The 72,089-nt window shown below is 34.7% G+C and overlaps 1 protein-coding gene across 8 annotated transcripts; it reads right to left on the reverse strand.

The window, feature by feature from the left end:
- Window positions 1-7,338: 7,338 nt before the first annotated feature.
- LOC140666374 (zwei Ig domain protein zig-8-like) lies at window positions 7,339-59,117 on the reverse strand. 8 transcript variants are annotated; one of them, XM_072893547.1, is made up of 7 exons: window positions 58,597-59,117; window positions 56,717-56,896; window positions 33,427-33,593; window positions 30,092-30,305; window positions 12,814-12,941; window positions 10,787-10,955; window positions 7,339-10,197 (listed from the first exon to the last, which is right to left on the reverse strand). In XM_072893547.1, exons 2-7 carry the CDS (start codon window positions 56,838-56,840, stop codon window positions 10,106-10,108), a joined length of 894 nt encoding a protein of 297 aa, XP_072749648.1. In that variant the 5' UTR covers window positions 56,841-56,896; window positions 58,597-59,117; the 3' UTR covers window positions 7,339-10,105. The 8 variants fall into 8 exon arrangements, with proteins under 8 accessions (XP_072749648.1, XP_072749640.1, XP_072749621.1 ...); XM_072893539.1 differs by having other exon boundaries at window positions 58,294-59,117; XM_072893520.1 differs by having other exon boundaries at window positions 58,206-59,117.
- Between the last annotated feature and the right edge of the window lie 12,972 nt (window positions 59,118-72,089).

The raw sequence follows: 72,089 nt of genomic DNA on the forward strand, positions 1-72,089 counted from the left end.
GCAGCAAATAATTCACAGGACGCTTGAAAAAGTTCCTCAATACTCGAAAAGGGAAAGTCGAAATGGCTCCGAGAAATAAAATCCGGCTCGAGAGTAAAGCGGATACATGTTCAGAATGAATGGACGCGTAAGGGTGAGCTACATGGCTGGAATGAAGATAAGTCGGATATACGCTGTACTTTCGAAGGATCGATATCATGTGTATAGCGTAACTCTACAGATTTTTGCCTTAACGGGGCGTCTTTCAATTTTTCCTTATATAGAAAGACATTCGTGATTTTTTTTTGAAACTAAGTAAATCCCTAAAAAAAATATTTGTTTCTGACGAAAAAAGAAGATACTTATTAAGGAAAAAGATAGCCAGATATAGATACACGAAAATGACAAATATATTATTTTTGTTTACTTATTTTCAATTTTATCATACATTTTCCAAGAAAATTAGATTTAAATAAAACAGAAATATAAAAAAAAATATTAGAATAATGCGTATAGATCATAATTGGGATACGATCAACGATAAGATAAAAGGTCGTGCACTTAACCAGTCTGCAAAAGATATTACATATGTAAAGTAAGTATGAATGTATAAAATCATCATGTTTGTAATAGACATTACATCTGCAAGACATCACACCTCGCGACTAGTTTTCGTGTAGGCGTTTTGTAGTGGTTGTTAAGGCTACAAATAATATAAATCGTATTTGTAATCACGCGTATTATTATATATTATATAATATAAATTATATTAAGGAAATGTATAATATTTAATATTATAATATTATTTAATAAATATTATTTAATAAATGAAATATAAAAATGTAATTAATAAATATAATGCTTGTAGTAATTATTAAAGGAGAATATATTTATAAAAGCACAATTATGAAGATTTATATGTGTAAACGAGACAGATATGTGTAGTAAAAATTACGATTTATTCTTATTCACGTATAAAATGTATGTTGTAATAAGTTGTTGCATTTTAATAACTTTGTTATGCGTGGGCGTTTGATAATTTATTCGAAAGGATGTTAAAAATGAATACGCATGTTGATATTTGAATATTTGAATTTAATTTTTCTTTTTTTAATTCGCTCGTAGTAAAACCACCCACGTCAAATTGAGAGAATTTTATTGTTAATCGGTGTTTGCATAATGTGGAATTTAATTCTATACACTATCAAACTACTTTCTCTCTCTCTCTTTCTCTCTTTCTCTATCTCTATTTCTCTGATGCATTTTTAATAAAATTAAATTTTGCTTTATTTATTCACAACCGAGTTGGTGTTTACATAACATTAAATTATACGCGTACATGCATCATAAATATTTCTTATTCTGTACATTACATTTATTGTAAAGAGTAAAAATTGTATAACATAAAGAATAAGTTGTGCAGTGGATCTAATACCGCAGTAGGTATCCATCAACAGATAGCAAAACAGGTAGATCGTGACTACTGGAAAGAAAGACTAACTTGGGAAGAAAGAAGAACCGTGATGTATCATCGTTCTTACGAAACGATGACTGAAATATAACGATTCAGAGCAAAATGGATTAACAAAAACGTCAGATAATTTTTGCACAAGATTTTAAAAATAAATCTTCTTAGCTAAATAATGATCGAAACGAATAAATGTAGCACGATAAAATAAATATGTTACACGCTAGCGATAATGTTTAGTTTTCTTTAATCTTCTTGGACGGAGATCAGTCTTCCTTTTACTTTGTTCTCTTCCATTGATGATAGTATCTGTAAGAAAAAAAAACGTTTCTCGTTGTTATACTGCCGTGCGAACGCGTAATAACGCTTTAGGAAGGCAACGGAAAGTCTTTCCCTCGAGGATCATCCAACGAGCAGATCCGCAGATTTATCCCGCTGTTTTAGATAGTACCGTTTGCTTCTTCTCTCCGATGGAATTGCCGATTAGTGCAATCCTTTCTCCCTGATACTCGCTGACGACGCAGTAATTAAACCTCGCTCAGATTATAGCGACGTCGCCGAGGGTTCGGTGCCAAGATACCGGTTAATGTACAGCTTGTAATGGATATTTAATGTATTCTCTTGAGGTCATAGCTAGTGTAAGCGACTTCTGCTGTGGCTGTTAATATTAATTAATTCAACCTTCGATAGGTTGTGCCAGAAATTTGTTTTCAATGACAATTTATTCAATAATTGTCTTAATATTACATAATTTTATATTATTACATTATATAATACATTTTGCAGTAATGTCACAATTACGCAAAATGCTTACTGCAGTCTGCAATTTGCGGAATTATATTCTAATAAAAATATGCACTATTTAAATTCTGATATATATGTGTAAAAATTGTATTTTTCATATAATGATCTTTTTACCTAATTGTAATTATGTAAAAGGCGATATATATATATATATATTGTCGATTTAAAGTTTAAACTACATAAAAGAAAGAACTATTTAATTCTTTTATCTACTAGTACTTTTGACACGCTCCAACGAGACTTAAATACTAAAGTAGGAAAAGAGAAAAATAAGAGAAAGAGTGATTCCGAGAATTTCGAAAACTGTTCCGTAATTAAACATTAATCGGAGCTTGTTCGAGAGCGTGTTTGAACCTTTACACGCTTGATCGCCGCAACAGAGTGTGTCTCATGAGAAAATAAATAATGTAGAGAGAGCCACACAGAGTGGCTCCTCGCAAGAGCCATATAAAATTAAACATTTTAACGAACGGCTGCGCAATTTCCTCTTTCTTCTTTCTCTTTCGCTCTCTTGTTTCTCGGCAGTATATTTTCACTTGGAATCTTACGAGGCTCGTGATAAATGCGAATCGTAAAATGGCAAGAACAGATCTGGAGACGTAATTAAGAAACGAGGAACAGTTTCGGCGTAAGAAGAGCACGGCATAGCACATAAATCTGCTTTTCAAATTAAATTCAGCTTTACAAATCCGTCGTGTCCGATGGTAAAAGTTATTCCATGAAAGGGCGAACGTAAGATAAGCTCTTTCTCTATGCTAATCGTACTTGAGGCAGTTTTTCGTGTCATCGGTAAGAGTACGAAATATGTAATTTCACTCGGGATTATCATAATTTATCTCGCATAAATCCATATTATTTGATTTAACTTTGACACACATTGTCGATATCTTAGAAATATATAAAGCAAAATTTACAATTTACAACATGGAAAATAAAGGTTATATATCTCGTGAAAATTATCGTATATATTTCACATACGCGCAAAGGTAAATATACTCCGATATTATTGTCATCTCAAAGTTTTACTCTACGCTTTCCCCTATGGTCATTAAATCCACGTTCTGAGCGACTCTAATGTTTCATCAACCTTGATTAGATTGTCTGAGTATGGTGTCAAAGAGCCATATCTAGTTTTGACAAACTGCCACACGCGAGTGCTTTTCGTCCGAAAAGTAATTCAACCACGGTACCTAATTTCGCAGTTAAATGAAATTTTGCCCGAGTGCTTTGTCTATGGAGCTTGTAGCGAGATGAAGTACTGCGATCTACAATCTACACTGGCGAATGAGGAAGATTGTTAATACTGATTTCAATGTTTAGCATATACCCTAGCGAAAGCGTCATACTTGTTGGTCATATGGTTCGCTGATAATTGCTAAAAGCACTAATTTCATTGGTCCAGAGTGACTTCATCGTGGAACATACATTGAACCAAGTGATAAAAAGCGGATATTGAATTACTTAATATATAAGTACTTACCAAAGTCTGTCTTCACTGATCGGCAATCCAATTTGATGTCATATTTAAATCAGATAATTAAACATATTTGCACGTTCGGGCATACACGATCTCGCAAGTTTATTAGATTGATACAAAGATATCATAATTTTATTTTTTGTTACATTGATCAATAATTTTATCAAAATAAGATAAATATTATTAACAATAAGTAAATTTCACACATTTTACTCGCAAGCATTTTCTCTGTGTTAATTAATTTTTGTCAGCAATTAGATTTTAATAAAATGTGAAATCTCGTGAAATATAAAAGGATATAGCGGAATAATAATAAGTATGATAAAATTGCCTCCGAAGACAATCTAACGTAGTGACTGAGAGTAATTATATCAGTAATTATAATAGTAAATGCGTTGCAAGTAAATGTAACCTTTCAGCTTCCGAGATCTCCTCGTTAAGGTGTTATGGAGATAAATTTGGAAAACTAAAATATTTTATATTATGGTCGGTTTCAGATAAATGAATGAAAAAAAATATGCATATATACAAAGAAGAATATCGAAGGAATATTTTTTATATATTTTTTTCAAATGTTTAGTATGCTAATACATACAAAAAATAAAGATTTTTTAAAGCCTGTCACTCTCTCGAAAGGTTTATTTTACAAAAATCTTTAAAAAATTTTTATTTTTATATGCATTAGCATATTATATAAACATATAAACAATATATTAATATTCTTTTGATGTTCTCCTTTATGTATTTTTTTCATTTAATTATCTATTTGTGAGATATAAAATATTTTAGTTTTTTAAACTCTAATAGAGAGATTTCGGAAACTAAAGCGTTGCATAAGCAAATGTCGCATTTACTCATTTTAAGTTATTCTTAGATAGCCACTTCGTTAGATTATCTTCGGGGACAATTTTACTATACTTATTCCGTTATACCGTTTTGTATTCTCTTTTTAGTTTTCAAACTTAAAATTTTATAATAAGTATTTCTAAAGAATATGTTTTTACACTTGCAATTAATATGAAAAGAAGATCACGTTTCTTGTACAGTTTAATGCAATGTTGATGTATCCATCACATACATACATTTATAAGTATGATATATACTTTTCTGTACACAATAGTCGGGCTGAAATTTGAATATGCAAGACATCGAAGTCAGGTCGTTAATTGTTTTTGTCAAGCTTGTCTTGCGCATTATTTACACTTACATGGATTTCGTTTCAGCCTCAGTTTTCGTAACCCGGATTAAGCGCCGTTGTTAACTCTGAAACAAACATTTGCTTATCGTTATCCGCGGATGAGTTTCTCGAAATAACACGGAACAACCATTGAGAGACCTCCGAAATGCTGTGCCACCAAAAGCTGTTACGCACAGAATTCGATGTTGAGTAAACGGGGTCGCAAGTTATCTGCCGCTTTAGATATTAATTGGGGCGGTACAATTTCAATAGCTCTCTTCATATCTCGATTGATGCATTATAGTCTGTTCATTCATACGGATACTTATGACAATACGCGATGTATATGATTACTTCTAACAATACCAACTAACACACATACGCAGCTATTGACTCTACCAACGTGGGTTACGCATACAGGTATAGAATATTTCGACGTACTTGCGGGCTTCTGGTCGATGTGATTGACCTATTGTCTTAACCAAGAACTAACTGATGAAATTACCGCACTATTTGTGCGAGAATCTGTGCTACAATTATATATATTCTGTTAATGACACCACTAATTCTAGTAGCTCATTAAACTCTAGAGTAAAAAATCGCAACCGACTCATAATAGTAAAAAAGGTAAATGCCAATAATTACTGAATGGGTTAATTTTTAACAATATGATTTCAATTTATGCATTAGCTTTTTATTACTCCTTTGCCAATACTTTTTTATAAAAAAATCTATATAAAAGTGACAGATTTTGCTTCGCAAACAATAAGTTATGCCTGTTTGTTTATGTAAGTTTGTTGATTGACATGGCATTCATCGATTTTATATTCAATTTAGGTTTAGTCAACTAAACCATTAATTCCGTTGCATTCTTATTTTTGCTGAAATTTAGTTATTTAAAAAAAGATGTACATCGCATTTCAGAAATAAAACATAAAAGAAAGCATTATATTTAGCACTCATAAAATAGAATATATGATCGCATGTTACGTCATAGTCCATCGATTTTCCAATTGGATGCCTTGTTGATGGATCTACTATACTAATGCATTACTACCAGTAGCATCGCGATATGACGCACGCTGAAACTGTCATTAAATTTATTAATTCACATATAATGAACTACCCCGTATATAATGCCCAACCAGCGTTTAATAATTACATTTGCGATGAAAATTATTACCTGTCAACGGAAAGTTTCCTCCTAGCTCCGCTTTATACGAAGATAATAATTATGGAAATAATTATGCAGAACTGAACTTTACATATTGATCGAATATATATAAATATATATATATATATATATATACTATACCTTATATATAAATATCTATAAAAATATTAGAAAAGTGTTTAAAGTTTAAAAATACTTACGCTTTTACTGGGCTTGATCTCTCGGCACACATGTTATAGAAATTATGTGAATTATTTTCTCCACCCGAGAAAAAAGTGATTTATGTGATTACACATATATTATCAGATATAATTAAATACAAACTCTGACCAATATAATTTGTCCATATACGTATAATTAAATTTGAAATTTGACGCAATCTGATCATATATAATAATATCCGAAGTTTCGCGTGACATAATCTTTATATAATTATATTCGACTAGATCTGTTTTCATATGATCAAAAATCAACTATGATTATATAAAAATATGATCATATAAGATCATATTGTGCCAAATTTTGGATATTATCACATATGATCATATAAAATTACATATGTTATCGAATTATTTTATATAATATTATAATATCAAATATAATATTATTATTATTATACATATATGTTATGTAAATATATATATTTTAAATATAATTAATCGCGATATCACAGAAAAAAGCAAATAAACTTTATTTTCGATATTAAAATTTTATATTGATCTTATGTAAATTTTATGTAAGAGTAAAATTTTTTGCTTATCTTTGATTTCATTGTAGTTCTACCGCTCCTTACTTATAAACATACAGTATTATTAAAGTACTAAATGATGAAAAGCCCTGTACCATGCACTTCCAATTTTGCGGACACAAACGTACGGTACAAACTCTTTGGAGTTGAAAAGCAAAAGGGATGTTGCGGTACAAGTTACGGTCGCGGCAAGTGAAATTTAACGAACAGAGTGACCTGCTCATGTTACAAAGCAGCGAAAAGGAAGGCGTGAAAGAATTTTCGCGCCATAAAAGGAGGTAATTAGCATCTGTTGAGTCAAGTATTAATTAAAATTGCTTCTTTAAAACGCAAAGTCAGCGATAATCAAGAGCAAAGAAAAGCGCGGTTAACGAGTAGAATAAGGTAACATGAAAAAATCTGCAATTACAAAACAATGCGATATAAAAATTTACTTAATCAAATACTTACCTATATATGTAACAGTTAATATGTATGGGTTTTAAATTCATGTTTATTTTGTACTTTAGAGTTAATTTTTCTTATTCTTTTATTAAATGCGTGCAAATCAAAATTTCCGACACTGTCCGTTAAGTTGGCGGAAATGTACAGGTTTATAAAAAAGATTTCGATCGAGAAAGACATCAAGTAACACTTAATCTACGCTTTATCTCCTTATCTATTTAGGCGCGTACATATCGGCATCTATAAAAAACATATACACATTGTACGTGAGATCTTTGAAATACAACAAATTTCGGCGTCATTATAAGTTAGATAGAAAGACTGGCACCGAAATATTCTTATGACATTACATTTCTAACTCAGTATATATAGGACCGTCCGTTACGTGTATACGTCGGCGTCAATTGCTAACGCGAATTATTCGCGATTGGACCAATGTGCTCCGATTACATGGTCCCATTGACAGACAAAAAATCTGATCTTGGATCGCTAATAGCGACAAGGATCGAATAGAGACATCAAAGCTGTTTCAGCGTTCTCACGAGTGGTCCTGAAGAAGCGAGGTACATTTTTAACGTAATAATACTGCCAAACTCACGCGAAGACGCAATCCTCTTTACGGGCGGAAAGAGAAACATTCTTGAGATCGTCTCGGCGCATCGTGTTCGGCTCTCTGAGAATTAATGCACTTTCAAACAATATGTTTTTACCAATAATCGTAACAAGGATAAAATCTGTCTCGAAGTCGAACTATTACATAAGTTCGGCCTATAAACCTTTCTTCTTCTTACAGATAAGTTGTGTCGCCGCAAATCCGGAAAAACCTGTTAGATTTATGTATCTGGATGAAAAACCTGCATCTCTTTCCGCGTCAATCCTTACTTCCGAACTGGCAGGAGTTTTATCGTTTGATGTGAACATACAAGACGCAAACGTAGCGTCTATTTGTCATGTAAGTATACATATTAAATTGTTTTTTTTTTTATTAATTATATACTGAGGTTTGTTTTTTTCTGGCTTCTGAAGTAACACTTTAATACAGTACAATTTTTATGTTGTAACATTTAGAACCATAAAGTATTATATTTGTTGTAAAATTTTGAATAATATTTGAAGAATTTTAACAATCAAATTAAGTTAGAGAGAGAAAGAGAGAGAGAGAGAGAGAGAGAGAGAGAGAGAGAGAGAGAGAGAGAGAGCTTGTTAAAGGAAATCGAAACAAATAAAAGCAGTAATTTAATAAATCCGCGCATATCCACGTAAGTGATGGTGAGTATACATATACCATCTTTTAATTTCGTTTTTCTTCGTTAAAACAACGCGCGTTTTTATTCTTGTTACTCTTTTCATATCTTATTATATATTTAAAATTTTAAAACACCATCATAACTCAATATTGCAGCTTTTTTAAATGTGTATGTATTTATAATTAATAAAATTCTACTTGCATAAAATGCATTGCATGCCTCCAGCTCGTCTCATGCGCGACAATCAATAATCCGATAACAAGATTACGTCGGGATATATACCCGAGACTAGTCGCAGCCGAGACATTGTTGACAGTTGCACCGAGTGGAGCGAACGCTCAGTCTACCAGAGTGCATTCAATAATTGAATAACTGCAATAACGGAAACGCGGCGTTCGTGTTCAAGGATGTTAAGTGGAAATAGTAGACGCGATGATAAATTTTATTATAAATGAAATACCCCCGACATATTGCGTTCGACAATGCGTGTGTTTCTTTCATTAAATAAATTTATCGCGTATTATCACGCAATTTTGCGTGATGTTGCATTCATCTAACTGTTCCGAATCGTTTTCATTTTCCAGTTGTCGAAGTTAATAGAAGAACATTGCGCGCAAAGAGGTTTTCTTTAATGATTTTACTTCATATTGGAAAATATCGTGTTCAAGTCGAATTTTGTTCGTATTAGTGCAATTTTCTCATTGCTGTTTCCTATCCTAGCAAGTATCGTTTCAGGAATGTGTTTGTTAGATCGTTTTTAGGTCAAGCGTTATATTAGTACGATTATTCTCCACCTTTGCGAAAATGTTCCTTCCTCGCGGACGATTTTTATTTTAAAAATTGCGGAAAGATTCCAAACAATGGAAGCGGACTTGCGACTCGTCGCTGGACCAGAAAAAGACTTCGTACTTGTTTTCTTAGCGAGGCAAGATTCTAGACATTGTTCTTTTTCGCAAAATGACAACGGCCTTGAAAGTACGGCGAGAGTTCCATTTTCGACAAACCGACTGATCTTGTTAAGAAATATTGCGGAGCAACTTTTGCCTGTTGATTACGAGATAGAAAAATCAGTGAATAAATGATTATAAAATTTCGTTGGGTAATTCAACTTCTGTGCTAATTGAAAATATTATTTTTAATTTTATTTGTATCTTAATCTTCTAGGTATTGAGCTAGATATTTTTGCCCCCATTTTTTTAAAAATATAATTATATCATTTTATATACGATCATATAGAACGAAATATATAGCGATTATAATCGCATCAATCTATCATTTATTGATATATTCATATCCTAATATTCGTTTCAATTTGTGTCTTCCAGGCGACGACATGACAATTGAATTTTCTGTAATGTGGTTGCGTTTTATTGTTAGTCAACCTGATGCTCTAACGATGTAATGGGAGAGACGTTGCGACGCGAACCATAGGTGAGATTCGCAAGGCGAATGTGTCGAATGCGCGTCGCAGCGAGCTGAATTCCCGTAGACAAAACCGCGAAACAGAACCTCCGCCCGCTAGTTTCGTAGGAGTTAGATGACCGCGCTTAAGTTCGTGCGCATTCAACCCGGAGTGCATAGCGTCGGCTAGAATATCATCCAAAGAAGTAGGACGACCGGAAGCAACGTCGCGGCCATTCTGTCGCCGCTGCCATGATGCATCGCCGCTGGGTGTTCTTCTGAAACAAACGCCACGTTATAATGCCATTTCGCTCGAGCGCCTCTTAGCAGGTGGTATTTAAAATGACGTTTCTCTCTATAGGATTGAGATCGAGGCTCTCTTTAGACGAAGCTATCGTTCTATTCGATTACAAACTAAGTATTTTTTCATGAGTCACCTTTGCTTTTGTCCTGAAAGAACAACTTATTACGTGTCTGAATGATCTAGAGACTAGAGTACTTTTCTAATAAAATTATTTGATAGTGTATTTTTTAAATATCTATTAATCATTATCTGTCAAGCATGACAATTAAAAAAAAATGATTTTTGAAACATGACATGCTGGATTATAAATATTATTTTCGTTATAAATTTCATTTTATTTTTGTTTCAACAATTTTTTCTAAATTATCTTGCAATGGGAAGATACAAGTCATCATAATTTATTGTTAAATTTTCGAACGTGCTGTCTACTTATTTAACATTACGATATTTTAGTGAGTTTCCTTCAATTTTTTGAAGAACATCTTATTCGAGAAAGAGTTTAAAAGCGTTTGGATGTTTGCACGTAGTTCATGTTCTAAACGAAATTGACATTTTTCCGTTACCATTGACTATGTGGACTTGTACGCTCTTAGGATGAGTGTTATTGGGCGAGCACGTGTAAAGGCCAGAGTCTCTCTCGATCGCCTTCTGAATGAGTAAACGGCTCGAAGTCACGGGTCCCTTTTCCGTTACCAGGCTGATGCCACCCCTCGGTGAGTCAAAGTTAATCGCCTGCGAAAGAAGGAGTATAAAAAGCACATCGGGTTACTTGCTTCTGACGTGACCAGCTGTGGATAGGGCCACTCTGTGGGAAAAGCTGAAGAAGGAACGTGGTAGCTGCAGAGATAGAAATCCTTTTTCCTAGGACTTTTTCTAAATACAAGAATATTCTTATTTTATGTGATTTTTCTCCTTCAATATAAAATATGTAGTTGTATCACATAATTATAATTATAAAAATACCGGGAACATTTAAGGTATGACAGTATGCTCGATGTTTAACTTGGATATTTGCAATAATTCAAACAAGAGAATGTTTCACATATTAATTATATATTAAAAAGATATTTAGACTTTAACATGATTAAGAATTCTCTTTGAAAATTATGAATTATTGTTGTTTTCTACATTCTTTGTAAAATACAATATAAAATGCATCATTGTAAAAGTTTTATTTCTAAATACGTCTAATCGTATAACAGAAAATATTTAGTGAATAAAACAATTAATAATTAATGAGAACCAAATTTTACAAACTACGCATATATGTACAACCGTTTTATAGACTTTCAAACAAAATTTATTACGTCGCTAATTATTAATTAATGTTATTAAATATTCATTAATATTTAAATATAGCACACAATCCCGATTATATGTATAAATTAAAGATATGCGTACATATATATATATATATATATATATAAATTTAAAATATGCATGGATAAAAAGATATTGATGATGATTTTAGTTAATCACACTATCACAAAATATTTCGAAGTAAAATTATGTATCTGGATTAAAATTAAAATTGAAATTAATAATATCTAAAGCTACGAGAACTCGAATAAAAAGCATTAATGTAAATAAATGAGAAATTTTATTAAATTTCAATTAATGCTAAAATGATGTCACGACTTTTATCGCAATTTCTTTTTCTCTATATAATTCGTCATCTATCGTTGAAGATGATTGCCGTGAACAATGTAAGTACGAATAATTAGTCGACTCAGAAGTTAATTACTTGCTCGTGAAAGAAGACAGACAAGAGTCGTGTCTCGTCTGTCCCTGACGTGACTAGATGGAATTCAAGACACTTTGCGGGAAGAGGCAAAAGTGGAGCGACTGTAGGTGTCTTTCTTAAGTGGCAGAAAGCATTTCGAGACAAGTTTTCCGAAAATACAACTTAAAGTGACGTTTCGGTTATTCCGGTTATATGCGCGTTCACAGAAATAAATGTGAAGACTTTTAAACTAAAATGTATAAAACTAACGTAACATCGCGAAATATTTGCCTGCTTCACATACGCGATTTAAAATATACACGTCCCGAGGAACTTTTGCGTTGCTCTTAAATAAATGATTTGTCTTGTTGAAAGAGAAACCTTGTTATTCAATGGAAACACTTGTATATTACTGTAGACGAAAATAGTTATTTCATTTCACAAATAAAACAAATAATAAACAAATTTTTTAATTGCGTGACTTCTTGCTTAAACAGAAATACATCTATCACCTTGTCAAAATACAAGAAAAAGCAAGCCGTTGTCGTCGTCTTCCATAAATATCGTACGTTTGAAAAAAACTAAAGCGTGCTACCAGCACGCTATAATCGATATACACGTCAAGCCGACGGAAACGCCAGACTTTCTTTTTTAATGACCGTGAGAAACATGAAAAATGTTTTTGTTTGTGTTGATGTCAGCGGCCTGTTCACCAACTAACATCGGTTATAAAATTCTGATGGATTTCAGTTGAAATCAGTTCGCGTCTCTCATGACGCGAATTTCAAATTTGATGGCAACGTGACAGGTGACTTTCAGCAAGTGACAAGAGCTTCACTCGCAGGTCACAGGTCAAGGTCCGCTTACCTGATGGTTGTGACTCCAAATTATTGTCGATGGCGGTTCAGGCGCGTATCTCACGTAGCATGTTAAGTTTATCGTACTGTCCTTGTTGATGTACAGATCTGGACCGCCGGCTATTTCCGTCACAGGTTCTGCAATAAAGCAGGATATTGCATGTACAATATTTTTTAATTTTTCCTAAAGAGTTTCTTATTTCAAAATGTTTTTATTGTTTTATTTATCTTGCAAACATTCATTGATTTTACTGCAAACAGGAATACTCATGGTGGAGATTTACTAATATTTCCTTTTGAAACACACTTCTATAACAAAAATCAACAACTGGATATAATTTTTATTGTTGTTACGAGATTGTGTTTCTTTTATTATACTCGTATTCTTCGTTCCGTATTTTTTCGAACGATCATCTGAAGAAGAGCAAAAAATTGTCGAAATAAAATGCAATAACCGTGCAAAAGAGCGGTTGTCTGACATTATATTCACATTATTTTGCAGAAAACAGGTTCCACTGTAGGAAGTACCGAATGGAATCAATTCCGGATGACTGGGAATTTCTATTCGAGAAATTCTTTTTATATGCGCTCGAGAAGAAATCATTGAACCACAAGATGTACGGATTCTTTTCAAATGTCCCATTCTCGAATCGGTTAGAACTACGCGGTAAATATCGATATCTCCTGCACCTGTCGCCGTCGCGGTCGCGGTCGTATTTCGAGGCGTTAAGAGCCCGCTTAATTTCCGCGGAAGTAATACCGCGCGGTACGGCGTGTCTGGAATTTTTGTCCCCTCGTTCCGTAAGAATCAACGAGCAAGAAACGTAGCGTCGATGTGTCTCTTCCTTATCCCCTATCTTCCTTCCCGCGCCCCGCCATTAAATCTTGTTGCTGGAAATACTATCCCGGCGAATCTCCGCGTCCGCGGTATACAGGATCGTTAGAGTCTGTCGGCCGAGATTCTCCAAGTTTCTCGGATTCCCATTGGTGGATCTCAATTATCTGACAAACCAGTTTCGAGACTTCCTCTGCCGTTTGCTGACCGACTTGCGAGCAAACGGTCTGCGGCGGCACAAGATCTTCATTTCCTCCCCGGGAATACCAAAACGAACGCGAGTATCGTCGGCGATAGCTTATTACTGTTTCATAAACCAGTTCCTTTTGTTTCTCGCATTTGTTCTCACACAACCACGACTATTTAACTTCTTGATAGAGATATAAGTGAATTAAGTGGTTGCGTCCAAGAAATTCCGAGTGTTTCTCATCGTATGATTATCGTGGCGGGTTGTTTCGTGTAATAACATTTTGCAGCACGTGTATCGTTCGAAGGTTTACCGCGTTAAACATAGTTTGCAAGTTTACGATACAGGCCGTTAAATGAAATCACTTGTACGACACCTATTTCGGAATCTTACGCGTTTGCCTCAAGCTGCTTCCTCCGTTTCCTTGAGTTTTGTCGAAAATCTTGATCTTTTTTTCTTTAAGCATTAGAGCAAGCGATATCGTACATATTTTCCCAAGATAAATCCTTTTAGATGCCAGTTTCTCTTTTCGATATAAGATCGCTCTTTGCATTTTTTAGCTTTGCAAGTTTACCAATGACGATTTCAGAACGTAATTTTCTTTTCAGTATATTGCCCGTACAGACTTTAGTAGAGTATAGTCGCCACTTGACAAAGTTGCGGAGACTACGAATTCTCCTTAGTTTCGTCGTCTGGCAGTCAGAGAGAAAGAGAGAGAGAGAGTCAGAAAGAGAGAAAGATGGTACGAACATCGTTAAGATACGACGTTAACGAGAATACGAGGAGTTCGTCGTTAGCTTAGAGAGGACGTTTTTGCGACGCTAACGCTAACATTGTTACGCTAAAATGGAGATCCTACAATGTTCTGGAATTCTCGTTCGCGCGCTGCTCGAGTACAGGACAGTCGCAGTCGCGTATATTTATCAGTAGACATTGCTTGCTCTGATCGGAGAAAATCGTTTTATTTCCTTTCCAGAGATACGTTCTTGGACGATTGAGCGAATGTTTCTTGTAAGCATTCCTTAAAGAAAGATGCGGGACATAGTTCGGTTTACGACTTGCAGATATCTGGAGAATTCAATGACTCTTCACAAATGGTAGTGCCTATTAAGAGAAATTAACAGTTATTCTAAAAGTTCACATAGTTCAATTTAACTGATGAAATTGCCAAAAATTCAATCGTGAATTTTTATTTTTTAATTATTATCGAAATATTTGTGACAAAAAAGAAAGAGTAAGTTATCACTAGTGTTCGTTTCGTTATCAGTTTTCGAAACACCTGATCACAGATAATTAAAATATAAATGTAGTTGTATTTGCAACTTTTTTTTTTAACAAATTTCTTAATTTTATAAAATTGAATGTTTTCAGAGTTGTATAGAGAATCTGAAAAAAACAAATTCTTTTTTAAAGCAATCAGTGTAAATTTGATAATCACATTACAACTTATTCATCGTATAATAATCGTTTTGTATACCACATTTTCAACATAGTTATAAATGACATTTTTTTAAGTTTGTTTTTCTTCATATATTCATTTTTCTAACCAGAAAAACAATCCAAGCATACGATCAAACATCGCGCCAGTTTATCGGCACGAATATATTCAGAGCGTTATGCATAAGAAATATATTATATTCGACGTCAAGAACACTCGTAAGTTTAAGATTGTTCAAGGATTCTCGGCATCTTTTTGCTTTGCTCACGAATATGTACGAGCTATGCTGGCGGAATATTCCGAAATTTTGGAAGAAGGTAAATCGAATCGGTTGGCTCATCTTTAACCGAGTCATCGATCCATCTTTGACCGATTACTGCGTTGCTTTACCTTTGAATGGAAGGTAGAGATAAATCGAAGGTAACCAGCGTACGCTGACCGCAACTTCGTCCGCAATTGAATCACCACTCCGCCGTGTTGCCCGCAAAAAATCTAACAAGATAAAAGAGATAATAAACGCTCCCTCTGCGAAATACGTTGAGATAAGGACGAGAGTTTCTCGTCCCAAAAGAAAGTTGCGGGTCATCTGATAATACTATCGCTCCTGTATTGTGACCAAATGGCTTGTTTTACATTGAATAAAAAAAAGGGGTCTCTCGATTCGGAGATCAACATATGATACGCATCTTTTAATGATATATAATATATTTAATTCTATAATTTATTTTTTAATTATTTAAGCATATTATTATCGTTGTTGTGTTGTTTTATATAAATCACAAGTATTATTTCATCGACTATGCAGTCCACTATAATCCTTATTTATTTTTTTATTTTTTTTCAATACTTTTCGACATAAATCACAAATAATCGATAAGTTACATTGGCAGTGAGGCAATTGCATTTCAGGACGCAGTCGAGGATCATTTTTCGTATTATCACTCGAGACCGATATCCATACGTTTGTAATGATCAAGGACATTAATCTGACGGACATACGCAGCTGACGGTATACCAAGGGATAAGTTAGCGGCGGGACAAGTCCGGTACGAGTGTGTGTTGTAACCACTGAATGTATATTACTGCCGGCGGCATGAAGGGAGAAGGGAAGAGAAAGCAGCAAAGGGAGAGAGAAGGAGAGTGAGAGAAACAAAGAGAGAGAGGAAACTGAACAATCGCAGCAGTAACACACGAACTATGGACCTATATGTTACGCTATGTACCTATATATACGCCGTATCGTGAGGAACGAGAGTCGCCGTTGAACTCGCTTGTCTGTCCCTTCGTGTCCGACATTCCTACGCCGATAATGATCTTTCATTCGCGCCATTGCCGATAGAAATTGATTGCGCTCGAATGCAGCGATCAATGGCAGCCGCGTGGACACCGACCAGTGTGTCCGGAATGTCATATGTTCAGGTATACAGTGTACGTATGCACGACACGCGTGCATATCCGACGTCATGTCGTACTGATTGCGCATCACTCGCCAGTATGTCACCGACGGAGCGTTGCGTGCGATTGCGTCCGATAGACGCGTCATTTACGGAAGGATAAAATGACGATAAGGGAATATATATCGTGGTCCGAATGCGGTGAAGTAAATAATTGTTCAAGAGATTACGCTACAGTTGTCCAAGTTCTGTTGCATTTCCCCTTGTACTTGTAACATTATCTTTATATCATAATACTAACCGATACTTTTGCAATCGACATCTCTCTTTATAGATAAATTAGCCTCATCAATCTCCATTAAACTAGTTAGTTAAGTTAAGCTTAATAGAGATACTAAAAAGATACCATCAAGTTTAATATAGATGAATTACTATTATATTCCAAACACGTAGATATATATTTTATGGATTAATGTTTTATCGACCATGAGATAGCTCGACACTTCCGTCTTAGTAGCCATTGGATAACGCGATCAGAATGCGTTTTCGAACATGAACCCAGGATTCTCACCTGCATTACGATACTCCCCGTAGCAAGCGCCACGCTTATAAAGGAACTACCGCTCAACTACCGAACAAGAGCCATTTACACAAAAGGCGATGGTAATGGCGAGATTCTTAACTAGAATAGCTGCTTCAAGTTTCGGCCCTCGGGAGAAAAGCTGCTGGAGTATCTATACCCTAATAATGCGTTGTTATACTGGCACTTACTTAAGCGCACTTGCGATCATTAGAAATTCTAATTACTTTCATAGCTGCCAATTCGACTCGGGAACGGTCGTGTTATCTCGCGGCGAGAATAGAACAATTCTAGCAGATAGTTGTGTCCTTGGGAAAAGAAGTGCATCTGAGAATTAAAAGTCTCTCGTAACTGATTTTACATTTAGTATGAATAACTTTATTTATATTCTTTAAAGCTTTATTTTTTTTTTCTCTAAACGAATACGCACTTTAATTTTTTTTTATACATGTATTCACAAATTCCATTGTGATTTTCCATTAAAATACAAATATACATATCTTGTTAAATATAAAGACAATGTTTGATTTATGATACGTTTTATGTATTTATATCTATGTAGGTACAATTCAATTTTACAGAATAAAATTTTTATCAGATATATTTGATCAGATATATTTTTATCGATTGGAGAGACATGCAGCTTCAAGAATCACATTGTACGCTCATGCGGTATTGCGTCCATAAATGCTTTTTACAGACGTCTTTATCGGCAATTTACTCGAGCAAAACCAAACGAGCAATGGAACTGATCGGACGATACGTTTCGCGGTACACATCGAACCCCCTCGACCGCGAAAACAATCCCAATGGGAACGTTCGATAAAAGCTCGCGGTTATTTTGAAACCGCGATCAGCTAACAAACCCGGGAAGCGTTATACCCCACTGTGACGACGGACGTACCGGTTTTATCGTCCGCGATAATCCCGCAGAATAGCGTTTTCCAGACCGGGAGCAGACCCCCGGCAATCCGCGCGCGGCTTACAATGGTGTCCGGCACGGCCGGCCAAGCATTACTTTCCTCAAATTCTCAATATGACATCCTTTATTTCAGCTAAACCGACCGGAAGGAGCTTGGCCACCGGCCAGAATCGGAAATCATTCGGCGCGATATTGAGCTAACGAAACTTTATTCTAGCCGTATGGCACCTCCGCTCGACCGTTAATCCTGCTCTATTTTCTAGGAAACGTCTATCCGCCATCGCGCCGCTACAAATGTACAGACGACGATGAGAGGATTATCAAAACCGGATTAAGCAATGCTTCCCTAGGAATTGCCTCATCGTTATATGCGCATAAGGCGCGATCATTGAACGTTATGGTTTGTCGGCAGCGATAACCGAATTTATTTTATCGATTCTCAATTCAAGCTACAATTAGAAAGAAAATATTTAATTATTAGATAATTGAATAATTTTTTTAACTTTGATTATATAATATTGTAAAAAATATTTAAATTCATTATCGCTTACAGTACAAAAGTTATATTAATTAGTTTTACTATAGTTTATAATGTATTTACGATATATCTCTTTACAATCAATATTATAATTATTTATATAATTCGACTTATTTTGGTATCAATTGAAGGTTAAATCACTAATTTAATATTTTTATGTCTCTATGTAATATATTTATATTTATAAATATTAAAATACAATATAAAAATATTAGTAATAAATTAAAGTATAAAATAAATACTTGAAAGAGCGTATATTTAATTGTATTATAAACGCAAGTATGTATATTACAATACCAGCTATATTGTAATTAAGAAGAAACTAGACGGATTAACGATGTCTTAATAACGTTAATTATACATTTCGAGATTCATGAATTTAACATTGCGCAAAGCACTTTTTAACCTTTCTTAAATAAAAAATTAATAATTAATTTGTAAGTCAAAATAAAGATTTGCCTTACTAGAAACAAAATTTTTATTTTCATTTCTAACAGTATAGTCACTATAAAATTTTCATGATATATGTCATTATGAAAAAGTAAGTTGAATATAAAATGATATTTACAATTATGAGATAAAATTATATTCTACAGAACAAATCTTTCACTCACAAATTAATGGTTTATTTTATATTTTAAAAGGCTAAAAATGCTTTGTGCGCAATGTCAAATTCATGAACCTCAAAATATATTAGATTTATTGATTTTTATGTAGCTGATGAGATCCGTCTCGTTCCTTCTTAATATGTAAAGATATTAAACTGCTAATTTAATTTAAATTATTCTAATTAGGTAATATAAAAATGTCATTTGATTTATGAAAATTGTATGCAAACGATATTAATAGTAACTGTAATATTTTTTTCATACAAATATTGTAAATATATATATATATATATATATATATATATATATATAATACGCATACGCACACGCACACGTTAACTTGCACGCACGCACGCACGCACGCATACATATAATAGAGCTTATATTATAATGTATATATGTATACTTGTATACTGTAACAATAATATTAATGTTTATGCATATTTACTGTTTATATAAATAATGATATTTATGGATATTTAGTTACTGTTTATAAATAATGAAGATTGAAAACAAAATATGTATTTGTATATGTATACATATATCGCATATTTCTAATATATTTAAAAAAAACTAATATATTTAAAAAAAAGTTTCAATAATTATTAATCGTATCTATTTTATAACGCGCCAGTTTATTCTACTTTTTCTTAAACTTTTGTCCATTCATATTTAACGATGACTTAAGTTTAGATGTTAGTCTATTTGAGAAAAAAATGGTATGAGATTAATCTCTAAATATTTCATCGCGTAATGAAATAATGTTCATATAAATTGTTTCGAATCATCGTATATAAATATTAAAATATCTAATCTTTTAAGAAATAGAAATATAATAATTCTTAATAAATTTCAATAAATGTGTTGCAATGAGAAACTCGAGTCGTCACATATAGCGAGCACTCCATGTCGTCGTATTATTTATCTTTCAAAACATGATCGCCAAGTATCAAAAGAAAACGTAATTATTCCCTACAAACAATTTTAGTTATTTTCAGTTCGCGTGATTACTTATTATCTCTCGGTATTAACGATTCGCAAGCGTATGAAAGCAACAGCTATTTAATCAAACAGATATGTCGCGTGACTTATTCATTTGAAGTAGAAATCGAAGCGATAAGGAAATGAGAATTTTATTTTATTTTATCATAATATTTACGAGCAGCAATTATTTCTTTAAAGATGCATGTGACTGTGAATATGTAATATTTCATTGCGTTTTTTCTCACCGATATGTAATTTATCATTATCTTTTGCAGATTAAAAGAACGATATAATAGACAAATCGCGCCGCATTGTGTAATTCTAGTAACAGAAAATATTGATCTATAAAGCGTGGAATAATTTCTTTTTAATTTCTTTAGAGGAATGAAAAAGATAACGATATCAGAGCGTGAAAATACATATCATTGCCTGTGTAAGGATCTCATGTTTCCTTTAGCGTGATAAAAGTGTCATCGGTATTATTGCAGCACACACCACTGCCAAATAGTTTTCCTGCCGTGATATATTCCTATCCTCGGGATATTCGAAATAGTTTAACGCTGTTATTACGCGGGGATGAATTTTCCTCCGCATGGAGGTGCGATTTACGGCTTATGGATTCAAGCGCCTATTTTATCATAATATAACGGTTTCTGAGAAATTGGTATTGGCAAATGTATCATTGTTTAATGCAGATTAATGTAACGAGTTTATTTGACAAATTTTGATATAAAAAATTAAGGAATTTTCAGATTTTATTTTTAATAATCACATTTTAACACTTGGGAAACTTTCGTTTTTGTTTATCACTATATTACGTTTATCACGTATTCTGACTATATTTTATAGATATATTCCAAGTTTAAATCTATCTTTAGTATTTTTAAAACTGTACATTCTTTGACCTAACAATGGCCTGACAAATACCGAGGAATTACCGAAGACTGAATTAAACATTCTAAAAATTGAACCGCTATTATACCACTTTAATGGTAACAGATATTCTCGATTCCTCTCGTCGTATAACCTTTTATCGTTATGACTTTCCTGGAGAGTTAGAAATATGGAATTTCACATTTCGTAAAAATTTCGAACAAAAATATGAAATCCATTTGGTGATGATGCAATTTTTGAACGAGTAATAGTTTATACTTCATGTAATATTACCGAGTCTATAATTCATAAAAGCCCTGCTGCATGAACTGACAAGTTATTTTCGTATCTGGAGTTTCAGGAATGAATTGTACTTTTTCGTAAACGTATCGATCATTTGTATCTATCGTTTTATATGATAGATAGTGATCCATTTTAATGTGAATTCACGTCTGTTTTCCCCGCAAAATTCTTGCCATATTTATGCCTGAATGCACGAAGAAATGGCGAAAACACGATTATGCAATGCTTCCTGAAAATTTCTCTCTTTCTTTCTATCTCTTCACATATACATACACAACGCGAGCGTGCATATATGCAGATGTTTTCTCTAACTAGAGAACTTAGAATATCTATGTTTCTTTTAATGATATAAGAAAAAGTAAAAGACAAAAATTGTTTAATTCAAAAGGACTAATATTTTGACAAGCAAAATTTTTTTTAATGTTACTTTTTACGAGATTTTAAGGTCATCGACATTGTTTTAAATGAGATAGTATATTTTTATTAATGCAGCTTGCATTATGTATTATAAAAAAAAAACAAATTCAATCACATAATTAATCTTCAAAATATTGAATTACAAAAATTACGTTTAGGAAAAAAACAACTGTAATAAAATTTATTGTATGTTCAGTACAAAGATGCATTTTTTAAAAAAAGTGCATTTTTAGCTTTTTTTAAAGATACATCTAGGTTTTCCTTTTGTAAAGTCCATTCGTTTGTCTATTCTCAAATTAAGACTAATTGTAAGATCTTGATGGAAGATGTTTTTCTACGTACAACTGTGTCGCGAATGTTTGCAAACATACTTTTAAAAAAATATTCTATTGTATGTACATATATTGAAATTATCGAGTTAAATTGATCATATAATAGTAATGTATCATATAATAATTCTGTCATGCTTTGTAAGTATCACAATAACTTACAAACTAGCTAATAATTGAAGTCTAGCCTTCTAACGAAAACAAAATCCAAATTAATGAAATTAACTCGAGGAAAGGAGAAAAACAAGTTGGACTATGATTCTATTGCGTAACGGTAAGAAAAAGTTTGAATATATTATAATAAGGATTGTCAATAGTATAGGAACAAATTGATTGCTCTTGGGGCGAGAAATTACCAGCTACAGTCGACGGAATCGCTAACAGTCAACTTTTAATTAGTTTCAAACTTACGAACCAGAAAAAAAAGCGATATTCGATAGGTCGACGGATGCCGATAGGCAAGCAATTAAATCACAGTTGATTCTTCCCTGGTTCGCGCTCGCCCTTATTTCGCAATCACACACATCACCCTGTTGTCGATACAACCTGGCGAAAACGAGATGTGTATCGCGCTACGGGCGATTTATTAGTAATATGCAACACGAAACCGTCACAACAACGAATTAACGAGGCGCTGTTGAAAATGCGAAACCTTTAATTTCAATGACTATAAGCTGACTGGACTCCCGACAAGCTCGTGCAGAGCGGCCTGTAATTACAAAGTACAGGCCGCTCTGCCGAGCGGATCATCATGATAACAATACTTGGGTCTCGGCTCTTACTAGCATGGCATTGTAATTACGACCCGTTGCTTAAGTGCACCGTGCTATTTTTGCGCGCGAACGAAATAGTGTCCGACATTGTGTTCGATGTGTGCATGATACAATATGGCGATTTTCATAACAATTTCTTTAATCCCCCCGTGAAACTACCGGTGAATATTTCATAATGTTACGCATAGAACAAGACATGTATTTTTCATCGCGCATTAATTATCGCTTAAATATGCATTAACGCGACAAGTTACCGCTCATTCGAAATTCTAACTAAAACAAATTAAATATTTATAAAAAATATTTATTGACGTTTATCACGACTTAACGCATATTTAATCGATAATAAAGTGAAACTACGATATTTTGCATCATAATATCCTTTTCTATAATATACATATCTATCGCTCATTCTATCGCAAAGCTCGCAGCCTGTCTGGCAACCTGTCAAGGCCCTTATTAATATTTATGAGAAAGTATCGCGACATTTCGCGCAATTCCCAGGAAAACTCTAAAGCGTTTTCAATCCCGCGGCGTGAAGCGTTCGCGCGTAGAGCATAGTATCTAGGATTAAGGCATGACACCTACGATAAAGTGACGTAAACCGCAAGAATTCAATAAACACGACTTTATCGTAGCGACAAAAATTGCCTTACGCCGCCCGTTCATTGATGTGCTCGTGAACTCTGAAATTGAGATAAATGGCACGCGTACTTTGTGGTAAACCATACGAAGACAATATCCCGGGCGAAATTTATATCTCTTACTAAAGTTGAGAGCCGCGGTAACGCTGACAAACAAACAAACTTGCACAAACGAGCGATAAAGCGGACGAGTATCTCGCCAAAAGAAAAGCAAGAGAGATCGTCGCTCCTGTTCCTAGGAGAGTTTTCGCAAAATGAGAGAATTCTCTTTCGTTTCAATTAATATACATAATTTAACGAGTCATGCACTGGACCAGTTAAGAAGCGACAGTGTCGATCTGGAGATTCAACGTAAAGTATTTCCGTGCTACGTCCGTGCACTCTCTACTGAGCATCATCTATTAAATTTTGCAAACGTCTCTCCTATCCGGAATTTCATGACCGTCTCTCGAGAGTTGAATCTCCGATGCACTCGCGATCACCGTTCGCTGTAGTTCGCTCGAATATAGATCTCCGTAGGATTATCTTGATCCAGTTTTCTCCAAGAACCACACACTCGTATATATATATATTTCATTTCCTAATCCTGCCGTATGATTTGCACAAGGTTCCACTCCGGACCTGTATGCACGAAGGATTTCCAGCGGTAGAGTTTGACCCACCGGCAGCTACGCGACCCAAAACTCTGACAAATTGAATATACTACTTCGTCACCGACGAAACACCAACCATATTTGCATTGCCGGCCGGCGTGGATGGCATTAATTCGCGAGCGGATAGGTCGAGAGTGGAACAAAGTTTCTGAGACATAAACTAAACCGAGTTCTCGTTTATCGAATTGAATACTCGCCGAGACAAATATTATGTACAAGCGTCATTTAAGCCAAGATGATCTCTCTTCCCGCATTTATTATTCGCGCGAGTAATATGCAGTTTTTAAGGATGTTTCCCAGTGGTCGTTGCTTAAGCATCTTTTTCAAGTTGAAGTGTTTCCTTCTCATCCAGGATGCATACCCAGAAATATGGAAGATGCAACTGTACGACGCGAGAATATAACTGCGTTTATTTCTCTACCGAGTTTCATGCGACAGCGCTTCATGATAATCTTGATAATCGCGCCTCTTAATGGACGGTGGCGGATAAATTTGCGTTTAATGGATTCACCGGCGCCTCTTTAATTTTCAAAGGATCCTCGCATACTCGAGCGCCGCAATTTCTAGCACTTATCTCACGATAAATGCACGAACGCGCAACGGTCTCTCTTGCCGTTTGAGAACTCGGTGGCTGTACGGCGGAAATTTAGTAAAGAAATATACTCGATTAATACCGCGCGTTGCAGTTATTAATACCACTTGCTGGAATTACGACGATAATGAGTTTAATGCGCTTCATTTTTTATCATCGTAACATGGCGAACATTTTCGTTTTCCACTCCGCGAATATTTGAAATTTTCGCGAAACAAAGTGCGCTATTCATTAATTAATTTGATCGATGTACATTCGTTATCTTTAATACGTTAACATGTTTTTGTCATAAAATATTAAACAATAGCGATTAATTATTATATAGCATTTTTATTGATACGACATATCCTTTCACGATCATGTATCTGCGTATTATACGCGATAATATGATAATGCGCGCTTTCGGCTGAAAAGACATTAATTTGCGCGGAAACTAATTAGCAAGCGCTAATTAGCCATCTAATGTCCAGGCTAGCCGGGCCACTCGGTAATGGTTAAGGAACTTCCACACGCAAGAGGTAATGTAAATTCGTTATGCTGTATGTGCATGGTTTAACTTTCGACGTACGTTTGCGACAAACGAAAACTACGGACTATCCACTCATCTCGCCGAGAGAGAGAGAGAGAGAGAGAGAGAGAAAGAGACTCAACCTCCACGTTTCCAAGACTCCTTTTTCTCTCACTTCCACTAACGCCAATGAGAAACGACTTGACCGAGTACGTGACGGTCGCGAAATTGATTCACTGCGAAAGTGCTATATTGCCTCGCCAGTCTCGAGAAAAGAAAGTAAACGCAACGTCCAAACTTGGATAACAGTCGAAATCGGAGACGGTGTTGGATGTATCATTGTTCCTGAGTTATATAGCGTAGAAAAAGAATAATGCAATTGTTTGGTAAAATTGTCGAAGTTTTATGAATTTTGTACGGGGGGTTTAAGCAAAATACATCTGTTATTTCGTTTCCACTCTTGACAATAGTAATAGCTATTTTCGTCTACTCATTCGAATTATTTTTACTTCTGGAGCGTTTCTAATGAGCGCTAAAAGACGCGCAATAGTGGGTTGAAAGCTCATGGTAAAAAATAGTCTCTCTAATTAAATTCAAGCTCCGTGAAAAGAGAAAGAATTAAACGGAAGACTGCAATACGGTAAATGACTTTTGCGAAAATGACTGCGGCCGGGAAAGTACTTCAAGTAAAGTAGATTAAATTAAAAAGGCTTACAAAGAATTACATATTTTATCCTACGAAAAGAATAATCGATCGTATGTTAATGATGATTCGCTACAGATCATTTATTTTTAGACAACTTCGAATTATCAGACAGATTTCACAATTAATTAAGAACGATTGAAAACAATCGCCAAAAAAAGCTAACAAACAAGAATAAAAACGATCATATAAATGACTGATTGTGAGATGCGTCGACGATAGACGGATGACTCGTCGTGACTCTCGTTTCATTCATTATGATTCATTCATTATGCCTTTCGCCGGCACGCTCGCTGTAACATGACAGTCGTTCAATCGACGAAAGCAAATTGCGAACTTGCGACACTCGTCTCTTCTCTTTCACAAAATGAACACTCCCATTCTGTTCAAGCTGATACTTGACGACGACTTAATGAGAACTAGACTGGATATAAATAACTCATTTATGATCGGGCAAATTATTTAAGTTATTTTAGCAAAAGTACTACTCATAGTACTTTATGTCGAGTATCTACGTTTGGTCATTAAACGATCTTTTGATCTGATAGAAAAAACTCGACAGAAGAGAGAGAGAGAGAGAAAGAGAGAGAGAGAGAGAGAGAGAGAGAGAAAGAGAGAGAGAGAGAGAGAGAGAGAGAGAGAGAGAGAAAGGAAGAAGCAAATGAAAAGATTAAACTTTCATGTCTTTTATTGCCTTCGTATTAGGCAATGAAATGAAGTAAAAGATAGAGAAGAAGATAAAGAGGAACGGTGAGCGACCCCGAGATAAAAGGAAGGTAATACAAAAAAAGGTGGCCGACAACAAAGACGACTTTCTGGCTGTTAACATCGATAAACGGCACAATGCTCGCCTCCGTAACGAACCGTTTCCTACCTTGATACAGATGACAGAGAACCTGTTCAGCATATAGATCGTCATACGACCGATAAGAAATGATAGAAACAAACGCGCTCGCGCTCACACAAGTGATTAAGGAAGGTTGTCAAAATGAATAAGTGCCGTCTTCTTCTCGTGCAATTAAGAAAATTCAAGTTAAAAATCGGATCCTAGAAACGACGTTAAGAAAAATTGATATTACTAATCAAAAAGACAGTATTGCGTTTCCGTGTTGCGAAATGCCAATTATTTTTAGAAGAATAATTTGAAAAATAATTATTTTTTTAATGATATATAAAAATATTTTTTTCTCTGGAATTGTGTTTTAATTCTATTAAAACATTTTTGCAATACTTTCTACAATAACGGACAAATAAAATAAATATGCGCATGATTTTATTGTTTGGCGAAAATAAAACTTAGACCGTGCAATATTGATGTAAGCACAACTGGAATTTTCTTGAATTTTCCGACAAGCATTCGCAAACTTCGACACGGTCTTTACCCACCGTTGCCTCTCACGGTAAACGTCGAACCGTTTAAAAATCGAGCTTTCAAGTCAAACGACGTACTTCTTGACGACATCAATCGCGACAGAGAAGCATCGTGGTACGGAGGCGAAAAAGAAAGGAAAGGTGAAGCAGTTAAAAAATGCTCGCGTAAAGGAAGCGAGATCAGTCCCTTTTCAAGCAGTCGGTGCGAGTCGCAATGAAACGGCGAACGAGCGCAATGTTGAAGAAGAATTGTTCGCTCCCGGAAAGGCTCAATTTGTCCCCACAATTTCACGGACATCGCGTGCCAAGAATGCCGCTGAAAGGTCGACTATTGTTTTTCGATCCGCTCCGCGTCGTCTGGTTCGCTTGGCGTCTTTATTAAATGGACGAAGATAGAGTGAAAGCGCTATCGCGTCACTTCGATCAATTGCTCAAACGCAATTTATCTCTCTTTTTAGATCATATTATATTGTCATTATATTACACATGTATCCTATATTTATTATATCTATGCATGCGCAAACTAATGTGAATAATTAGACAGTCATTTACTTCTGGCTATCCTGCGATCTATAGATGTTATTTTCTCAAGATTTTAATGGAGATAATGAGAGAATTGATCTGCGGATAATTGCGAAAATTTGAAAATCTTTTTTTGGAGAAATGTCAGAGAGCTTTTAATTTTCTCGGATTTTAAAATAATATAGCTAAAAAAAGAGTGGAAATTATATATGTTTTTATTGAATTCACTTTTTGAATTTATTCTACAAGGTATACAATTAACATCATTGCTGTTAAATCACAAAATACTGCTGAAAAAGTTAGGAAAAATTAGAAATCTTTTTCTAAGAAAGTTGGAAAATACAGAGAATTTAAGGAAACAAAAAAATGACAAGCTTGAAGTGACAGAGGAGAAGAGAAGAAGCTAGAAACATTGTGATGGATGGTAGGTAGACAAGAAGAAAGTACATTGGCAAAGTAGCTATCGATTCTTCTTTCTGAGCCCACTCTCTTTTCTTGGGGAAAAGACTTCATTAGCCTGGCGATAATTGGACACTTTCGTGACTCGTGTTCGCGAAACGCTCGTCTCTGACAACGTTTTCTCTCGAAGACCAATCGTGATAGAAAACTTAAGAATTGTCGAACTAAAGAAAGAATATCTTGATCAAGAATTTCGACAGATTTGTTTCATACCTATCGAAGAAAATTTAAATGCTATGGAAAAAATGTTCATTATTTGCTTTATCCATCATTCTTAAAATGCGAAAATATGATTATTTCTTTATTAAATTGAATAGCTTTGTAAATAAAAATGTTTACTCTTTTATGAAAAAGACAGTCTTTTAAAATCGCGGAACATAAATTCTTCGTAGCATTCTAAAATGTTTCAAAGTAAAAATTTTCCGGTTTTATTCAAGAAATTATTTTGCATAATTACATTTTTAATCTACGTATAATATTTTAATAAAAGAAATCTCTTTGGAGAAAGAGAGAATGTAAATTCCATTCTTCCAGAAAATTAATACCTAACGCACGTATGAATAAAATAATTTTTATCTGTGTTTTTTTCAAGGTCTATATATGCCAAAATATTACATTTATCTCTCTGCGAATCGTGAAACTTTTACCTTTCTCGCATGTTACGCACGCATGAGATCTCATAGATCGTGGACAATGTCCACGTTCAACTGCTACACGCGTCGCTAGTAATATTTCCTGGAGCAACTTTTCCACATTGATTTATAATTCTTTCGATCGTCTGGTGGTTCCCACGAGGCCTACTAACTTGTAACTTCCGCCGCGTGCCATGGCCTTTTACTCTTTTCAACACTTAAAATGGCTAGCAAAGTTTGAATCAAAAGTTACGAGATTCTGCGTTTTTTTTCTTCCGACCACTTTCGCCGCTTGAATTATTCAGACTGGGTCTCGATGAAAAAAGACTCACAACGATCGTTGTAACGTATTCGATTAATAATGATAAATCTAAAGATGCGCGTAAAACCAAACACGAATTTCTAAAGAAGAGATAAAATGAAATTAAATATAACATAGCTATTCAGAGATTTAATACACTTTTATCAATACCCTTATCAAAAATAACCTTATCAATAATTATCATACGCGTTCAATCTTTGCTAAGTAATTTAATTTCTTCGGTGCTTTTTTAGATTTTTCGATCTATAATAGGGACGTTTATAATCAGATAATTAAATTATTTGAACCATTTTAAAGATATTTCTATCAATTCAGAGATGATGCGAGAATGTCATATCACTTATAAATTATTAAAGAAAATTAAATCGTATTTTCTTTGCAAGTGTAGAAAATATCTTAGGAAAATGTCTAAGTTAATAAATGTCCTTTTTATATCAATGTTTTTTATATCGATGATTCTTTTTATTCGCGCAAATGTCTGATAATATGGTCAATATTTAATTAATGTTTATTACTTCAGCACTTTACACAAGCAATTTTACACAAGGAAACATTATTTAAAATTTATTTTGACCATAAATGAGTCGTTATATTCATCAGAACGGGTAACCGCTGAATTATGAGTCAAATTTTCATACATCTTTATTATCTTAGAAATAATCGCTCGTTCTGGCATTTTCTATAAAGTAGTCATGACTTACCGACTATAATGAGGTGAACAGGATGACCGATGGGTGGAGTGGTGGATATTTGGCACTCGTAGATACCAGAATCCTTTCGCTGTGGATATCGAATTATGAGGATCCACTCATCTGTATGAAGTTTACTTTGCATCGCCTCGAAACGCTGATCACTTGTATAAGTGTAAGTACCAACTGTCAGCAAATGGATGTCACGATGCCTTATCCACGAAATCTAAAACAAATAATAAAAAACCGTCGATTTTTATATATAATATATATAATTAATATCTGTAAAAAAAAATTTATCTTCAAAATATTATTTTAGATTCTTTTGTTACAAGTAAGGAAGCAACGGTAATACCTACAAATGTGTTTCCAATATTATTATCGATCCAAACGACACAGTATTTAACAACAGATTAGCAAAAATCTGCCGAGATTTCTATAATCTGAATGCAGAAATCTTGAATTATCGCGAACCGCTAACTATCATCGCTCCTCGCGCCCTGTTGCTGCTCGTAAGATGGGACGATAAAACTTTATACTCTCCCTTTTCTAGTCCCGAGAAATTTACGAGTGCAGTAGATTCGCCGCAGCTGGAATACTTCATGTCTTTGTTTAATGCTATATAACCCCGTGATGTATGACTACAATCTCGGCGCATAACGACGACTCCCGTACTTTGCAATTATTTATAAGCGTATAGGTGCAGCAAATTTGACTATTTAGCTGTTACTAGAAGATATGAAATACGTTCCATGTTTAAACATATAAAAAAATGTGAAATATATTATTTATATAATTTAAAAGTTGTTAAATTATATTAAATTATACTATTATCAATCGTGTCAAAATATATCTGACAGTGTCGATCTCTACGAGATTAAGTCGTGATTCCATAACGATAATACGGACGAACTTTGTAAAGGAGGGTGCAAAGTGACATTTGCCAAGTTCGAATGATGCTGGAAAGTTCTCGAAGCCGTTAATTAGAACAGAATCCAAACCATGATTCGGAGCTGTCATAACATCCCTATAATCAGTGCAATTCCCTCACGTGTCGGAAATTGCGGCGTAACGACGAATCTGGCACTTTAATAACTTCAGTGATTTTTCTTATTATCATTTAACATATTATACAAGTCTTCAAACTTGCACTGTAATTCAGGCACAGTTTGAATACAAATGATATCTATGCGATTTAATGAAAACTATAGTAATATTCATTAAACCGTACCTGATGTAATATCTCCCAATGGCTAAACCGGAAACAATATAATCGTCGACTGATTTTCGCATCGCGAGAGATATCCAGCATTTATTTATGCAAAACTAACCACGGAAGCAGATAATTTCAGTTCTAGTTAATTAACCTTATCTCTGTAAATTCATATTATTGTATACTAATTTCTGATTCATTTAATATTTAGTAATCTACCTTTGTCTAAATATCTGCATTCAAAATGTTCAAAATGTTTCAGAGAGTCATTCGCGTTAATTAATGTTAGCCATGTGATGTAAGTGAATCTCTCTATTCTAAATATATGGAGACAGAAAGACTCAGTTAAAGCTTTATTAATTTAATTAATACTTATGAAAACGGTGCATAATGATACTTCCCACGCTGCATTGTAATATGTCGTCGTACAATAAATCATCGCACAGTGTTAATCGAATCTAGGTCGAAACTCACGATGTATATTTACGCTTGAATATAATCGGAAATATAAACTGCGAAAGCTTCCCAGTTTAATACGATTATCACTCGAATGTTCTGATGTCGTAGTTAATATGCTTTTCGCAAAAAAAAAAAAAAAAAAAAAAAAAAGCAATTGTCTATCCGATTGCCAATATTTCGAGGAAACTTTTTCGCGTAATAAAATGTACAATACACGCTTTTACACGCGCACATGGATGAGAAAGAAAAGAACCCGCCGGCTCTGGTGAAAATATGCAAGTAGATAAAATCCACGAACGCATCGTAGCTGCCATAACAGCGATCGCTGCTCTTTCTTTTACGAATGTTTTTACATATGCGCGGGACCTACTTTCAAAGTTAATATCATCTCTAAAGTGGCGCTGATTTTTGCCACTTCTCTTTTCGTGGCAAGCCGTCGCGGTGCTACTTTTTCACGTAACTTCATCGTTTTCAACTTCTTGATATTCCAGCATTTCCACACGAGTTAGGAGTTTCATGTAATTTCGTCCAACTGAGCAACCGCAATTTCATCGACATTCCCTCGTGACATTAATTCATGGGCGCTTACACGTATACGTGCATATGTATATATTTCAGCGTAATATTAATATCATATCGTTAATATCATGTATTTTAGTGGAACGTGTTATTGAAACTCGTATTACACTTTTCTAATATATCAACTTGCACGCTCGCATATTTACAGATAAAAGCACAATATCAACGAAACATATTAGACGGTACACGCGTAGTTGCGACTGAATAAATGTAAAGATCGAGCTTTGCATACAGATGAGTCTCGGGATTAAAACTGTAACCCCTTTCCCCCAATCGAGCCGTCTTTGAAGACGTAGTCTGACGAAAATCGTCCTTTTCTACTTAACCGCTACGATAATCCTCGAGCAGTGCCACGAACCGTTGATATTCGAGGTCGAAGACTTCCGAAGATCCTAGAGTGGAAGATAAATTCTCCGAGGACCGCGTCCGTCCTCAAGTTAATTGAACCAACCTACTAGAAGCACTGATTTAACCGTGAAAGTAAAAAAATTTGTTCTACGGCGCGGGTGACGAGGTCGGCTTACCTTAATCAACGGCGAAAGTTCAAGACAAACTTTGAAATCCTGATGTTTGCAGTATTACGGAAATCGCAGTGATAATTACATAACTCGAATAATAGCGCGGATGTTTCGTTCCTAGTTAATTCGTGGGAAATTCCGTTGTTTCTTCGTTCTCTTTTTCGCACGAAAATTGCGATGTAAATATCATCATTCGTAACATTCGTTGCATCTTCATCCTGTAATCTACCGGTTAATTCCGTAAACGGGAGATACAATTCGCTTGGCATTTCGATAATGTTGTCGATGCTGCCCGCCTCCGCGTTCCCGAATCTCTTGCATTAATTCGGGCAAGCCTATCTCGCGTTGCTCGCGGCGTGTCAGTGGTTGTGTTCACCTGCCGATATCCCGTGTCGAAATCTGAGTTGCTACTTGCAAGGCTTGAGATTTGCTCTCTGAGAGATACGTAATTTTGTGGTAAGTGGACCGATATTTCCAAAACGCTGTGACATGATATACAATTTCTCGTATTATCGATTCTGTGTGTAATTATATTATTTTCTAATATTTATAAAAAAGAAATTTTATTTTAAACTCACCGTTCTATTTCCCAGATTCTTTACTCTGCACCCCAGTTGAACAGTATCTCCGGCCAAGCCAGTGATGTTGGAGATCATTGTGGTGTCGAAGTATGGACCAATTTCCGGTGTTAAATGTTCTTGAAAGGTATCCACCATAGAGACGCGCGATTCGTACGCGATACTTTCTGAAAAAACCATTTCGATTTTCTTACAATAGCGACATTCTCATAAAATAATTCTCGCGTATACAAAAATATATTTCAAATCAAATAAATTATTAAAAATACTGCATTATAATTTTTTTACTCTTGATCTATCTTATCTATCATTTCTTGAGAAATATTTTCTTAGACTAAAAGAAAAAAAATTAGATTCTAGTAGAAAAAAGTGCGTATTTATATCTGATATATTTATATTTGATATATTTGTATTTACATTAGAAATTTATTTAAATAAAGAAAAACACACTGCAGTCAGAGCAATGCGATCCTCGTGCAGGCAACAAAGTTTGAAAAGTATACCGTCGAATAACTCGTACATATCCCGCCCCATACTGCGGCAAATGCAATCTCGCGTCTGATACGTATCTCGCGTTCGCGGATCGTGAGAGTGTACCGAGCACACAATCGCGGGAACGCATACGTGCGTAGACGAGCGAAGTCATGTCTATTTGCATGGAAGATGTTAGTGGCTTACGTACCGCGTCTGCTGATTACTATTCAAATCACGATGTTCCTGGGTGGAGACAGTTCGATGGCATCGCGAGCTGCCGATTGAGAGAACGCGCTTTAAAGTGAATTTTAGCTGACTTCTGCGAATCGATAAGCGTCGCATTGACTTGTCCTTTTGGATGTTCCAGTTTCAAATTCACTCTAAAAAATTCGCGCTTCGACGATTCGCGAGATAACAAAATTTGCAATTCAACATCGCTTATAATATAAACTTTTATTAACTACATTTTTCTTGAGTGAATTTAGAAGTACGATTATATCGTATAAAAAAATAACAGAATTTTATATTTAAGATTTGTTAAACAAACCTATCGTGTTAAATTAATATTTGATTTTTGCTTTCTAGATATTAGGTTTAAATTATATTAAATAATATATGTTTGTATGCAAACAATTATAAGCGAGACATCAAATTAGGTGATACCAGTGAACGTAATTTTCAACGAATTTATTCGAAGAAAGCAGGGGTTAAGAGGGTTTATTTCCAATCCACTTTTCGTCGCCTTGCTATCCTATTACCGCGAAGGGCTTTAAATATGTCGTAGAAAGGGGCGTTTCACATTCGCGTTGTTCACGGTGGAACGATCTTTTTCACTCGACACAGCAACAGTTTAATCGGCTCGGTGTCTCGTACCTTAATGCAATATACGTTTGCGCGTGGCTGTTAAAACGTTAATAAACGATACGGTCGGTTGAAAGCACTTTCTTCTGTCGGAACGAGCACCGCGTCCAACTTTGATAAAGTGATAACGATTCTACGCGCTGTATCTTTTAGGCCGTAGAAAGAGAGACAGAGATAGAAAAAGGGTGGGAGAGAGAGAAAGAGAGTGGCAGAAATGAATTTTGCAAGATGAAAGGCCCAACTGAACAGGGGAGGCCGAACTGAACGGAGCATCCTCCGTCTAAGCTATTTACTGTAATAAGCTTGGCGAGCCCTCAAGAGAAGATCCTACGAAACTCGCAAATTAACCCCTTCCATTTCTATGTTACTTGGCAAAGCTGGGATTTAGCAAACAGCTGAATTTTACTCGTATTCCTCTTGCCATTTTGGGATACTATAAAAGTATTTTCATTTGTATATATCTTTCCAAAACTAAGGAGCATTTCGATACCCTTGTTTCCAGCGAACATAATTTTTTAATAATTTTCTATTGTTGTGTAAGAGAAAGAGAAAGAAAGAGAGAGAAAGAGAAAGATAAAATATTAAATTATATACTAACATAAAAATATTAATGCAAAATTTTAATAGTGTTATACATATAATACATAGTTATATGATGATTGCTTTCCTCTCTGTTTCTGTTTATGATCTTAGCATATAATAAATAACAATACATGTAATATATTTAAAATTAACAAAAAATTTACATTCCAAGCAAGAGTATGTTGATAATTATTTGGATAACTACATTCTTGCAAATTGATTTACGTTTTGCACACTTCCACGAAACGTAACGCTACGTGTTACCAAATTCTTCCGTATCACTGCAACATAAAAAACATTTTCATCTTTCAATTTATCGAAGAGAAAAACGAAAGAGCACCGAAATGTCAAATGAAAACGTCGGCCCGAGAGTATATCGCACTGAAGAGTTTGCAAGCGCCATTTGTCTTGGACCGTTATATACATATATATTCTCAAAAAGTACCGATAGGCAAACTGCGCGACGAAAATCGCGGAGAGCACTTTCCAGCCGGAAAAATCGAGCGTAATCGGCGGAATAATATTCGCGCCGAGGCGAGGTTCAAACAACCGGAACTCTTGGTTGGAACGGGGCAAATAAAGGGGAAAAATGGTCGAGTGGAAAATAAAGTGGGTGAACCCGCGTGCTTTAAGAGAAAAAGACAAAGGAAGAGAGAGAGAGAGAGAAAGAAACCGCCGTTGCGAAAGACATATGTCGTGAAAATTCCTGCGAGCCGGTATGCTGTTAGAAATTCCGGAAATGCATGTATCGGTGCCAGACTGCCGGTTCCGACGTTGACGATCGGAATCGACGGATGCGCGCGACGCTCGTTTCTCCCGGATTTTCGATGCATGCGGAATGCACCGGAGGCGAAACATTATTTACATCTTATGCGTTGGCAACTCCGCGAATTGGAAACCCTCGATGCGCTTGGCTGTAACGTTTCGTGAGAAATGCTTGCCGCTAGAAAGAGAGGTCTACGATTCGCTGCCAACAGTGGAAAACGTTCTCTAAGATGAGATGGCTCTTGTCGTGAAACGTATTTGACGCGACTTTATTATTCGAGCGAGAAAAGTCATATCCGCTTGAAACTATTAAAGCTGCGAAACTTTTTATTTAATTGTATATATCAAATATAATTTTTAATTATATATAACACTAATGTAAAACGCATATTATTATTATTATTAATTATGCATTGTTATTAAGCAGCCACCAAATCGACACAAAAGGACCACTCTTATTATAAAATTTTCATATTACCAAGTATAGTTAATAAAATTTTGCTTTAAGAAGCTACTTCCCTTTCCTGTGTATTATCTGATATTTGAAGTAATATATTTCGTAAAAGAGAAAATATCTTCTATAGTAATATTCTCATAATAGTTAATAGCTGTGCTAAAATAATAATCATTTATAAAACATTCCTGATACGTTTGATTGAAAAGGCAATAAGTTAAAAAATTAAAATATATACAGTCGGATCTCTTATCCTACGACCCTCTTATGCTACGAAACCTCTTATCTTACGACAAAAAATCCTCTCATACTACGACCGCAAAAGGGGAATTATACCCCCACTCTCAAATTTTTGTCGTAGGATCAGAGGTTTAAGGGGAATATTCAAGACCGAAAATGTCGTAGGATAAGAGGTCCGACTGTAGTACAAAAAAACAAAAAAAAAATTTTTGTTTCAAATTTGATATTTATAACAAGTACAATTTACTTTGCATATATAATTTGTTCAATATATTATAGACAATTTATGTACAAAATTATAATACAATAATAAAGTATTTATTAATACACTATTAATTTAATCTAGTAACATTTTCAAACCTTGATGAACAACGTTACTGTTATAGTAGTAATTTAATAAAATTAGGTTAATAAATACATCCGTTTTGTATATATATAGATATATATATATATATATAATATAAATAATATGTATATAAAATAATATAAAATTGTATATTAAACTTTAAAATTTTTAGTAAAGGAAGTGTAAAATCTTAATGTAAAAGAATATTTTAATTCGCCATTTGAATTCACGACGAATCATTTTCCATATTAAATATTACAGGAAAGATTTAGCCAAAAGTATTTTGTCCGATGTCACGCTCCATTCTTGAAAAAGAGACTACTCTCGGAAAAAGTCGTAAGATGACTAGAAAGATCTCGTGGGAATAATATCCACCCCTCGTTGTTCAAACAACTGGGACGAGAGGTTGGGGTAGAGTAAAGGTGGTTGGAAAAACGAGCAAGAAGTGAAAGGCAAAATGGAGAAGTCAGAGACGTGCAGCTTGAGTACAATAGAGCGTCATCTAAGAAGATGTTAGCAAAACATACATCGAATACATCGAATGTTCTGCGACAAAGTATGACATTCCGAGAGAAAGGATGATGTTCTTTTAAGATGTTTACCAAAAGATTACAAAGTTTATAACAACTATGACAATGATATAAAAATGTTTTACAGATCAACACGAGTCCTATGAATGAGATTAATAAAATCATATGCTACATAGATAAGATAATATATTAAAGAGAAATAATTGAATCTTTGAAATTTTTTAAAAAGACTGTTTAAAGAATAATATTATTTAATAATACTATTTCAAAAATAATATAATAAAGAGATTTCATTATCAACAACATACATGGATTCGCGAAATATATTTTAGAAGCGTTATGGCGTCCAGTATTACTTCAACATTGTTTGAAACTTAAACAGATTGCACACAGTCGACTAGCGAAGATCTGTAAACTACTTGGCGGGTTATATCATGAAAGATTATCGAGGAAGAAGAAACTGTCGTTGAAAGAAGTCGTTGAACGACTTGGCGGGCCGCTCGGGAATTACGTTTTCTCTTTTCTCGTGAACCGACAGGCGATGGGAAAAGCGCGGCTAGACGGAAAAGTCGTGGAGAGAGGTCTCGAAGTACGAAGAAATATCCGCAATGTATGTACGTACATACATTCGAAAACCTCGAAAGTACAGCAGAAATTCTGTGAAAACAGACGTCGACGATCGAGGTTGATGGATGCATCCGTCTCTATTCCGGTTTGTGCATTTTAGGGCTCGCCGCGAGAAACCGGGCGAAGAATGCATCGCGGACGAATGCCACTTGCGGCTCTCGCGTGATTCCGTCACGTGGTAACATTGTGTATCAGTTTTTGCCTATAAAATATGCTCGAGTTATTTGTGTATATGTGTGAAGCAAATATAATAGAATTTTCCATTTTTGGAGAAAAAAATGAGAGAGATTTTGCGTTTTGTCGGAGATTTCGCAGTTTTTTCATCCACAAGTAGTGAAAAGAATATATTTTCGAAAAGAATTGTTTGACGAAGAATGACAATATGCCATATTTTATTAGAGATGTTACAATTATGTTTCTATCTTTGAGAGAGAGAACATGTATCATTATATTATTTTATGCATATTTAGTATTCAAAATTGTAATAGTTTTGACATAGTTAAGTATTCTTTTTGAAACAGTTTTGAATAATGTACAGGAATATTTTCAGGAGACGGATGAGAATCGTGATATTAGTGCAGCGCAAACGGTCTAATGTCAATTAATGTGCGAAATTGCACAGTATGCTATGGAATTTCATTAAACTTCCAGCAAGCTAAAGCTATGTGTAATATTGGCACGACAAGCATATCAGGGAAATTATTTAGATCTTTTTTAATTTACTAAGGCGAACTAATGCATTACTTTAAATAGAAATTACTAGCAAGATTATTTCTTCTTATTCTCTGAAATATTTTTTTAAATTAAAAAAAACATCTTTTATTTATAAAAAGCGATATAAAATGTACGCGCAAAAATTCCTTAACCACTATTTTTTTCAATGTCGTTTTTTATTGACACATTTTTTCGGATATTTTTTTTCAAGAAAATGCGACAAAAAAGTTTATAAGAGAAAGTAGCGAAACTATTCTAACCATTCCCCCATGGTTTCTCAAAATAAAGTTCCTCTGTAGAAAGCAACCTCGAGAATCGATACGTTCTTTTCAGCGTAAAGCGCCAGTAGCGATCCAATTTCACCCTCGTGCCGCCTTCTCAAATTCGAGCCTCGCGGATATTACCGTAATCCTTGCATCAAGATACCGTCCGTGCTGTTTGGTCGCAGGGTCGTATTACACCACGTCTGGGCGTTTATATTCGTATGTCCCTTGCATGTCTACGAGCGTCTACGAATAAACGTGCAACGCGAAAGTGGGGTCGACCGTCGTCGTCGCTCCTTCTTGTCGTTGTCATCGTCGTCGTTTTCCTTCTTGTCGCTGTCATTGTCGCCGTCGCTCGCGTTGTCGTCCTCGTTCGCTTGCAACAACGTCCGAAGCGACAACATCGTCCGCAGCTTCACGTTATTTCCTGCAGTCTGCAGCGTACTAACAGTAAAATGCAAATAAAATGCAAGTATAAATGCGCCAGAATAGCTCGTAGCGCGTTGACTGTTTACGAAACCACACATTTACGTTCTGTTTTCTCTAGCTGGAAATAACACCGGCAGCAGGCTGATGTGGTTTGCGCTTTACACGGCGCGAACTTTTCTACGTAACTCGGCAAATTTTATCCGACTGTTAAGAACATTCGAAATCGCGAGAGAGATTCGAGCGATGCTAAGCGAAATTTCAAGCAGCAGTTCTGCTGCTTTTGCGGCTTTTCGAACGCGGTCGGTCGAGAAGCTCCATAAAGTAAACCACGATCTCCGACTATTAGGCACAACTACGATTATACATTAATATTACGTACTTCGACTCCTAGTTCTTCTCTCGAACACGTCGTGAAACTTTGATGATGAAACTTTGTCCGCGCGATCATCCATAATTTGGAGATATAGCGCAATACGCACTTTATCGCGCGAAAAATAACAGCGGCATTATCACACGGCGGCATGACAATTACGACTCTTTCTCTTAATCTCTTAGAATACCAACGAGATATTACTGTCAGCGATATCACCCTCTGCGCGTTTTTGCCAAGAGAGAAAGAAACAATGTGCCGCGAAACAGTTAAAAAGCAATGACCTGATGGTGCATACGGATGAGCAGGACGCGATGCACTATTCTATCTCTTTCTCTCTCTCTCTCTCTCTCTCTCTCTCTCTCTCTCGACTTTTTTGTTTTTTATTTAAGCTAAACGCAGCGCAGCCGTTTGGGTTTAACCCAGTTTTATGAGAGAAAGGGTAGAGCCAAAATCACACTCGGGAATATATACTCAGAGAAGTAGAATATAGTTATGACAAAAAAAAAACCGAAAAAAATGGAGCGGAATGGTTATAAAATAATTTCACTTCTCTTATGCATGCGTAATTTCATTTTAACTTTTGCAATAATAGAGTATAAAAATGTCTCAGATATATGTGATTCTTTGATAAATTTAAAGGTATTTTTTTCGGGCCAACAATGTATAAATGATCACTATTTTTTATAATTTTCCATTTTTTATCATTAAGTACAATATAACAATCAGTCATTAAATCAGTTTTTAACAAAAATTAAAATCGAGATAAAGTTTTAAAATTAATTATGAAATAAATTTATTTTATATTACTTTTATTATATTCAAATTATTTATATTATTAGGTCTTTCAATCCATGACAATAATAAATTATGTCTGAAACTAAAACGCGACGCACTTAATCTGAAATGTTATACTACATGTGTTAGTAAAAGTTTATTTCGAATGGGGAATGAAAAACTTTATAAAATGGCAAAAGAAAATTTGACACACTGACAGTTAACTGTAAATAACTTTATAACTTTATAACTATGTAACATATGTAGATAATATACAAGAAGGAAATTGTGCAACGAAAACATTGCAAAGTTATTCCGCGCATTTTTTTTAAACTTACGACAAATATAAAAAAACAGCTTAATATCTTGCAGGCCGCAATGCAGCTAGACAGACGGTCTCGAAAGAGTTAACTCGCGGTTTTAAAAGTTTTGCTCACGTCGTGGTCGAACGTGTAACGCGGTCGATGGGGTACGGAGTACTGGAGGTCCGTACTACGGACGGAAAGAAAAAGAAGACTACGCTATCGATGGAAAAGCGATGAAGTACGCGAAGACATAAGGAAGAAAATATAAGATATCGGGCGTGTGGAAAATTGTCGGACGTTCTTGCGCACTGATCGATATTGCTTCACGTTTTACTCCTTTTGTACATAGTATTTATCGGTGCCATTAACGTGTCATACATTTCACTTGTGATGTATATTGCTATGTTAATTATATAATATGTATTACAAATTAATAATTATAATAATTTAAATTTGTATTATCTCGTATTAGCTTAAAACAAATGTATAATAATAGAGATATGTTTTTATCGAATTAGCTTTTATCATTGCTTTGAATATTTATTAGCGATTAGACTTATTTATTAATATTATTATTATTATTATTCTATTATTTCATAATGCAATCAATTATCTGTTATCTGAGAAATTTTTCTCCCTATTATGTAATCACATTACACAATCTGCACGAGAGGCTTTAAGATGTTTAGAAACTAAATAAAAAGTACAATATCAACAATAAATGTTAATAAATTTTAACAATTGTTGTTTGTACTAATTACATCGTATAATATATCGTGTTAAGTTTCCGTGCATTATTACAATTTACGTGGTTGTATTGGCATTACGCCATTTTTACGGGACAAAAAGACACGTGATGGATGAAGTAAGCGCGAGCGCCCTTACGCTACAAAATTTATTTTACCTCCGCGGCCGCAGCTCGACTCGAGGCAAGGATAAGCCACAATGGTGTAAAACATTATTCTACATTACACTTCACAAAGGTGGAGAGCACTTGGTAAATTATTCCAGCTTCCGAGCTTCTTCTTGCTTCTGGGTCGGAGGTAGTAGCGACGGTGAGGACGAAGAGGCGTCAGCACGCGTGGAATTGTAGTCGGCGGGATTGCCGCACGAGTGCATTATCCGCCTGAATTATCGCGTGTTTAATTACTAGAGTTTTGGATAAAACAAGATTTTAGGCGATCTCGCGTAGCGCAGACAGCTTTTAATGTTTCCAACCTAACAGTCTGTCACGCGTTAACTTTTACTACTAGATACTGTCAATATATAAATTTCTAAACGTTGAATTTAGTTATCTTGTATTTTTAATAAAATTACTTTTATATTCTTCTTTAATTTTATTTTTGTAATATATGCATTATTAGAATTTTTATGAATTATCAGAATTTTTCAGATTATTTTTTAAATCTTGAATAAAAATAGACGATTCCTTATTGCGACAAAAAATATCTTTCAACGACGAATGTTTCGATAAGAGAAAAAGAGACATCTGTCATCCTAACATACTGTCTATTTTTATTTTGCACTCGGAGCGATTTATCAGATAAAATTGCAAACGATGCTTGCATACCTGTTAATAAAACGATATTACATGCTTCGTCTAAATTTTAATAACGTTTAATAACGATAAAGCATAAAATTTATTTTTGTTTGAACTTACATAGATCTCTCTCTCTCTCTCTCTCTCTCTCTCTCTCTCTCTCTCTCTCTCTCTCTGTATGAAATTTTCTCGCTTGTGATACTAAACAATATTACATTGGTGCTTCTCTATTTTTAAGGTCCATCATCGCGTTATTCAATGTGAAGCTCCATGACTTGATGTCACGTTGAAAACTTCTCGAGCTGGATAAATACATTAAAGACAGGCATGACTTTGCGAAAATATAAGCGACGTTCCTGAAATACCGAAACGTCATAGCGATGTAGCAAAAACCGAAGCTTCCAGTAAAATAAAAAGAGATGTATCTCTCGAAAGGGGAAGAGACAGCTTGTTGGCCGAAGATTATTGACCCTCGTTCCGTATGCTTGAAACGAGAAGGATATGGCTTTTTGTGCGCTATAAAGTGCCGACAAGTAATCTAGAAAAGGGCCAAGCCTGATTAAATCAAACCGACGACGAAAGTGACGTTGCTTGCCAAGACAGCGTCTGAAGACAGAGGGGTTGATATTAATATGAAATTGCTCCCGGGCTCTCTTGCGCGCCTTGGGAATACCTTACGCGCAAAATTACCTAGAGTTATGACGGCAATCAGGTATTTTCTAAGCCACTCGCCAGCCGCCGATCTAGAAGAAAATTTATAGGATATGACGACGTAATCAAATTCCCTTTACAAAATTTAAATGAACATCTGTTGTTTAGTATAAGTAATGCGTGTTTCTTATAAGACTTAAAATGCATTCTTTTCATTGTCAATTACAAGCGTGTCCTTTGTAATAAATGTTCTCGTTTTATTACTGTGATATGTAAAATAATTTTCAATAATTACATTATCTATACATTTATATATATATATATATATATATATACTTATTTATTTATTGTTAAAGCAAACATTTATAACAAAAAATTGCAAAGCAATAAAATGTAGCAAAAAAAAAGTATTTTGCTTATTAACGATTTTTATTTTTGACCTAAATTAAAAGTTATTTAGTTATCCAGTTATTTAATACAAACAGATCTTTTAAATGGATATATAAATGGATATATAAATGGATGTATAAATAAATTCGAAATTGTATTAAATAAATAAATAAATAAATAAATAAATATATATATATATATATATATATATATATATATATATATATTTTGCTTAATCTATCAAACTCGCTTTTTCAGATTATTATCATTGCCTGTGTATGTGAACTTTTTTCTTTATAAATTACTTCAAAAATAAATTACTTCACGATTGAGTCTGTAGCTTCAAGGCATCAAATGAATTTATTTTTGCGAAATAAAACGGGCCCTCATTAAGAACTTTTTCTGCTTTTTCCATTCATAAGACAAAGAGTCTAGCGATCTTAATACGTCTTTAATACTTAGGAATCGATTGACTGAATCTAAACTGGCGTTTTTTTTCTTTTCCAGGATTTTCTTTGCATGTCTTGCTTTTTGTCTTATTCAGGTCTCGTCTTCTTTACTCGCGCTTTCTTTTCACAAACGTTTTTGTTTGTTTCAACATCGTATGACGCGACGAAGAATAATTAAAATTTTAGAGTCATTGTGCAAATTTTAAGACACTATAATCGTTCAAAATTTACAGCAAGCAGATTATATTTTCTCAACGCGTTAAGGACTTTAAATTAATTAAAATTTTGATTCTACATATCATGCGTCACGTACATACTTTGCGGCTTATATTTCGTTTAATTTAATTTGTTTGTTCGTGCACATACTTTTCCATATTTAACATGTACTCATGCTAAGTAATATTCATCTCTTTTTATTACATCAGATTTGTTCATGCAAGCGTTATTTTTTGCACCGCTGCATTTATCACATATGGCGAGTCATTTTTGCAAAATTTTGTACATACTATCCTAGAGAGAACGATTATCACATTATAGCATTGTTTTATCAGAGAGATTATAATTTTTTTCATTTTATTATGGATGTATAAGTCTGTAGAAAAAAAAATAAAAACTCAAGATCTCTGTAAAATGATTCTTCTGAATCAAATATAAAAAGCATTTTGAGATGTTTGTCGCGAAATAAAGCTGCTTTACTCTCTGATAAGGGATGATTTTTTTTTTACTAAATTATTATTCGCAGCCTTCATCATTTCAAATATCGATAGTTAATTCGGCAAAGATCGAAGACGAAGGGCAAAGAGAAGCCACACCAATCCCTTGAAACGGTTCGCGAAGATATTTCCGCTCTTCTAAGAAGGAAATATAAGATAGAGGAATAGCATCCTTGTGACTTTCCTATCGCGCCACGGTGACATTGCCACAAAATTCTCGGAGGGTGACTGCGGCAGATATGATTTCCATACTACTTCTTTCATCTCACGGAAGAAAATTTAATTTTGTTCCCGTCAGTGTCGCGCGCGCACACGCCGATATTATCGCAAACGGTTTTTATGCGATCAAAACAAAGGGCTCTTCATTCTTTATAAAGGTATATCACGGAAGGAGAACGCTTTATATTCATATAAAAAAGTGAAGTGCGAACAGAAACTGATTTGTGAATATTGCTTTCAAATTTAATATACATTATTTCTATGTAAGGAAAAACAAGATAGTTTAATATAATGTCATTTTTAGGACGAGAAAACTTTTATAAAATTCTTTATAAAATGTTTCCCCAAGAATTGCATATTCATAGAAATACTGTGCACTTGTTGGCACAGCTCCAATATTAATCTTACAAAAGTTGAGGAAACATGATAGAAAATTAATGTCTTCCCTAATATATTAATGCTAAGGTGAACACGATTCTAAATTATCTATTTATGCCAGTATTGAAATATATTTCAAATGGACATTCTGTGTGTGTTGTGTGTGTTTATACATGCCGTAATATTCGCTATTAGAAAGCCTCCACAAATTACATAATTACATAATATAGTTACGTACATATTTGCGAACCACATGCATACATGCAGAATGCGATTTTCCATATATTGATTGAACGATCGTGGTTAGCTTCCCTAGAAACGTGAATATTCTATATCGATATGATAAAAAGGCGACATAGAGATGCAACGAAAAAAAAAAATCAACGCAAATGGTTTCGAGAGCAAAATGCGGTAGTAACATTTTTGTTTCGTTCGCTTCAACAATCGGTGTCGATCTATATGCGGTATAGGTAGTTGTTATAACGATCTTGGTCAGAAGCAAAGTTCCCGCACACTTGTTCAATAAGTTCGCTTAATGATGGTATTAAGGCATACATTACAGAGCACGTTTTCCGCCGGAGGAACGCCGGTCTCTGGAGCACCAGTTTTATGCCTCGCCGCAACAATGTGCACTTACGTGGATGCTTCCGACAGGAACTCATCAATGTTAATGACATTTTATGTACACGGAAATGGAATTGCCGTAACACGAAGATTCTATCGAGTGCTGGAAAACGTGTTCCTTTTGAACACGATCTTCCCTTTACACGAAATAAAGTAGAGAAAGATTTTTCTTTTTTTAAATTTCCTTCTATTGTCTAATACCTTGGTAAGTTTGCAAGGGGAGATCCTTATCGAGGATCCAGGATTTCGCGTTCACGCGAGTAGATCATTGAGAGCTTGCGCTTAATAAAAAGTAACGATTATTCTCGTATTATATGATATCTGATAAAAATATGCACACACATAATTCGTGTAAGATAATGGCAAGCTTTTTTTTATTTGTACATTCTCGTTCTAAATTTCGATTTTTTGGTGCAAGTGAATAATCTTTTTTAGCATGTTATTATTCAAATCCCTTTGATATTGCTCACTAACTTATATCCCACGAGAGAGATAAAAATTCCAATAAATATCTTTTTAGCCTCTTTTTTCGATATAGAACTGGAACGAAATAAAAAAAATTATTATAATATGTATTAGATAAAAAGTAATAATAATCATAATATTCATTGTATAAATTAATTAAAAAGCACGCATATTAATTCAAGCACATTTAATTTCTTTCAAGGATATTTAATTCAAGCATATTTAATTTTTTGTTAAATTGGCGAATAAATTTACTTCCATTAAAAAAGAATATTTCTCGATAGTCGGTCATTCAATGGAAACTGCCTCGCAACGGCATCCCTTTTTTCTCGTGATATCCGCCATGTACTTTCAAATACTCAACTCATCATTGTCAGTGCAGGGTGCATGTTAGCCGGCAAACTCATCGATAGAGCGAAGCATATTCGTCTTGCACATCGATCTATTTTCATTTCGAACACCGCCCCTTCGAATCAACGGAATAGCTTGCTCCGTGCCAAAACAGAAGGCGCGATCCATTTTCATTTTCCCCCAACTTCCAACTCATACGGCACGACAACGCTGTTCAACCGAAAGATAAAAAAAATAATTGCGCCGCTATTTTTTTACATACGTGCGTAAATGAAATATCTTGCTCGTCGTGTCAATTAGTAAAGTTTCGGAAAGCTCTGTTTCGCACTGTTATTACTATTTTCGTTGCCTCTTCAATTACAGGTATGCTTTCGTTACATACCGAAACCTCGATCCTCGCCTGCCTCGCGAAAACAAATATTTATTCTCTACCGCGAAGAGTAATGATAACTCAGTGGTACGTATACGAATGTTATATAAACGCATACAGTTGTGGTTACGTTTTCGTCTCTCTCTTACTCACTTGTTCCAGCAAAATATAATATAATATAGACATAAACAGTAACACGCAAAATATGTAAAAATAAAAGCTCATATTTCCCTTGAATTATTTATGTATTACGCGCTCTGTTTTTCTATCTTCGACAGTAAAAAAAATAAAACAAACTTTTAGCAAGATATAATCTAGTCGTCCATCTGACTTTGTCAAAATAGACTGCAAATTATGCATATCATACTCGTTCCGTGCATCATTGACAAAGCTCATTTTCAAAACAAGTATAGTTTTCATGGCTCGTAATCCGACTCGTGTAGCAAAGTTGCCATCGTCAAAGAAGTAGAACACTAAATAACAGAAGCAAATAGCTTGAAGTAGAATTGGAAACGTTACGCTTAAGACTCTCAAAGAAGCTTCGATTTAATTAGACGGAATAGCAAAGAACAGAGGATGGGAAGGAGGGTAAGAGGAAAGAATGGGAGGAAGCGCCTTCGCGATTTCCTCATCAGAAAGACAAATGAATAAAGCGGCTCTTCGTTGAGCGCAAGAACATGCCTCTTTTCGCATCTCTAATAGATATTGTCACGGTTTCCACGTAATACATGTATCACAAAATATTAATTAGGAATATCGATATTTATTATACGTTGATACGCCGATATCTTCCTTAATAACACTTTGATTTAACAGCTATTTGATTCGATGATATAAACATTTGATCATGAGAATTTTTCATGTGACTCAATGTGACTGGTATAGTTAATGGTATGGTTAATTATATAGTTATTAGTGCAATAATCTTTAAATTATAAAAAAAAATTTTCCTAAATTAGAATTTTTTATTTTAATTATTTATTACATAATACGCTATTAAAAAATATAAAGCATAATAATTAGACTCTAGCCTCAAGAGACTTGCTAACTTTTAAAAAATAAGAAAGTAATATCTATAAAATTCTATGTATATAATATATTATAATATTATATATAATATTATTATATTATATACAATGTTACTATAAAAGTATATTGTGATTACAAATTTTTAATGAAAACATTTATTTTTTTTTTAATCCAAGTAGAAACTTTTATTTCGCTGACAGATCGACTGTCTTTCTTATTCATGACGAAATTACGAATACCAAGGTGACTTGAGAAGAATTTCGCGAAACGTATCCATGTCTCAGCGATTCGTCGCAGAAATTTCTTAATAATAGTTGTAGGGCGGTGCGATGGGAATAAATTATTTCTTCAACGAGCTATTAAAAAATCGGAAAAAAGTTCTTCCTTATTATTCTGAACTAAGAAGCGACACGTAGTCTGGAAAGTAGGTAACCGAAGAAAATTGCTGACAACCGCAAACGTGTCGTCGCGATAAGATACCGGCAATCTTAATTCATAAGCCTCTTAAGAGCTTTGCTGTTTAATTAAATGGGTGAGCATAGAAATATAAAAGAAGATTCTTTCCGTTATTTTATATACATCCAACGTATTGCGGGACGAACTTTGGGAAGTCGCTACCGAAGTGCAATTTGGCTCTCGTGGCTTAACGTTCTTCTTGGATCTGGAAGCTCGTAATTTCAAGAATGGTTCATAAAAGGATCGCGTAGTTAACGCTAAATGCAGTTATATCGTTCCCACTTCTCAGCAGAATTTCTAAAGAGTCTAGCGGTTTCTTCTGAATAACACAGAACCACTTCTATATGCCGTCGATTTTCGTCGAAGAGGGACCGACGACGGAGATCCGTTTCTCTGGGAAATATTGCATCGAGCGTTCGTATTTCCGATGTAAACTCTTTGAGATGCAAATTTTCTTTTCCTGCGTCTGCTCGTATCAGGCCTCATAGCATAATAAAGAAACGCGTATATCGAGATGAGACATCTTCTTCCCCTCTACTCGTCGATCAATTGCTTTACTTTTCGCATCGCTTGTTTCCCTATCAAAAAATTCCAACAAATCGTGGAATTGCAAAATTTTACGTACATAATATGTACGTATCTAATATTAGTAAATGCGTTTTGTATAAATTTACTTTGTACAAAACAGTGAACGTCGGAAAGAACTTTTCAGGCGCACGTCGTTCCATTAGATTACTCCTTTTCTCACTTTTATTCGTCTTTTAAATTCTTTCGATTTTCATGTTCGCGTCATATTTCTCTACAAAGATAGAATTACATATTATTTTGTAAATGATGTGAAAAGGATCGTCGATCCATCATATGAATCTACTTGCCGTCAATTTGTCAGGATTTATTCGAAACTCAAGCATAAAAATAATCTATCTATCCATGTTTTCAATAAAATTATGTTGCAATAGAAACATGAATTATAACATTGTAATAACTTATTAATTTAAAATTTTTCAAGAAAATACAAAATGTTGTACGTTTCCACCTTCCTTTTTTAGTTCATTCATCTATTTTGTCATAAATTTTTGAAATAAATTTTTAGATAAATCCTCTCGGAGAAAAATTAGTTTACTGTAACATTGTTCCGACTCGTATTTTAATTATATTCCAATCAACTATTTTAATAAAAAAATACATATACTTAATATATTATACTCTTTTTTTTCTAATTTCAATAATACGCGTCCAAGATTACAACATTAATGAATCCAGAATTACATAGGATAAAGAATCCAGTATTATAGTGATTAACAGTAATAACAATGGAAAACCAAATTAATTGCAATTTTTATAGCACTTATATTACAGGTTTAGATATAATTAATTTTAAATTAATATTTAAATTTAAATAAACTTTATCTTAAAATATATTTTGTATACACAAAGAGAAGCTGATAAATAGTATGCATTTTAAATTATAAGATACCGTTGGCGTGTAAATTATAAGTACGAAGTGCTTTACAGGGAAATAAAATGGAGAGATTTCTTATAAGCTGAAAGACTGAGATATTCTGAGGCAGTGGAAAATATTGATATCGAAAGGAAAGAAAATACGATCGAGTCGAGAGAATTGAGTTTCTTTCTTTCCTTTCCAGAAGAGCGGTCTCATTATAAAGACTAATGGCACGGTAGTTCGTACCGTGAATGATGGAGTTCCTTCCTCATTCCTCACTACTTTGAGATTAGCCAATTGTTTGAAGCGTGAAACATTTCGCTAAAGTATGTATTTTTACAAATACCAATATCTCAAGTTTCTATTTATCCTCATGTATAAAATATTCATATCAACTCTTGAAACGATTCAGTGGAGAACGTTAAATCATTCTCTACATCTTCCTCTATAATACGAAGAAATGCTTCAGCAAACTTTCTTGAACTGAGTCGGTTACAATTATGAAAGCTCTTTTTTGGAAGCTAGAAATCTTTTACGGCACCATGCCGTCCTTTCACTTGTTGAACGCGAAAAGCTCCGTAGAACTGTAGACAACTGGAGATATTTGCTTTTCTCTTAAGCACATATACATACACATACACACATTTTTCCTTGCTGATGATCTTACTGCTTTCAATGAAGGATGTTACGATCAGAGACTGTCATCGGCTCACACGACTGATTTCGTTATAAATTTTGGATTCGTTGGCGGAGCGCAACCATATTTCCCAGTCCACCGCCGGAGGAGGGTGGAGAAAAAGCTCGCTTGATATTGGCGATATAGCAGCACCGTAAATTGCGCTTTGATATATCATGACGGGACTGTTGGATATTGCGCGTGCAACGTTATTCTCACAGTCTGATCTATGTGTGCGCTCGTCGTTGCCGGTACTTTTTGAAAAACGCCTGACAAGGTGGAAACAAAAATATTTGCACGACGGATTGGCCGACGATAACACGTAACAGATATCGATCCACGTTAATCGCAGCTACTGTGAATTGATAAATTCTCACTCCGACGGAAAATCTATTAGCCGTAACATAAATCAAAGAACGTTTACTCCTTCTTGTAGGAATTCCCTTTATCTTAGGTTAACCACCGTAAGCAGATGTATTACCTTGTAGTTATCTCTTGCTGCTGAGAGTTACTCTCTACAAACGTAAGTTATGCAAACCTGCAAAGTGCCTTTACACACTCTACCTATTTCTAGTTTGCGTAATGATTAATGTAACACAACACAGTTAGTTTCTTGCAACTTAAAGATATTTGGATCTATTAAAATCTATCGATCTAATTATTTTAAACCTGCTGCTTTGGTTCTCTTGAGATGATTAATCTTGTGTATCATCGTCGACTTTCTACAAAGTCATGTCCACAACTGGGTCATTTGAGGAAGGTACGTAGCAGAATCAAGTTGAAACTATATTTAATTAACGAGTGACGTCAATTAATTAGACACCTTAAAATATAATCCGTTTTCCTAGACAGTGGACCGGTCTCGTTTCTTCGCATAGTGCCGCAAAAATATTATTAACGTGAAAATTTATGAGTCTTTCGCTCGCGCCGCGTCCGTTCCAATTTCATAAACAATAGAGGTCTCGTGTTATATTGTCAAAAGCAATATAAATCTTTTGATTAAAATTCTCTCTCCATCTAAGGAAAATTTATTCGTACACGTGTCACACGTATACTACTTGAATTAAAAATCGAACAACGAATTTTTAATAAAGGAGCTTACACCTAGAGAATTGTGGAAAAAGATCGATCATGACAAGATCGTACGTGGGATAAATTGCGGGTCCGCATTAAAACGACGAGGTTCCTAATTAATTATCTCAGAATAAAACTCTAAAAGCTTTGCAGAACCACTCAGAAAACTTGGTAACATAGGAAAAAGGATTCTTTGTCTATTCGATTTGCTTTTCATACAATGCAACGAATTTTCCTCGAGTTTATTCGCCATTAATCGCCAAGTTGGATTCCATTGTTTGTATCAAGGCGTCAAATCATGACATCCAAATCGATATCACTGACGAATGCAGTGAATTATCGAAACGTACATTGAATGCTCGCAGAGACATCGTGGATAAAAGTTTGCAATTCTGAATACTAGAGTCAATGAAAGTTCGTTTCTCCTTTCCTTTTCCGTCGTTCCTTCCTTAACCAAAGCACCTACTTGTAAGAATCTTATCGAAAGCGTTACTTCAGAATGAACTTCCGATCGGATCAGAGATTTCGGGAGAAGTAAAAAAGCACATCGCGCTCAGAGCTCGACGAAGTCCAGGGATTTAGCCTTTTTACGACGAAAGCCGACGACGTCCGATAATCCGTTAGAGTAATGATCTTTTCTTAAGATCGGTAATGACGATAATGACCCTATGAATAACTTGGGATTTTGCAAGCCGCATAGAGTGGGATTAGATATATACGCTAAACTATTATATAGGGTACATATATTTGAGCACAGATATTTTAAGAAATTAGAATTTCTGTATTTATTTATAAAAATACAATAATTATATTTTTATTGCTTCTTTAATAGATGTAAGATGTTTTAAGAAAAAATGTCTCCCGTTTAATATTACCGTACTTGTACTATTACAAACTCATCGATCTATTTTTTTCTATTTTTTATGTTATACTGCTAAACATTATGTATGCTTATCGATCTTGCAATTTCTAGTGTCGTTATCATCAATCAGATAATATTAGTGAATACGCGCGTATATACAATAATTCAAAATTCAAACTTGATTAAATTGACGATACGATGTACTTTGCTTTATTTCTGCGCAATTACATTCCCTCAAAATTTTTTTTTTCGAACAAACTTGGATCTGTGTATTGCATCATATCCTGAAAGTTTCAAAGAAAAATCGGAACTACAAACTTGGATCAAGCGTTTTACTCGTAGTGACGGAAACACCACGTCGTTAGTTAAACTTAATCCTACGACGCAAATATTGAAGGTGAATACAAAATTACAGATTACGACGAAGCGGCTTTCGATCTTAAGCGGCGTCGTTTGAATAAAACATCAATCCCGAGTAAATGTGAGAGTCGCGAGGTATCGAGTTTTACAATTTGCGTCCCGCATACTTAACCGCTGCCTTATGTATAAATTATGGCTAATCGTATTAAGCAACAGCCGACTCAGCTGCTCGGAAAGAGCATCCGATCATAATTAACGCCAGTAACTTTGACGACGACGATGACACGAGAGATGCAAATCTTTTAGCAAGTCAAAAACATGAATCACCTTAGCCGTGAAAGAAAGGCCTTAACGCTTCGGATATGTCGAGATTCGATTTATAGAATCGGAAATAGCGAGGAAAGTGATTCCGATTACGTGTTACTAAAAATCGTCGCATGCAACAGTCAGAAAATTGCCATTTAATATAGAAGAATTTATTGACATATCAACTATTCGTACAGTTATTCCGGATGTGTTGTACACGCGAACGTGTATGTGTATACGCGTGTTCGCGCTTGATTCGCTTTTTTTCTCGTTTTGAACCGCGTGCCATTGGACATGGAACCGCGATATGGAACATCTACAATTTTCAATTTCCTAATGGATATGTGCAGTAACTACATGTTACACAGTCGCGATCATTCAGTTGGGCTGATTGAAAATTGCAGCCGCAAAACGTATCAAGGAATCGATACGTTGACTGAGCCACCCGTAGTACATACATACATATATCCGCTTTTGTAGCGTTGCTTACATCGTAAAAAGAATTTCCGTAATAGTATTACAGAATATACGATTATATTTTGTCTCGAAACTTTATGATTAAATTCGATGTCGTAATGTGCATTATTTTTCTATTTTCATCTTATTAAAACGTTTATATAAAATGTAGACAAAAGTAGATATAACAGTAGAAATAATACAAAATAGAAAAAAATAGTAAAGACGAATGTACATATTCATTTTGCAACAAAAGGAATTTTTTTCTCTCTCTCTTTCTTTCTCTGCAAGAGAGAGAGAGAGAGAGAGAGAGAAAATTACATTTTCTGGAAGAAAAAAAAAGAAAATCAATTATTTTTTTATTATATTCTAGATTCTAGAATATTTCATTTCGTGATTTCGAATGTCTATAAAACATTAGTCCCTTTGCATAAAATAAGAATATGATATTGTGAACATCACACGCATATTATCATACTTTTATTATATCTGCCAAACGAATGCATGGCAGATGCACGCAAAGTATGAGCTATAGTAAATGACGTGCGATGAGGCGCGTAAACATGAATAAAACGCAAAGAATGCTCGCGCGTTGAAGAAGATATGTATTATAATGGCTAACGAAGTAATAGAGTATAGTGTACATTACGGTGTGTATTATTTAATAAAAACTTACAAGTGAAATATATATAAAACTATATAGTTTTTATATATGTATATTTTTTTTATTTTTTAACGTATATACATAATGCTATACGTGTATACGCACGTGTATACGATAATTATTAAAGTGCAACCAGCTGTTTGCGCAACATTAATTTTTATATGTATTACTAAATCAATATTATATCCATATTCATATCGTTAGCGACGAAAGAAAATAAAAATAAATAAAATAAAAGATTGGTTCGTTAAAAAAATTAATCGAAACAAAAAAGTACAAGCCAGCTTAAAAAAAAAAAGATTACATATAATTAAAATAATCAGAAACGCTCCTATATTATTTCATATTGATTTGAATAAATCACTTTGTTTCTCAGACTCTTTGTTATACAAATACTTTCTTGTAATAATATGTAATAATTAGTAGAGAGCCTAAAAATAATCTTGTGGAATAATAAATGTTTTATAGATGTATATTGTACATATATAGTATACACAAAAATGGAATTAAATGCCATCAAAATGAACTAGATGTTTAATCAGGATTCCAACTCTCACACAAATCGGTTTGTCAATATACTATTGTGGAATTATATCTGTACATTTTGCAGAATAAAGATTTTTATAATTTAATATAATAGAATCTGGCAAATAATGCATTTTGTAGTAAATAAAATTATTTCCATGAGATTTGATGAAACTCGGAAAAAATCGCGCTGATAAGAGTGATAGCTTGATGATAGACCGAAGAATACGGTTGTAAAGACGTCGCTTTGCGAACAGTTCCGACACAATACTATGTCGACGACACTATTGCATCCTCGTTTATGGACTAAATAAGGCGGACGATATCTTGAAGCCGGTTGCACTCGTGGCGAAATTTTTACTCTTTTCTGAAATATGACGATACTTTACCCAATTCGTCAAGATACGTAAAATTGGTTGGTTTCACACACTATGTGTCGCAATCTTTGAAATATTTATGAAGTGTTCGATAAGGGGTGAGCAGATGCGTATAACAATAATTTCATCAATAGTTATGAAATATCTTATTAATTTGCACACAATAAAAATATTATACACCTAGAGAATTATGTTCAACAAATAATTAATAAATAATTACTGTTTTACCAACGCGACTGAAATAATTAAATTTATATTAATTGAAATATAATTGGCGATGTGGAGTGTCCTGAAAAAAGCGGTCCGCCAGAACATCCATCTTGTTACTACAAATCATCACGGTGAATAAATACAAAACCGTCGAGCGCGGAGGATTTATGATTCCATATGGAACATACAATAGCATCGATCCTGTCTCGCGCATCGCCTTAACGTACAAAAAATTTCTCCGAATGTTATCACAGCGCCGCAACAACGTTCGCCATGTTTGCCAGGCGGTGTTTATCGAATGGAAAAATATGCTCATGGCAATTCCGTTAATGGTCGCAGTCGGATTCGCACGACGTTACGCCGTAAAATCTGCTCCGTACGAAGAGGATGTCGAATGCATGTTTTTTAAAGCGTTGCACGCATTTTCCTCCCATGTTATTATTCCGCCGCAATAACAATTACCAAGTCATTGTTATCCTGAATTTGTTTTTCCCTCACACGACCGTTTGTCAATTTACGAAATATGTATGCGCGTTACATTTCAACCATTAACTCTGTACATTTATTTTTTAATAATCATGCTTTTTAGTTCATACGAGACGCGTGTTTACTGTTTGATGAAGGGAGAGAGCTAGCAGAATTTTTAAAGAAATTACGCAGTATCCAATATAACATACATTAAGCAAATTTTTAAAACTAAACAATACATTTGCCAAGTTCAAAATATGTACACTTTTGCGATTAAATTTTTAATTGTTTTAGTTTATTATTAAATTATCTTTGTGTAATAAAAATTATCACAATAAATTTATTTGAAAAAATTTATACAAATTGTTCTGATATAAATATTTTAAAATTTTATATTAATTGACTCCTCATCTGTCCTTTCAAGTAAATATGCTAAATCTATCTATATGCTAAATTTTATTTTCTCTAACAAAGAGAGAAGTCAACGTTTGCTTACCGTGCAACAGCATGAAGAGAAAGAAAGTGCAGATCATTTTGAAAGGTTTGTATCGACTGGTCCCATTGCCGTTATATTGTAAATCCATTCCGAGTGCTTTCACAGTCCATCGTTTTCGATACATTTCACAGCAACTGCTTCTTCAAAGTTGCAACAATCCGACAAAGGCAATGTGTCTTCCTAGTTGATAATAAAAAAAATTTCCATTTTGCTAATAATCAATAATAGTTGCAACACTCACAGTTTGGTCGCATTGTTTCTAGTCATCGATGTTTCGCATAAGAAGATTAAATTGCTCATTTTACAAGCAAAGTAACAACGATATCATTTATAAATGAAAGAAAGAGTACGGTTTTCTCAAATTCTCATGAAAATATCAGTAAGAAAAAATAATATTAAAATATAAATGAGAATATTATAATTTGTAAGCTTAATTAAAATTGTAAAATATGAATCTTTAATTATTTTCAACAGCTAGCACGCGAGCGTATAAATTAACGCGAGAAAATGATCGTTTCAGCAATCAGGTTAACATCTCATATTATATGCAACGATATATGTACTTGATACTCTTCCAAATTATGCAACGGACCGTCATGCGCAAGTGTGCGCAATTACTCGGGAAAGTAATTACTTCCGCCACGATTACGATTTCAAGCGTCGGTGGCAAAAACGGGAGACGAGAACGTTTAATCGTGTCACGCGTGATATCGTTTCTATACTCGTATACGCTACTGAAAAGTGTACGTGCTATTTGCTTTCGTGTCAAGCACGAGCAACGAAATCAACAGTATGCGGATTAAACGCATACAACGTGCGAAATGCGCGTCATATGTTGCCGGGTTTCTCCCGTTAAGTTTACAGTAAGTGACGCGCGGCAGAATGCTCGATTGAAAACGAACGTGATGTGGTTTCAATTGAATTCGTACGCCCATTACCCGGTCGGCTGTTACTGTAAGCTGGCAGCAAATCATAATCGACAGAACTAATTTGGTATGCACACAACACGACCAGGGATATTAATTTCACTTGTCACTGAATTTCAGTGAATGCGTACGCGGCCGCACACACATGCGAAATAGATATTAATATAAATTACTCATATGCAACGAAGTTGAATAAATAGTTCACTCAAGGATATCGAATCATTGTCAAAGAATTGATAATAAGATCAATTTGCTAATACTGACAATATTATGTTAATTATACTTATTTGTATACAATATGATACGAGTGTGATCGAAATAGTTAAATTCTTATTATTCAATATGACAATAATAAAGAATAATTAAAAATATTTCTATAAAATTAATACTTTACTTTTAATACATAAAATAGCGCTTATATTAGTTATATATAATTATATACATACTATATATCAGTTATATATATCATAATATTAATATGTAGTATGTATTCATATAATACTAATAAATTTCAAAAAAATAATACATAAAAAATTTTTTTTTCAAAAAAATACTCAAATTACCTGAGATAAATACACGACGCGATAGAGTGGAATTTTAAAATGACTATTTTTATATATGCACAGAGCATTCATCTCACGAGATATTTACAAAATATCGATCATGCGAAAGCGGCCATGTGCCCATTTCTATTATGATTTTTTATATTCCTCGAGCTCTCGGAGCGTGAACAATTCCCGTACGCATTCAGTAAATAATAAAAACACTCATGTTTAATAAATCAATTGCGTTTTTAACGATCAGTTCCGCACTCGTCGAATTGAGTCGCGTCTCCGCATTTAATCTTTAAAGTCCCTCGGCGCACTTGTTCGTCGTTACACCATCGAACGCGTTGTCCATTATCGAGAGGAAACATCTCACGAATCTGCATTCACACACAAGCAGCGGATGTACCTTTTCGCTCCTATCAACTGTCACGGGCTGTGAATGACCGAGCGACAAGTCTCGCGTAATCACGAAGAGAGAACCAGCGCGCCACTAAATCCTTCCAGCGCAGCTGGTCCGTACTTCCACGTGGGCGACTACAGTTCTCGCGCGAGATGCATCTTCACAAGGATCCGGCGACGCCGGTGTGTGACGTACGATCGTGCGAAAGGACTAGGTGGCACCGCGCGTTACTTCCGTCCCTCTAAAATGCCGTTCATTCATCATACCGTACTCACACTAACACACCGCGGCGCGAACACCTTCACGTACAGACGGCAGAGAGGAAGGGGGAAGGGGGAGAGTAGAGGGTGTCGTGCATCCAGTGTCGTGCATGCACCGTTCGCGTAAAGGCCGGCAGGTGGAGAGGTGGGACGAGGGGTCACGAGAGGAGATTGCGGGGGTTAGGCAAGAGATCTATAAGGGGGTAGGAAGCGAGAGGGAGAGATAGGTGCGTAAAGAGACCGGTAGGCGAAATGCTGCCGTGGTGGAGACCGCGACCCAACTGCGCCAGCGCTTAGCTAGATATCAGCCCCCGACCACCGACGTCAACTCTTACCACCACCACCACCCCCCTCGCGCGCTGCGATGCCCAACCATGCCGACTCACACCCACCCGCATGCCACCCTATCATGCGCTGCTGTCATAGTCCCACCGTCGCGTCGCGTCGTCGGCTGGTTGATTGTGAGAAGGGCTGGGCGTCTGCGATGGCATTTCCATTGCTACTACGAGCATTGTAGTCAATGACTTTTGTTCCGTCGTCACGCGTTCTTGTATTACTGAGTTATTAAAATTGTTAGCTGGATAAAGGCGCGTGTATAGGTACAAAGTACTGTTATTGCCTGTCCCGAGATTACGAATGTTGTTCGCGATATTTAACGCCAACGCTCGAACGGTATCCGGGTATCGACGTTGAAGGAGAATTTATATTAGCTTGGTTCGGAAATGTTTCGGTCATGTTATTGCAATTTTCGGATATTGCACTTATGTAACGCTTTTTCAATGTATTGACATTTTAGCGCGTTTGACAATCGCGGTTGACGTACACGTTGGTTGTTTCTGTGGCTACACATGTCGATAATATTTGTATTTTAGTTTACAAAATGAAAACTGAGACACGAAATTATTATACAATACATTCTAATGTAACTCAACTATGTTTGCTATTGTAAAATAAAAATTTTTGAAATATAAATTACGAGAGTTCTTTCTCTTTAGGGACATTATATTTAGAAAATGTAAAACCGTGCAAAAAACTTATTAAAATAAATTGTCAAAATTATCATCGATGATACAATATTAGATTTTATTATCGATTTTTTTCCTATATTATGCAAACTTAAAAAGTTTTATTCTAGATATTAATATTATATTAGTATATTAATATTATATTAGCATATAATATTATATTAGTATTATATATTAGATTAGTATGTGTATATAACGATCATTCAGTTTCTTTTTTAATCTTTAATTTCTTGCCAACGATATTACTGCTGCTGTCGGCATTAAAAGCAAAATGCACGCACTGGCATTTACATTAATACTCGAAGCATTGCCGGAGGAGGTATTATGGTTGTATTCCTATTTTCGCTTTATGACAATTGTTAATTCACTCGTTAACTTAAAAAAAATTGTTCAATTAACATACAACTTTTTACATATAAAAATTATAATTCCGATTAAAATGCAGTTTGCAAAAAGTTTATAAAAAGTTTTATGATAGCACCAGACAATTTTCTAACTTTATGACAAGCAACATCAATTTCCTGTAATATTACTACCATCGTTGAGAATTTGCTTGCTTGCCATTGTAATTTTGATTCTTAGATTTTTGAATAAGATATCGTTATATACAATAAAGTTCTTTCTATGTCTACAACAATTATAGTGAACATTTTACCTCATTCTGAATCACAAAGTGGATTATCTTTTTTCTTCTACTGTATTCGCAATTTATATCGTTAGAAAACCGCAAACTTTTACAAAGCCAGCGACTTAAAAGTTTACCCAGCAATTTTCTGAATACCAAAGTCTCTTTCTCATCGATTATCCGTTTTATTTAGTTTTATCTTCTTGTTGTTCCTGCAAGCTTCTTCTACGGTTGGTGTTCGAAGTTATTCTAATGTAAAGCGCAGAAAAAGATATTCTCACTAAAATATTTCGTGAGAAAGATAGCGTATTAAAGAAGTATGTCTCTCCTTCAAAACATCGTATCAATCATTGATGTCTTAGAGACCGGTTCAGCCGCCTTCGATCCCCGTTCACGGCATAGCGCACAAGTCGTAAGCTCGTAAATACCAAGATGCGCGAGAAGATGCTCGAGCGAGGGCACGGAGCAATTTTCGTCGTATCTTGCAATTTTCATGCAGCTGCAAATGGTTGTGTATGGCCCGCCCAGAAGGCGAGGTACGCTTCGCAGGTGTTTGCCACTTGGGTGTGCCGCCTGACGATGACCTTGTTAAAACGCCTTTTAATCTCGTATCAAGATCATCGGCGAGCATAGCTTCTGCGCAAAACTGAATTTTCCGACATGTTTTCCTCTTCGTGATAGGCACATCGATATCGAACGTAGAAATATTCAAGCGCAGAGAGTGAAGAAGAAAAAAAACTCGAGATAATGACAAGGACGACGAATATGTTCTCCTCTTCGCATAGAAATTTATTGTATATTAAAGTACTTAATTTTAATGGCCGCGAAAAAATGTTGAATTCTTTAGATTGTTTATGATTATAACTTGCGCGATTTTTTTCGCGCATACAAAGATATATATGACGCGAATATATGTATACGTGACTACTATTCATTTCAAGACATCAATTACCGCAGTTCCAATACGCAAACACGATACTTGACCAGCTTTGCCAAGAAATCTGATACCCATTCTACCTATATGCAGTAACAATTAAGCGCATTAGTGTGACCACCGCAAATGCCACACCGAAACTTCACGGAAGGTATACTGTCGTCAGAGTGGCCGTCGCGGCATTAGTTGGCAGTCTTTGTGGCAGTAACTGTTTCTGGTTTACGCGGACATTCCACTCACGGCTCTAATCCGGGAGAGCAAGGATCATGAGGCCGACAGCGCGTTAATGCCCGCAGCTGAAAGGGATACGGATCACTGATTGCACCTCCTGCACCTATGGCAAACGGCACTATCGATAAGCTGGACGCGCTGATATCGCGCAATACAAATTTGGCATCGCATATCCATCCTATCTACAATCGCGATCTTCAGTATCATGTGTTTGTAATTTGAGAGTATGATTATCTGGCGTTTTCTCTTATTTGTGCTCTCAGCAATTGTGAATTTTTTGTATTTGATTGTCCGATTTCAAAAAATTCATTTGAGTAAATAGATATTTTATTGCAATTAACAATAATTTGATTTAATTATTAAAGATTTTACTTTAATTGACTTTAATTACTTTTCTTTGTATTGTAAAATATTTTGGAATTTAACAAATTATTTTATAAAATTTTATTTTATTTAAATTTTGGTAGTCGCATATTATGGGAAAATTCAATATTAAAGAAAAATTGTCTTTATAATATTTCCTGCAAAATGTGCAAAAGCACGTCGACACTAAGTAATTAATATTTTCATCAATATAGCAGCAAATTGGAACTAATCATCGAGTCACGTACTCGCGGATTTATCGAGATCCCGGAGAATTATGCGGGTGGTGAATAGCTTGTAATCTCACAAGATTATGCCGATATAGAGAAACTACGAGGACGACGATTCACACGGAGCACAAGCTTAAGATCCGATTTTGACAAGCCGATGATTTGCTTCGAGCATAATAAGCTTATCGTTGTTATGCAAATGTTACGCTACACAAGTTCGCAAACAATTAAGTATTTTTGCGCGGCGCCCACGAATCACTTACGTTTATTTGCCGATTACGGCATGATGTAATAAGTTTTACCGTATAGTTCAGCGCGTTTCTGTCGACATTTCTGATAAACAAATTACAGGACTATCACGAAGTTTGGGTCGATCTTATGCAATATATAATCGATGCGATGATTACATGTTCTCACTGTGCCTTAAAATAAATCAGACAAGATATACAGAGCATTCTCATCATATAAAATTGCAATCGATTTTCACGTTACATTATTATGGTAAAATGTTTTTGTTAACATCAATGTAAATTTAATTTTAAGTTTACTCATCAAACGAGTAATCTATATATTGTATGTATTTCCATAATTCATTCGTAAATAATTAATTTTACTATAATTAGTATAGATTACTATTATCACAGTATTAATATATGTAGATTACGAAAAATAATCAGTTGCAAGTTATGACAACTTTAGAATGAATTTCATCTGCGAATTTCCCTTTTCTTGACTTCATCATCGGTTAAGCTGTCTGTACTTTAATATTTTAGAGAGAGGATAATAGACTCTCTCGAAGAAAATGTATATGAATTACTTATTCTCTCTTAATGTTTAAGCATTTTTTATATAATAATAATAAAAGTAATGAAGTGCAGTTGCTATCTCATCTCATCGGTTTATCCCAAAACAATGTAAAAGTATCGCTCACGCGAGGCTCATTAGCATTTAGAGTGGAGAGAGAGATTTATTCTCTGGCTGTGACTGTTGGATCACGACACGGCATGCATAGGATTATCTTCGAGAACCTGGACAATAGTGACCTAATCCATTTATAAAGGAAACGAGGTACTTTCGTGGGAGCGATCTCTCGAGGAGTCTCGTTTCTCTTGCGCGTTTCTCCGTTTCTTCACGCTGCCTCGGAATTTTACGTTTCAGCGTTCGTTTTTGTGTCTTCGAGTCACGTAAGGCTAATGAGATATAACGACAAATCTTTTATCTCCGTGATCAGAGGTCAATATAATACCCGCGCGTTTATTTTCCTCCCAGACACGCGATAAAACCGTTCCGCGCAATTGAATTGTGCGTTGTGAAAAAAATTGATAACCGAAAACACATACAAATTACTGTCGTTAAACTTTACGATACATTAAGCAATTTGAGGTAACTCAATCGATTTATTGGCGCGCGTATAAAATTGCAGAAGCTCCTTTGACATTTCAATCCCGAATGTATTATCGCATTCACTCGCAATTTAAAATTGCTACACTTAATTCGATTTCCGCTAATTACTCAATACGCGCGAAAATGATCGCGTGAATAACCGCGAACGAACATTTATTGCGGTTGCTAAAGTCAATATTAGTAGTAGGGCCATATAATTTGGCTGGCGAGATGATTAGCAATAACAGGCGTATAATACTACGATACAATACCTATAATATAAACATTATCATGTAATTCATATTTTTAGTATGTAAAAGCAAAATATATTCCATTAATACTAAAAAGTAAAAACATATCTATTAGCGAAACAAAAATAACTTTTGAGGTAAATATTTTGCAATATATTTAAAAGTGTAAAAGCTTAACTAATAGCATCCATTTTCGACAAAAACTTATACAATATATACTTACAAGGGAATATCCCCAAGTGTCACTCTGACTTTGGAATTAAACTTCGGTTTTGAGTTTGTCTGTAGTAGTAAAATATCCATGCTTTGAGAAAAATCTTCGATCTCAACCCGTTCCTGATTTTCTTGTACAACCGGTAAAATTTCTCAAAAAATACGCATTTTTGGAAAAAATGTTTTATACAAAAGTTGTAGGGTTATAAGTGACGCATTACATAGTAATACTAGTTTGGCTATGAATAGCGTTGTCAAAGTCATGTAGAGATCATCTTTAATTTCTTAAATGGGAATTTCCATTTTTCATTGTATATTGTTACAGTATACCTCGAGAGCTTTTTAAATCACTATGATGAAGTATTTTTCCATAAAGTGCCATTAATAATGATATGTATATATACATATATATATATGTTTGACATTAATCTTCTTGTGAAATAAAAGAAATAAACCTTGCACTTCTAATTACATGTGATACCTTCAGCGCCCTAATGCGCGTGACCATCGCGCGATTTATTGAACAAAGATAACTAAAGTAACGATAAAAGTAACATTAAATTTGTTACCGTTACTATGAAAAAGTAACGACGTTACCGTTACACATAGAAAAAAGTAACGATCGTTACACAGTAAAAAATAAAATGTCAATTTGGACCTAAGTTGGACCCAGTGTGTATGTAACGTATAGATTTTCAATACTGGCAGTGAATATTGAAATATCTTTAATAACGACAAAAAAATAACGAAAAAGTAACGAATCGTTATTTTCTTAGTAACGGTAACGGTAACGTGTTACTTTTTAGAATTAGTAATGAGTAACGGCAACAAATTACTTTTATGAAGTAACGTTCCCAACTCTGAGTATTACCCAAGGTGTATCGCTTGGAGATTATATGGATTACACCTCTTTTATGTGTATACATTTTGTATACATATGTATGCATAATATACGTTTGTCTCATTTTTGTATGATTGTTCATTTCGGAGATACAGCTAAACGAAAAACATTAGTTGCGTGTGCACATAGCATCAACATCATTATTGGGCATGATTATTTTTTCAATCAGATAGCCATTTTTTTATATATTTTTAGCCGCTGAATAGGATATGGAGTAGAATATTTAATTTGAAGAATAAATGATATAAGTTGTACTTATGTATACAGGGTGTCCTATAATTGGTGGAAAACCTGCTGGCAGATTCTTGAGATCATTTAGAGTCGATTTTTCCTCAGCGAAAATATCGAGAACCGTCACCATTTTTTGCAAGTTTCCAATTTTTATCATTATATATCTTTGTAATTAAGCTTTATATTAAAATTCTATTAAAGTAAACTCTATCTGACATTAACTGAAGAATGTAGTTTTGGTAATTTTTTAACTGCAAAAAGTTTAGTTTGCGAAAAATTCCTTTTTTCAATCGCTTATAACTCAGAAATTATTGATGCCTCGACATTTTCGCTCAGAAAAAATCGTCTCCAAATGATAACAAAAATCTACCTTTAACAGGTTTTTCTCCAATTAAAGGACACCTTGTATACATAATCATAAACGATAATTATTTAAAAAATGTACAAAATGTACAATATTTTATTATACACATTCCATGCGCGCAAATTTTTATATTGTTTATGTAGGAAATTTTAAAACTTAAAACCTATATATAAAATTGGCAATTGTTTGCATTTATTTTAGAGAGCTTTCTAGCGACTCTGCAGCAAAGGATGCCACGATGGGCGCGCATTACGTTGAAATTATTCGCGCAAACGCAGCTGCTTTGTATTTGCGGCGTGCATCCGAGAGCCGGCGGCGATTATATCACACAGGTCATGGAAATCCAAGCATTCTTGGTGAACGCCATATGTCGCCAGACTACCGGTCGGTGGAAAGCGAATCGCAGGAGAAGTTACTGCACCCGTTAGGTTCAAAGCAAATTGCCGCAGTCGATATATATACGTATGTGCTACTTGGCACTAGACATCAATATCTGCAAAGTTCTTCTATATATTCCCTGACTGTGCTATAGCCACTTAATCAAAAATTCGTCAATCATGAATTAAGCATGAGAAAAAAGAATAATATTGTACAATACTTAGGCGAAGCTCCTCATTTTTGATGAAAATTTAATTCCCATCTTGTCGACCCTTTCTAGGTCTGGCTAAATGCCAATAATCTACTTCATTTCTTATGTATTCTCGCTCAAGTACACAATAAAGATCTCGTTACTGCATACACGACGTATCATTTTATCGTCGTAATAAATTTAAAATTTTTATTAGTAAAAAATATGATTACATAACTATTTAATTTTGATTAAATTTAAAGTGACCTTTCACAAAACAAAGTGTAAAAATATCAGAGACGGACCCTTAATATAAAAAATTAAAAAAAAAAAATCTTTCCTGAAAGTAAAAATCATTTTTAAATGTTTTCGATATTCTAAAATATTTGTGTATAACTCGTAAAACTGACGTAACTAAAAAAGTATAACTTATTTCATTATTTCGCGATTTATTTAAATTTATTGAAATATTTACATTTTCACCTTTCGCTTCGATTAATTTAATAAAGTTTATTTTAAAAAATCGATTTTTATAATATAAAGGCTAAATATTTTTCTCGTTATGTTTGATAGTGATGTCACTATAAAGCGCGGGCAAAAATCGCTGGTAACACTCTGGAATACTAAAAAAAAATCCATCGATTTGAGATATAGACAAGCCAGACGGTGCGACACATTATACAGTCACGTTTTCTATAGGAAACACCCTTACAGACATTGTATTCGACGGAACGGCTCGTTAATCGTCGTTCACTCGTCGTGGGTTGAGCCTTCTCTTTTTTTTTCACCTTTCTTTGAAACGCAGTGCCATTCACGTTCCCGATATCGACATACGTCCGCCGGCTAAAAAAAAAGGAAAAGAAAATGTAGAACGTACATCCTGTACGGCCGACAATCGTAAAAAAAAAAAAAAAAAAGAGAGAAACGAGGAGAGTCAAATGGGAGGTTTTTGCGTAGAGCGTTTGATTTTGAAGGAAGAAATCAATCGTGCCTGAAAGCGTGATAGTTTTTGGCGTGAAATCTAAGCTTCACCATATTGCGATTGCTGACAGCAATCTTTTTTTTTTTATCAGACTTGTATCTTTTATTTTATCCATATCAAATTTTATTGGCTGTATTGTAATGTTGACGTTACACAGAAACAGCGCTGTAGGTTATAAAAATTGTTGTTCTTTTATCTTCGTGGTATTTAAATAATAATTCAATTACAGTCATAATTCATTTTTATATTTTTCAAACATTTTTTTCAAAATTTATTTTTAAATTTAAAAAATCAATATTACACAGTTTGTTATTACTCTTTTATTTATTGAAATTGGAGTCATGTCTATCATTGACACAAATTTTCTGTGTATAAAATTCATCGACTGGATGAACGCTTCTTCCGTCGTTGAAATAATTGGCGGCTTAGAGAATTGCTTCCGCGGCGAAGCGTGGTCTCGATAAGCTGGCACGTAGCTTCATAACTGCTTCCTGATGCTTCGAATGCATCGCGAGCCAGGAAATTGGTGGAGGTGGGTTTGGCGACACGGACGGGAAGCGAGAGAATTGAAAATATTGCCGCGCGTAACGAGCTGTACGTGCTCCGTGCTATCGCGTTCGACCGAAAATAAATTTGCGAAATCGAATCAAACGCCGAAAGAGACGCGTAATGGAATCTATTAGAGCGAATTTCGCCGTCCGATTTCGTCCTGCGCTCACGGACACGCTATAAACGTAACACACATCATCGTAAAATTTTAATGGTCCAATGGCGACGTTTATTGAAATAGATTTGCATGACATATTATAAATCGCTTCGACCCATCTATTATCATAAAAACATCATTGTTTACTTAATAAAACTTCTGATCATATTTGAATTGTAGGTGTCATATTAAATAGATACGTATCTTCGTTATATTATCTATATGATTCATCTATAATAACGTGAGTAATAAGTCAAGAATAATGTTGTAATTTTCTTGCTCTACGAAACGCGGTCGAAATTATAAATTTTATCATTAATATATTAATATATATATATATTTATATTATATATATGTTAGTCGACATTTTGTACTAAATACAACATTAAAAACCTTACCTTATTTCATCCGAATACTCAATCTTAAGCCGTACAAAAAAATTGTACTTTAAAAAAATTGCCAAAAGACGAAGAAGTTGGACGCTGAGAATACTAAGTTTTCCCACGGGAAAACGGCGGAAGCGACTCGTATGTAAGAAGCCAAGAAAGAGACGGAAAAAGCCGAAGCGGAGAAAGACAAAGAGAAGTGACGAGATACGAGGACATGTTCCTCGTCTGACATTTTCCTTTAGTTTCCGACTGTATGCGCGCGCAAGAGAGAGAGAGAGAGAGAGAGAAAGAGAGTAAGAAGGAGAGAAAAGATGAAACTATTGTGTAACTTTGATGCAATTCAAAAGACTCATAACTGACGTTTAAAAGGGCAGCTCTAACGTCCGTGTGATACCTGCTTGGCTGTCGTCCAGTGCTCGGTCCGGTTAAACGAAGCGAATCCTCTGTGATGTCTGTTTCCCTCCTTTTCGCGTACCATATGGTCGTCCACATGACCGACCGTCTACCGCTTCGTAGCATTGACCCCGGCTTGTTTTCCTTCTGTCGCCCTTCATTCACAAACTCGAAACATATCATGGATGTGAGGACACGCAGGCACACATATACATAAAAATATATATACATACGCAACACAACGCATGCTCTTTGAGAAAGCCTTAGTTATCTTAGGAATCTCTACGCGCTCCCCAAGGCTGATTCGAAAGCAAATACTTCAAAGTACACCGAGAAGACTCGCAAGGCGATCGCCGTTTCTCAAGATCGTCGATCTCTCGGAACCCATTCTCCCCTGTTTAGGAGAGGAACGCCGAGTAATTCTGTGTCGTCCATCCGTTTGTACCGGAAGCTCCGGGAATCTCTGACCGTCGGGGTCGGGGCGCCGATAGAACTACCTTCCTCCACGTTCTATCGGCGTTTCCGTCCGGCGCTATTACAGATAAAAGCGGCCGCCGGTAAATTGTTGTTTCGATTGGACCATGAGCACCTTCTGTTCCATTATTTTCGACGCTTCTCTACAGTCAGACCTGGCGGACTTTAAGGCACTTTATCTCGAATTTTTCCATCCTGTCCGTTTCTTTATCATCATGTTGACACGATTGCGAGAAATGCGACGTGGACTTTTCTCACTGGGTATTCTTGTCTCGCGTCGTTACGTGTCACAAGGTGCTTACGAACGAACGGAAATGCGCAAAGCGTGATAAATTGCGCAAAGAATTGCGATGAATATTGCACGAATTAATCCGTTGCTCGCGTCGGGTCAGAAAATGTATTTCACACGTCGAAAAATCGTTAGTAGGTATTTTCAAACGCTCCATGATTCAATGTTTTAGCATTTTGGAATAATTTTGCAGACGATTAAGTCTCCTTTCAAGATTCGTTAACGTCGATTCTACAACTTGTTGAAATAACTCGAGATTACTACGCGCTTGCAAGCGCGATTCCAAAGTCCATCCTTGACAGAGAAGTTATCACGGCCAATAAATCATCACGTCGTACTGTCGACGTAGCAAGTTGGCGAAATCGATGCTCGATCATTAACAAGATTTATAAAGAAATCGACGCGTCCTTTTTTTGCGTCCTGTCGAGCCCCACTCGGCCGCCTGTATTCAGCGCAATCCTCGGTCCTTCCTCGTGAAAAATTAAAGATCCCGGCGCGCCGCCCTTTTTTCCCGAGCATTTATCAAGCCCACGGAGCCGTAGAAACTGCACGAGCTGCAGAACGTAATCTTGAACAATTCGAAGAATACCGGACGATTTCCTCGTCCCATTTTTGCCGCTTCAACATTTTCGTCCGCCCGCCGTTTCGACGCTCCGATCGTCGTTATTATCTTTTTAAGCGCGTCCCCGGATCAATCTAATTTCCAATTCTCAATGTTATCGCTGGAAATTTTCGTCAATGACGCATGCAACGCGACAGCGAGTACGATAGATTAAAAATATTTTCTCTGTAGGATAAAAAAAGCAGTGATTCTTTCTCTTTCCTCGATATATGACTAGTTTTTTAAAATTAGATATTTCTTGATAATTTGTGTATCTTTTGAATTGTTGTCCTCGTCTTTTCAGAAAAATCTGTAATTTAATACAAATTTTAGGAAAGTGTAAAATATATTTTAATGTAATGTCTATCGTTTTAAGAGAGTATAAAATACGCAATTCTGCGAAAAGATACAAAATTATAATTACTCCTACAAAGGAACTTTCAGCCACAGGTGGTAAAATTCAAAGTAACATGAAGTGATTTCGGTATTCATATATTAAAATAATGTGAAAATTAATCATAGCGCTCCGCGCAATTATATATATATAATGTTGAAATCCACTTAGTTGATAAGTTACTATTGCAGCTTAATCTGTGCGAGTAGAGTAAAATAGTTTAACTGTAATAAAATAATTCCATCTCGTCGACACGCGAACTGTATTTTACCGACAAAATGCGAACGACTAAATTTACAGAAACCAAATGTACGCGACTCCTTCCTTAACGTAATTGCGCTCACAGAAACATCTAAAATACGTGTTTCATTTTCATTTTCATTTGAAATATAATAAACACTAGTTTTAATTACCAGGATTTCTCGCGCTTAACGGCATAATTATGGTCGAACGCGGCGATTTTTTTATGCCGTTTTGTACTCGTTTACTTTCAACGTGAATATCAAGATAATTAATCACATTTAATACCGTTGATGATTAAAGAGGATTAGGGAAATCCTTAGAGCGCGGCTTGTTATGGCAGAAATAATGGAGCATCGTGCATCTCGATCGAGTGTCGGCTATGTAATAAGCAACTTTCCATCACCTGGGAATATAGTTTACAGGAAGTTACGATAACCTTGATTCCACTGGGATATCAGACTAATTTGCTTAGGCAAGGTGTTTAAGTATCTCTGATATCTAGGAGTGATTTTCAATCAAAAGCTAATTGTCACGGGAGATGATAATCTCACATAACACATAACTCTCTAACTAAATGCGATAATTACTTTATACAAGAGACTATACTAGATATAGGCAATAATACGTATTAATCTGCTTTCAAAAGTCAATTGATATTACATTTTGCCATTGATTACGCGAAAGCCTCAATTAATAATAATATTCGATTTTATCGTAATGTATGTTTCAATCGGTCACTTTGAAAAGCAGGTTATTACCTCTTTTATATCTTTGAAGAGTTATCAAAGAGTTCTTTTTTAGGGTGTCTACTTAAATCTGGTAAAACAATTCCCTGAAAATTGCAAGTAAAGAAAATATTTTCAAGATTTTTTAATACAATTTTCTCTAAAATAAATATTTCTCACTACATAGGTTTTCTAATGTTTTTCATTTAAGCTGGCCGCACACGGTACGAACGCGAAAAATTAAAATAACCTACACTTTATATAAAAACAAAAGTTATATATCATCGTTCGACGAGTAGATTATTTCATTATTGTACAACGGAGTTTATCTCACATTACAATAATCTGGAGGATTTTTTAAATCTTGAAAAATATATTGAAGTATCTAGAAATTTTATAAATAAAATAATATACCAAAGAAAATAAATTTCTTTATATTTGTGTAATATTTGAATGCAGTATTTTCTATAGTATATTGTTGACTTGAATATTATTTCATTTGGTGGTAAATAATATGTCAGATAACCATTTCATTTATGACAGAATTTATTTCGCATTACGATTGTCTACTATTATCTAGAGAAATTTTAGAATCTTGAAGAATTTGAAATCACCAGAAATTATATAACTAAAATATTAATCCAATACGTAAAAAAATCTGCATGTGTGAAGCCAAAATATAGGTTATTTTAATTTTTCGCGTTTTTGACAGTTATTATCATTA

The sequence above is a fragment of the Anoplolepis gracilipes genome, chromosome 1, assembly GCF_047496725.1.
Source record: "Anoplolepis gracilipes chromosome 1, ASM4749672v1, whole genome shotgun sequence".
NCBI lineage: Eukaryota > Metazoa > Arthropoda > Insecta > Hymenoptera > Formicidae > Anoplolepis > Anoplolepis gracilipes.

Excerpts from the sequence above, each read along its gene's own strand:
- LOC140666374 (XM_072893547.1), bottom strand. The coding sequence starts at position 56,840 with ATGTATCGAAAACGATGGACTGTGAAAGCACTCGGAATGGATTTACAA. Across the intron at positions 33,594-56,716 it reads TCTCTTCATGCTGTTGCACG|AAAGTATCGCGTACGAATCG; the intron begins GTAAGCAAACGT and ends TGGTTTTTTCAG. Across the intron at positions 10,198-10,786 it reads ACAAGTCCACATAGTCAATG|AAGAACACCCAGCGGCGATG; the intron begins GTAACGGAAAAA and ends CGTTTGTTTCAG.